This window comes from Lolium perenne, chromosome 7 (genome assembly GCF_019359855.2).
Source record: "Lolium perenne isolate Kyuss_39 chromosome 7, Kyuss_2.0, whole genome shotgun sequence".
Lineage (NCBI taxonomy): Eukaryota > Viridiplantae > Streptophyta > Magnoliopsida > Poales > Poaceae > Lolium > Lolium perenne.
In genome coordinates this window covers 170,084,353-170,156,441 of record NC_067250.2, presented here as the reverse complement: position 1 = coordinate 170,156,441, position 72,089 = coordinate 170,084,353, and the positions used below count along the sequence as shown (strand labels likewise).

General features: G+C 43.7%; 3 protein-coding genes across 3 annotated transcripts; 1 reads left to right on the top strand and 2 right to left on the bottom strand.

The window, feature by feature from the left end:
- Positions 1–24,748: 24,748 nt before the first annotated feature.
- LOC127301031 (uncharacterized) lies at positions 24,749–29,018 on the top strand. Its single transcript, XM_051331241.2, has 6 exons — positions 24,749–24,939; positions 25,044–26,641; positions 28,018–28,179; positions 28,281–28,470; positions 28,590–28,683; positions 28,772–29,018. Exons 2-5 carry the CDS (start codon positions 25,061–25,063, stop codon positions 28,649–28,651), a joined length of 1,995 nt encoding a protein of 664 aa, XP_051187201.1. The 5' UTR covers positions 24,749–24,939; positions 25,044–25,060; the 3' UTR covers positions 28,652–28,683; positions 28,772–29,018.
- Positions 29,019–29,678: 660 nt separating this feature from the next.
- Positions 29,679–35,638, bottom strand: LOC127303851 (uncharacterized). Its single transcript, XM_051334558.2, has 5 exons — positions 35,541–35,638; positions 35,143–35,453; positions 33,891–34,133; positions 33,176–33,412; positions 29,679–31,010 (listed from the first exon to the last, which is right to left on the bottom strand). Exons 1-5 carry the CDS (start codon positions 35,632–35,634, stop codon positions 29,898–29,900), a joined length of 1,998 nt encoding a protein of 665 aa, XP_051190518.1. The 5' UTR covers positions 35,635–35,638; the 3' UTR covers positions 29,679–29,897.
- A 27,374-nt stretch (positions 35,639–63,012) lies between these two features.
- Positions 63,013–67,153, bottom strand: LOC127301030 (uncharacterized). The gene is made up of 2 exons (XM_051331240.2): positions 66,897–67,153; positions 63,013–63,426 (listed from the first exon to the last, which is right to left on the bottom strand). The coding sequence occupies exons 1-2, from the start codon at positions 67,042–67,044 to the stop codon at positions 63,329–63,331; spliced, it is 246 nt and encodes an 81-aa protein (XP_051187200.1). The 5' UTR covers positions 67,045–67,153; the 3' UTR covers positions 63,013–63,328.
- Positions 67,154–72,089: the final 4,936 nt, after the last annotated feature.

Sequence of the window (72,089 nt, the reverse complement as noted above, 5' to 3'; positions counted from 1 at the left end):
TTGTTAGTGGTGTCGAGGAGATCGACACGTCGCCTGAAGATCCGATAGTTCACCTCTCTTCCCCCCGTACCTGGACGTGGAACCTCGGGGCGAGGTTCCTTGTTAGTGGTGTCGATTGTAATGGCCCCGGATATACCCCTACTAGATTTTCTTGTTCTTTTTATTTTATGCATCATCGCATCCATGTTTTTACTAAACAAAATTATTTTAATAAAACCTAATTATTTTGTTTCTTCCTCTCATATGGGTTTATATTAAACCCTCCCTATATCTTTTCTTTTCCACAAACCCTATCACCAAAAACTATCTAACAAATAAACTTATTTTCAATGTTTCAAATTCAAAATAAAATTTGGAGCTATTTCGGTTTGTTTTCAAATAATGGTTTCAAAATCAGGTTTATAATAAAGAGAGAAAAGCAAAACCCCTCATCCCTCCCTGGGCTCCCTCTCTCTCCCTGGCCCATCTTCTGTTTCTTCTTTTCCACCGCAGCAGCCCATCCAGCGGCCCAGTCTCCCTCTTCTCTCTCTGGACCGAGCCCTCTCCCACCTCTTGGCCGTACCGTTTCAACGGGGGATATTTTTTTTCCTTCGATAGCATCTTCCTCAACAGAGCATGAGAGGCTCGTGCTCGCCTCCCTCCCGTCGCTGTCGACGCCACCCCATCTCCACCTGCCCCGCGTGATCCCTATCTCCTCCCCTTTTTCTCTGGACCGCACCAACATCTCGCCCATCTTTCTCCTCTCCCAAGTCTTTCTCCTCCTCCCCTTTTCAACTTTCTCTGCAAGCCAAACGGAGGAGAAAAACTACCGTAAGCCACCGCCGTAGTTCACCGTTGACCCATCGACTCCGGCCACCCCACGCGCCGCTGAGAGCACCAGAAGATGCGCCTTGAAGTCCTCGTTCGCCTGGTACCACGAATCGAGCCGGGGAACCTCCCCAGCAGTCGCCATCGTCGCCGTTCCCCTCAGTACCGGCGGACGTTTTCGTCGATTCCGGCCACCATGGACCTCCTCCGGCCACACCGACCCCTCCTCGAGCTCCCTGGTACTCCGGCGCACCTCCTAGTCCTCATCTCCCCTTGATTTGCTTCCTGCTTGTCGTGTTCACCGTGTGGTCGCATGATTCCGCCACAGGCCTCGACGCCGGCGAGCTCTCCGGCGACCTCCAGTGGGCGTCGCCACCTTCTCCATGTCCGCGGCGACGAGGCGCACCTGGTGCACACACCCGCGCGTTCTGGTTCCTTCTCCATCGCCCGCGCGCGACGCTGCCGCCCCGCGGTGGTCACCGCCCGCGCCTGGCATCGAACACCTTCCGTGTGTGCACACACGCTTTGCCAGCGTGGCCGCCACGTGGCCGCGGGTCCCCGTCGTCAGCCTCAACGGCTCCCCTCCCTCTCGGTGAGAAATATCTCCCCATATCCAGATCTCATGCTTTTGCAAAAAGGCACCTGTCCGTTTTTCATCTTAACCCGCAGCCCCTGCACCTGTTGGTTTCCTGCGAAACCCCCTGTACCTTGTGAAATCAACCCGGGGTCCTCCCCCCGTATGAATATGATTTCTGGGTCCTTCCCTATTTAATAAAACCTGTTTTATGTTTTAAATTAACAATAAAACTTAATCTGTTAATAACTTTAAATCTGTAACTCGAAATAAAAAGTATTTTATATGAAAATTGATCAGAAAAATGTCAAGAACATGATTATGCCATCCATGCTTGCTGTTGCATCATGCATCATATAAATTCGTGATAGTTTGCATTATCACCTAATATGGAACATATGGAATATGTGGGATATTATATATATGTTGTCCCGGTTCCATTTAACTTTGAAGTACCTCACCCCTGCCATGTTATGCCATGCTAACAACCACTTAACTTTTCCGGTAAATATGCAACTCCAACCTAATTTGTTTGTCTGGGGTTCTGACTCCGATTAAATTGGATAAGTGCATCGCATCATCCTTGCCATGTCATGCATATCATCTTGAGCATGCCAACTCTTTATCCGTAGTAGTAAGTTTGCATACGTTGTGTGTTCCAGCATTTGATTCTTCCCGGATAGGATCACGAAGTGGTGTTGTGAGATACGACGAGTTCTCCGACAAGTTCTTCTGCAGCCTTTCACAGGCGAGCCCTCCCTCTTCACCTATTTTATATTTTGCTTTCCCTCGCACTGTTATCCTTATGTTGCGCTTCTTTATCGAGTCACGTGTCCTATTCCACTTGTTTACCATAATAATCCTATATGTATCAATCCTTACCCATAGCCGTTGCTTGATGTTTGAGCCTTGCGAGTTGAAGGCGTGTTTAGGCTCTGTTGTTTATCTCGATCTGTTATCGGGATATGTTGGGTTGTTGGGAGGTTATCACATGCTATATCAATTGTTGGAGATACTCATGCTTTACTTTATTGTTAACAACTAAAATTGTAAGCAGAGGCATCTGTGAGCCCCTTTGCGAAAGCATCGGAACTTTGACTTGCTAATGTCCCCTAGGACCCGAGTTCTTGTTATATGTTCCGAGATTGAGCGCTCTACCCGTACGTGGGGGAATGGGACCCCCATCACCCACTACCTTTCCTCGAGTCTGTTTATTGGGAGCCACAACCTTGGTTTTATTTGCCCATATGCATGATGCACGATTTACTTCTGTTGCCTTCGGGTGTTTATATTCTGTTCTGTACTCATATTGCGTGCCGACTTATCCTTGGCCGGTCGTTAGTGCCCGCCTTGGACGCCATCGCAACCTCTGGGTCCGTATCGGAGTACGGACGAACTTCATCACGGGTAGCTTAGTTGGGTGGCTCCCATTAAACTTTCTCTTGCATTGGGAACGGTATTGATGTGAGACTCCACCTGTAGCAAGTGGGTTCGAGCATGCGTATGGTTACATTTGGGCAACCCCTGCAGGGTGTACATCTTATCGATAAGCCGTGTCCGCGGTTATGGACGACTTGGAATTGTATGGCTTGATCATAGAACAACTTACACCGCTATCTTGTTGTTAATAATTTGCTAATAACTTGCGTAGTAATATAGCATTACTACAACCGATACCTAATAAAACTTGTCCACCGTTGAGTGCCTTTTATATTGCCTCTTCGCTTTGTTGAAGGGGATATGTGTAATCGGCTGGGTTATGTTTGTTTAGTATTTATCTGTTACCTTGTGCGCTCTCTTATCTTCTCTGATTAGACGGATGTTGTAGCGTGTCTCTATTGGTTATAGTTTTACTGCCGCTAAACCTACCATATAGCCCCAGGCGATATATATATTCGCCCGGCGAGCATAGCCATTTCTAGTCTCGCTAAGTACGTGCCGGAGTTCGTTCCTTGGTACTTACTCTCGCCTTTTCCCTTTCTCTTTTGCTTCCTCCCTTTTGTTGGCAACCGATGGCCCGACTTTGACAGGTACGAGATGATGACGTTAGCAAGGTTACCCTTCCGGCTTGGCCTGGGCAGGGTTATGGACGCCACTGGTTATCTTCAGGACTCTTAGTCCAATTTGTATCTTGTCCGTACTCGGACATATTCGATCTTCTATATGTTTTGGATCTTTGTATTGTATATTTGTATCCTGACTCGTTGGAGTCGTTGTTGTAATATATGTTTCTTGTGGGCTCTATTGTAATCCTGTTGTAGTGTTACCGCTCGTGTTAATTCCTATGGCATCACGTGTGTGATTCGTCGCACACGTCGTGTCGGAGGGCGTCTCTGAATCGATATCATGCGGATTTCGGTGGGTTCGCTGGGATCCTCATGGTACCGGTTCCGGGGCGTCACAAGTTGGTATCAGAGCTCAGGTTGACGGTACCCCACTAGTCCAGCCTGTAGGATAACCTTGCCAATGGTCATTGAGTTAGCGTGTCAAAAACTATTTTCTAAAATTCGTTGGATAGATCTGATTAGCTCTATTTTTCTCCTTATCTATATTCTTTCTCTTCTTACCTATGCGATTTTTGAGTCTTCTCTCTTATCCGCTTCTCTGAGTCTTAGGTCTCTACGCGGGTTGGACGATCTTTGCCTTTATCCTATTAGGACCGATCTTCGGAGGATCTCAGCAGAAGCGCATCATCAACATCGGAACAACGACTTCTTGTTAGTGGTTTCGCCGATCTACGTGGAGCAAGAACTCTTGTTAGTGGTGTCGAGGAGATCGACACGTCGCCTGAAGATCCGATAGTTCACCTCTCTTCCCCCCGTACCTGGACGTGGAACCTCGGGGCGAGGTTCCTTGTTAGTGGTGTCGATTGTAACGGCCCCGGATATACCCCTACTAGATTTGCTTGTTCTTTTTATTTTATGCATCATCGCATCCATGTTTTTACTAAACAAAATTATTTTAATAAAACCTAATTATTTTGTTTCTTCCTCTCATATGGGTTTATATTAAACCCTCCCTATATCTTTTCTTTTCCACAAACCCTATCACCAAAAACTATCTAACAAATAAACTTATTTTCAATGTTTCAAATTCAAAATAAAATTTGGTGCTATTTCGGTTTGTTTTCAAATAATGGTTTCAAAATCAGGTTTATAATAAAGAGAGAAAAGCAAAACCCCTCATCCCTCCCTGGGTTCCCTCTCTCTCCCTGGCCCATTTTCTATTTCTTCTTTTCCACCACAGCAGCCCATCCGGCGGCCCAGTCTCCCTCTTCTCTCTCTGGACCGAGCCCTCTCCCACCTCTTGGCCGTACCGTTTCAACGGGGGATATTTTTTTCCTTCGATAGCATCTTCCTCAACAGAGCACGAGAGGCTCGTGCTCGCCTCCCTCCCGTCGCTGTCGACGCCACCCCATCTCCACCTGCCCCGCGTGATCCCTATCTCCTCCCCTTTTTCTCTGGACCGCACCAACATCTCGCCCATCTTTCTCCTCTCCCAAGTCTTTCTCCTCCTCCCCTTTTCAACTTTCTCTGCAAGCCAAACGGAGGAGAAAAACTACCGTAAGCCACCGCCGTAGTTCACCGTTGACCCGTCGACTCCGGCCACCCCACGCGCCGCTGAGAGCACCAGAAGATGCACCTTGAAGTCCTCGTTCGCCTGGTACCACGAATCGAGCCGGGGAACCTCCCCAGCCGTCGCCATCGTCGCCGTTCCCCTCAGTACCGACGGACGTTTTCATCGATTCCGGCCACCGTGGACCTCCTCCGGCCACACCGACCCCTCCTCGAGCTCCCTGGTACTCCGGCGCACCTCCTAGTCCTCATCTCCCCTTGATTTGCTTCCTGGTTGTCGTGTTCACCGTGTGGCCGCATGTTTCTGCCGCAGGCCTCGACGCCGGCGAGCTCTCCGGCGACCTCCAGTGGGCGTCGCCACCTTCTCCATGTCCGCGCCGACGAGGCGCACCTGGTGCACACACCCGCGCGTTCCGGTTCCTTCTCCATCGCCCGCGCGCGACGCTGCCGCCCCGCGGTGGTCACCGCCCGCGCCTGGCATCGAACACCTTCCGTGTGTGCACACACGCTTTGCCAGCGTGGCCGCCACGTGGCCGCGGGTCCCCATCGTCAGCCTCAACGGCTCCCCTCCCTCTCGGTGAGAAATATCTCCCCATATCCAGATCTCATGCTTTTGCAAAAAGGCACCTGTCCGTTTTTCATCTTAACCCGCAGCCCCTGCACCTGTTGGTTTCCTGCGAAACCCCCTGTACCTTGTGAAATCAACCCGGGGTCCTCCCCCCGTATGAATATGATTTCTGGGTCCTTCCCTATTTAATAAAACCGGTTTTATGTTTTAAATTAACAATAAAACTTAATCTGTTAATAACTTTAAATCTGTAACTCGAAATAAAAAGTATTTTATATGAAAATTGATCAGAAAAATGTCAAGAACATGATTATGCCATCCATGCTTGCTGTTGCATCATGCATCATATAAATTCGTGATAGTTTGCATTATCACCTAATATGGAACATATGGAATATGTGGGATATTATATATATGTTGTCCCGGTTCCATTTAACTTTGAAGTAGCTCACCCCTGCCATGTTATGCCATGCTAACAACCACTTAACTTTTCCGGTAAATATGCAACTCCAACCTAATTTGTTTGTCCGGGGTTCTGACTCCGATTAAATTGGATAAGTGCATCGCATCATCCTTGCCATGTCATGCATATCATCTTGAGCATGCCAACTCTTTATCCATAGTAGTAAGTTTGCATACGTTGTGTGTTCCAGCATTTGATTCTTCCCGGATAGGATCACGAAGTGGTGTTGTGAGATACGACGAGTTCTCCGACAAGTTCTTCTGCAGCCTTTCACAGGCGAGCCCTCCCTCTTCACCTATTTTATATTTTGCTTTCCCTCGCACTGCTATCCTTATGTTGCGCTTCTTTATCGAGTCACGTGTCCTATTCCACTTGTTTACCATAATAATCCTATATGTATCAATCCTTACCCATAGCCGTTGCTTGATGTTTGAGCCTTGCGAGTTGTAGGCGTGTTTAGGCTCTGTTGTTTATCTCGATCTGTTATCGGGATATGTTGGGTTGTTGGGAGGTTATCACATGCTATATCAATTGTTGGAGATACTCATGCTTTACTTTATTGTTAACAACTAAAATTGTAAGCAGAGGCATCTGTGAGCCCCTTTGCGAAAGCATCAGAACTTTGACTTGCTAATGTCCCCTAGGACCCGAGTTCTTGTTATCTGTTCCGAGATTGAGCGCTCTACCCGTACGTGGGGGAATGGGACCCCCATCACCCACTACCTTTCCTCGAGTCTGTTTATTGGGAGCCACAACCTTGGTTTTATTTGCCCATATGCACGATGCACGATTTACTTCTGTTGCCTTCGGGTGTTTATATTCTGTTCTGTACTCATATTGCGTGCCGACTTATCCTTGGCCGGTCGTTAGTGCCCGCCTTGGACGCCATCGCAACCTCTGGGTCCGTATCGGAGTACGGCCGAACTTCGTCACGGGTAGCTTAGTTGGGTGGCTCCCATTAAACTTTCTCTTGCATTGGGAACGGTATTGATGTGAGACTCCACCTGTAGCAAGTGGGTTCGAGCATGCGTATGGTTACATTTGGGCAACCCCTGCAGGGTGTACATCTTATCGATAAGCCGTGTCCACGGTTATGGACGACTTGGAATTGTATGGGTTGATCATTGAACAACTTACACCGCTATCTTGTTGTTAATAATTTGCTAATAACTTGCGTAGTAATATAGCATTACTACAACCGATACCTAATAAAACTTGTCCATCGTTGAGTGCCTTTTATATTGCCTCTTCGCTTTGTTGAAGGGGATATGTGTAATCGGCTGGGTTATGTTTGTTTAGTATTTATCTGTTACCTTGTGCGCTCTCTTATCTTCTCTGATTAGACGGATGTTGTAGCGTGTCTCTATTGGTTATAGTTTTGCTGCCGCTAAACCTACCATATAGCCCCAGGCGATATATATATTCGCCCGGCGAGCATAGCCATTTCTAGTCTCGCTAAGTACGTGCCGGAGTTCGTTCCTTGGTACTTACTCTCGCCTTTTCCCTTTCTCTTTTGCTTCCTTCCTTTTGTTGGCAACCAATGGCCCGACTTTGACAGGTACGAGATGATGACGTTAGCAAGGTTACCCTTCCGGCTTGGCCTGGGCAGGGTTATGGACGCCACTGGTTATCTTCAGGACTCTTAGTCCAATTTGTATCTTGTCCGTACTCGGACGTATTCGATCTTCTATATGTTTTGGATCTTTGTATTGTATATTTGTATCCTAACTCGTTGGAGTCGTTGTTGTAATATATGTTTCTTGTGGGCTCTATTGTAATCCTGTTGTAATGTTACCGCTCGTGTTAATTCCTATGGCATCACGTGTGTGATTCGTCGCGCACGTCGTGTTGGAGGGCGTCTCTGAATCGATATCATGCGGATTTCGGCGGGTTCGCTGGGATCCTCATGGTACCGGTTCCGGGGCGTCACAGATTGACATTGAGAGTCGTTGGTCCATGCGCCACCTAGGGGCCAATTTTTACACACAATTCAAGAACAAGAACCTTATGAATGTCTTCAAGAAGCTGTGCATCCAGAACCAGCAGTGGAAGTATAATTTTTTGCGTAGCAAACTGCAGGAGTTCACGAAGCAACAAGTTGTGCAGAGGAAAGCAGCTCGAGATGCAAACATAGCAGCACATATGCAGGCAGTTGCAGCAGAAACAATAGCGGTAGAAGCACCAGTTTACGAGGCACCCCAAGGTCTGTGCGACTTGCCTGGATTTGACCCATCCGGAACAAGGAGAAGGAAGGGAAGTGATGACCCACAAGTATAGGGGATCGCAACAGTCTTCGCGGGAAGTAAAACCCAATTTATTGATTCGACACAAGGGGAGACAAAGAATACTTGAAAGCCTTAACAGCGGAGTTGTCAATTCAGCTGCACCTGGAAACAGACTTGCTCGCAAGAGTTTATCAGTAGTAACAGTTTTATAACAGTAGCAATAGTGAAATAACAGCAGCAATGTAACAAAGACAGCAGTAGTGATTATAGTAAACAGCAGGATTAAAATACTGTAGGCACAGGGATGGATGACGGGCGTTGCATGGATGAGAGAAACTCATGTAACAATCAAGATTTGGCATTTGCAGATAATAATAAAATGGTATCCAAGTACTAATCAATCAATAGGCATGTGTTCCATATTTAGTCGTACGTGCTCGCAATGAGAAACTTGCACAACATCTTTTTTCCTACCAGCCGGTGGCAGCCGGGCCTCTAGGGAATCTACTGGAAATTAAGGTACTCCTTTTTATAGAGCACCGGAGCAAAGCATTAACACTCCGTGAACACATGTGATCCTCATATCACCGCCTTCCCCTCCGGTTGTCCCAATTTCTGTCACTTTGGGGCCTCGGGTTCCGGACGGCAACATGTGTATACAACTTGCAGGTAAGATCATTAAACAATGAATATCATCATGAAACAATAACATGTTCAGATCTGAGATCATGGCACTCGGGCCCTAGTGACAAGCATTAAGCATAACAAGTTGCAACAATATCATAAAAGTACCAATTACGGATACTAGGCACTATGCCCTAACAATCTTATGCTATTACATGACCAATCTCATCCAATCCCTACCATCCCCTTCAGCCTACAGCGGGGGAATTACTCACACATGGATGGGGGAAACATGGCTGGTCGATGAAGAGGCGTCGGTGGTGATGATGGCGATGATCTCCTCCAATTCCTCGTCCCGGCGAGGTGCCAGAACGGAGTTTCTGGTCCCGAGACGGAGTTTCGCGATGGCGGCGGTGTTCTGGATGGTTTCTGGCGACTTCCACTTCTCATCTCGCGTTTTTAGATCGAACCCCTTAAATAGTCCAGAGGGGGGCGTCAGAGGCTGACCGAGGCGGCCTCACCATAGGGCGGCGCGCCCCCCTCCTAGGCCGCGCTGGCCCATGGTGTGGGGGCCATGGGCCCCCCCTGGCCTGCCCTTCTGGCTCCGTGAATCTTCTGGAAAAATAAGCCCTTTGATATAAATTCCGGGGATTTTCCTGAAAGTTGAGTTTCTGCACAAAAACGAGACACCAGGGCAATTATGCTGAAAACAGCGTTAGTCTGTGTTAGTTGTATCCAAAATACACAAATTAGAGGCAAAACAATAGCAAAAGTGTTCGGGAAAGTAGATACGTTTTGGACGTATCAACTCCCCCCAAGCTTAGCTTATTGCTTGTCCTCAAGCAATTCAGTTAACAACTGAGTGCGATAAAAGAACTTTCACGAACACATTTGTTCATATGATGTAAATATTCTCATGATATGGGCAAGTACTTAAGCAATTCATAATAAGATACATGCAAATAAAATCATCTAATAGCTATGTCAATCATGGAAAAGGTACCAACAAATTAATAATAAGCATCATGAATCATGTCTATCAGCAGGATTGCAATGTTCATAAAAGGATATGATAAAATGGTATCTCGCTTGCCCGTATTTGTACAGCAAAACATAAATGCTCGGGCACCTTTGAAGTTCATGGAAAGAATGGAAGTAGAGATTATCAAAGATAAAAGCATCAAAGTTATACCACAATTAATCACATTTTGGGACAAGAATGTTATACTAAGAATGACAGTTGTGCTCTCAAGAAAGTGCTCAAAGAAAGGATGGTGACTCAACATAAAAGTAAAAGATTGGCCCTTCGCAGAGGGAAGCAGAGATTAACATGTGCTAGAGCTTTTCATTTTTCTAAAGACAGAAGTAAAATGGTTTTGAGAGGTGTTTGTTGTTGTCAACGAATGATAGTGGGCACTCTAACTACCTCATCAACCAGACTTCCAAGAGCGGCTCCCATGAAGGACGTTATCTCTACCAGCAAGGTAGATCATCCCTCTTCTCTTTTGTTTACACATGTATTTTAGTTTCATTATGGATGACACTCCCCCCAACCTTTGCTTACACAAGCCATGGCTAACCGAATCCTCGGGTGCCTTCCAACATTCTCATACCATGGAGGAGTGTCTATTTGCAAATTAAGTTGCTTACTGATAAATCAGGGCAAAGCATGTGAAGAGAATTATTGATGAAAGTTAATTAATTGGGGCTGGGAACCCCGTTGCCAGCTCTTTTTGCAAAATTATTGGATAAGCGGATGTGCCACTAGTCCATTGGTGAAAGTCTGTCAGGAGTAAATGACAAGATTGAAAGATAAACACCACATACTTCCTCATGAGCTATAAAACATTAACACAAATTGAGAAGCATTTTGAAGGTTTTAAAGGTAGCACATGAGAAATTACTTGGAATGGTTTGAAATGCCATGCATAGGTATTTATGGTGGACACTCTGGAATAACTTGGTTTTCAGGGGTTTGGAAGCACGAGCAGCGTTCCCGCTCAGTACAAGTGAAGGCTAGCAATAGACTGGGAAGCGACAATCAAGAGAGCAGTAACTGTCATAATCATGCTTGCGACAAAATAAATTAACGGAGGCATAAAAGTGATACAAGAACTCTGAGGCAAAGTAAATCATCGAGGCTTAATTGACTTTTGTTCAGTCATATGCATGCGTGAGCATGTGCCAAGTTGATTCAAGTGAATTATTCAGAGGAGGATACCACAATGTCATATCTATCTATGAATAAAGCAATGCAAGCAAATATTTATGACATGCTACTCATATTAATATATTGGAGCTAAACATGAGAGATCATGAACTACTAGACTTTCTTAAATGACATATACCTCACATGAACCAACTAAGCATGCTCACATGGATGAGTATATGTACAAAAATGAAAACAAATAGAGTTCATACCAGCCTCTCACCACAATCGGATTGTCGTAGATCGTCATTATTGCCTTTCACTTGTGTAGCTTGAATAATATGGAATGAAAACCAAGCTCCAACCACCGAAGACCGCTGAACTCCATAATGAACTTTACAAAACCAAAGAAGAACAACAAATATTTTTGGTGTTTTCGAATTGGAGACAAGAACAAAAGGAAACAAACAAACAAAGCAAAATCTTTTTGGATTTTATTATAGCAAACCAACGATAGCAAATAAAGCAAAATAAAAGCAAGAAACCAAAATAAGAAAATGGTGAAGAGAAACAACAGAAATATTTTTGGTCTTTTTGTGTTTTAGGAAAGAAACAAAGCAAAAACAAGAAAATGAAAACTAGAAGAGTCACATAAACACAAAGCAGCAGAAATTCGTCAAACTTGACAGTAGTACAGTAATCGATTTGTAAGAAATTATTCCGCTGCTCAGCTCAAAAAGTGTTCAACTAATGAAAGTTAGATAACAACCTGGGGAACATGCACAAAAATTGGCTTCACAAAATAACGTTCTGGCTGTTTTAGAGATTGTTTTTGGTATCAGTACAGAATCTGTTTTCAATCAGCATGCACCTCCCCAAATATCATCTCCCTCTTATTAGAAAACCACTCTAAGAAGCTAAACAAGTATATACAAGTATCCAGAAATTATAATATGCAATGAATGAGTGATGCCGGTATACCTCCCCCCAAGCTTAGGCTTTTGGCCTAAGTGGAGATCAACCCCAGCGAGGGTCAGGGTTCCACGCCGGTGGATCATACATGGCGTAGTCATAATAAGGTCCTGGTGCAGAAGAAAAGGGTGAAGGCTCCGCATGATCAAAATGTTGATGTGAAGAGCTCGCTGCATCGGATGACAAGTCGAGGTGTTCCTCGGCCTCCTCCGTGCCGTCTCCTGCATGATGGCCATCCCCCTCTATGTATGCATTTAGTTCATCTTCCGTGACCGACCAATTTTTCATGGAATCAAGGTTAAACAAAGCAGGTGCATGCAATCCTACTAGCTTTTCAGTTTTTTTAGTTGTTCTCCAATTTTTCTTGTAAAATGTTACCTTATAAGACAGGTTACTCAAATTAGACCAATCAGAAACAAACTCATGTTTTATCATGGAAACAATATCAAGTTTCTCTATGGAGAGCTGAACATCAAGAGGGTGAGGTTCTACACCATGCATAGCTAATAAACGAGAGGCGATGAGACCTCCACAAATTCCTCCCTTCTCACGGTTAGTAGCAAGTCTAAAGGCTATCAAAGCACCCAAGTTATAAGTCCTATCACCTTGCAAAGCAGCAGCTAGGAAAGCTAAATCCTGGATAGATAACTTATTTGCATTCTGTCTAGCAAGAACGCACTTGGTAATGAAATAAGCAAAGTAGCGAATAGCTAGGAGTTGAATGCTGCAAATTTTACCACTCTCTTCTGAGAAGTTTCTCCCTTGACAGATCTTCTTGTATAGACTCGAGAGTTCCTGCGGCGTCCCCCTAATCTTCTCACAAGATCCCCATTGTGGCACTCTAATAGCTGTACAAAAATCAGCAAAAGGCAAGTCGATGGTTTTATTATAAATTTTATATCGAACCATGGGGTTAGGTTGGGACCAATAGAATTCAAAATCCTGCACCACCGACATGGTTAGTTTTTCATATTGGTAAGGTTCACCAACAACGAAATTTTCCAACCCTGCATTGGAAATCAGATTTTGAACATCTTGCAAGATTCCTGCACTCCTCATAAAATCAATGCATGGGTAGTAAGAGGGGTATACTCCCTCTTCGCGGTGAACTCTCATAACTCTTTGCACCTCCAATTCTTGTTGATTCAGTTGGTGCCTATTCCACTCCATTTTCTGAAATTTTTCAACAAACATTATAAAATTTGATTTGGTGACATATAATTGAGGGGAACTACTATAGGAACTTGGTAAAGTACTAAACATGCACCAAAACTAGTTTTTACAACTTAGAACAAGCATGCAAGCTCACTAAACATGTTACCTACAGCAGCAAAATATTCAAGATATACTCAACCAAACAAAATTCTATTTGGATAATCGGAGGAGTCACATACCGGAGAGCAAATGTGCCAAATTTCAGACAGAAATCTGGGCTGAGCAAAGAGATCGAGAAATCTTGAGCTCTTGAGCAGAAACGTGAGTGAGAGAAAGTGAGTACAAGTTTTTTCGGGAGAGAGAGTGAGATGGGAGGAAGAGATGAGTTAGTGGGGCAAGGAGGGGCCCACACCACAGGGTGGCGCGCCCCCCTCCTTGGCCGCGCCGGCTGGTGGGGTGCAGCCCCAGGGTGCCCCACTGGTCAGCCCCTGGTGCTCCCAGGTAGCTCTTCGAAAAATAAGACCAACAGTATATTTTTTGTAAATTTTTGAGAATTTCGAAAAACGCACATTTCTGGGTGTTAAAATTATTATTACAGGGCAGAAAAAGATTTTCAAACTTCTAAGCAACTAAGCATCTTGCAAAACAAGTAGTGCTACAGTGAGTAAAACAAGTGGAGGAGGAAAGAAATATTGTTTAGCTCTTCTATGCATATAAGATGTACTTGTTAACAAGGTTGATCAAGTCTTGCTATCAAATAAATCTTACACGTCATAAGAAGAAATAAACCTCAAATCAATCATGTTACCTTATATTGTATCGATATAGATCCAATCACAAGAGTTTGATATTCTTCTTTAGGCTCATATATTGGACAATCAATATCTCCCACTTTGGTAGATCTCAAATTAGAAATTGTATTAACTCCACATACTTTATCAATCCTTTTGGGAAAATAAACAGTATGCTCCTTGTCATTGACATTGAAAGTAACTTTTCCTTTATTGCAATCAATAACAGCCCCTGCGGTGTTAAGAGAAGGTCTCCCAAGAATAATAGACATATTATCATCTTCAGGCATTTCCAACACAACAAAATCAGTTAATATTAAGCAGTTTTGAGTAACTTGAACAGGAACATCCTCACATATACCAACAGGAATAGCAGTAGATTTATCAGCCATTTGCAAAGATATATTAGTTGGTATCAACTTATCTAAATAAAGTCTCTTATAAAGAGAAAAAGGCATAACACTAACACCTGCTCCCAAATCACATAAAGCAGTTCTAACATAATTATTCTTGATGGAACAAGGAATAGTCGGTATACCTGGGTCGCCCAGCTTCTTTGGAACCTTGCCATTGAAAGAGTAATTAGCAAGCATAGTGGAAATCTCCTCATTAGGAATTTTCCTTTTGTTAGAGACAATATCTTTCATATACTTTGAATATGGAGGCAATTTAATAGCATCGGTCAAAGGGATTTGCAAAAACAAAGGTTTCATCCAATCACAAAATTTATTATAGTGTTCCTCTTCCTTTGATTTTAGTTTCTTAGCAGGAAAAGGCATTTGCTTTTGAACCCAAGGTTCTCTTTCATTACCATGTTTCTTAGCAATAAAATCTTCTTTAGTGTACTTTTTATTTTTAGCATGCTTTTCAGGTTCATCTTCAACCTCTTCTTTATCAGAAGCATCATTCTTATCATTATCTTTATCATGTTCATTACCACTTTCAGTTTCAGCATCAGAAATAGAAATATTATTAGGATCATTAACAGACTCAGAGGATTCTACAACAGTTTTATGTTTCTTTTTCTTTTTCTTAGAAGGAGCACTAGTTTCAGTTTGTTGAGAATCTTGTTCAACTCTTTTGGGATGCCCTTCAGGATATAGAGGATCCTGAGTAGAAACACCACCTCTAGTTGTTACTTCATAAGCATGTTTTTCTTTAGAACTATTTTTTAACAAGTCATTTTGCACTTTAGTGAGTTGATGAATTTGAGTTTGAACCATATGAAAATGTTTAACAAGCATCTTAACATCATTGGAGGTTCTCTCCACAATACCATGCAATTCACTAATAGCTCGAGAATTTTCCATTAAATGATTTTCTACTCTCATATTAAAATTTTCTTGCTTAACAATATAATTATCAAACTCATCTAAGCATTGAGCAGGAGGTTTCGAATACGGAATATCTTCCCTAGTAAAGAGTTGAAGAGAGTGTACCTCAATCATGGATGAAGGGGGAGTTATCTTACATAAATCTTCTATGGGAGGTAAATTCTTCACATCTTCAGATTTAATACCTTTCTCCTTAAGAGACTTCTTGGCTTCCCTCATATCTTCATCATTTAATTTAATTAAACCCCTCTTCTTCAATATAGGTGTCGGGACTGGTTCAGGTGTAGTCCAATCATCATGATTCCGGCCTATTTTAGCCAATAATTCTTCAAATGTCGGAGTTCTTTTCCTGAAAACACAACCAGCACAACTATCCAGGTATGCCCTAGACTCAATGGTTAGTCCACTATAAAATATATCAAGTAAATCATGCTTTTCCAAATCATGTCCAGGTCGAGATCTGATAAGAGAGCAAAATCTTGCCCAAGCTTCAGGCAATTTCTCTCCATCTTCCTGGTCAAAGCTATAAATTTTCTGCAAAGCAATATGTTGAGCACTAGCAGGAAAGTATTTCCGAAAGAAAACATCAAGCAAACCACTTGGACTATCAATAGAACCAGGAGGCAAACTATTATACCAAGTTTTAGCATCATCCTTTAATGAGAAAGGAAAATTTTTAGCAACAAAATAAGTACGCAACTTGACATCATCAGAAAACAAGCTACTCAAAGTAGAAAGCTCATTCATGTGTTCTACAGCACTTTCTTTTTCAGTACCACAAAAGGGTGTTTTCTCAACAATAGCTATATGAGATAGATCAAGAGAAAAATCATAATCCTTATCCTTAATATTTATAGGAGATGTGGCAAATTTAGGATCAGGAGAGAGTTTATATCTAACAGTATGTTGTGCAAGAAACTTTTTAATTTTACTTGCATCAGTAGTAGCATTGCATTTAACAATAAAATCATCATCAAGTTCCACATAATCCTCATCAGGATCATCACTAGAGTATTCAACAGACTCAGGTGAATTAACAGCTGTAGCAGCATTTTCATTAGGAGTTTCAGTATTTTCAATTTGTCTAGACCTAGCAATTGTAGCATCTAGAAAAGATCCTAACGAACCAATATCATCAAGCACAGCAGAAGCATCATCAAAATTATAAGAGTTCTCAGATTCAGCAGAAGTACCAGCATGTGAAGCTTGTGGTGGTGAAACAAGTTGACTTATCACAGATGGTGAATCAAGAGCAGCAGAGGTACTCAGAGTTGTACCTTTTCTTGTAGTGGATGGTAATATGGCGACTTTAGGATTGCGAGATTTACCCATGATGGAGAATTTGCAGCGAACAATATCAATCCAAGTGAACTTCCAAATAAAGCTATGCTCTCCGGCAACGGCGCCAGAAAATAGTCTTGATGACCCACAAGTATAGGGGATCACAACAGTCTTCGCGGGAAGTAAAACCCAATTTATTGATTCGACACAAGGGGAGACAAAGAAGCCTTAACAGCGGAGTTGTCAATTCAGCTGCACCTGGAAACAGATTTGCTCGCAAGAGTTTATCAGTAGTAACAGTTTTATAACAGTAGCAATAGTGAAATAACATCAGCAATGTAACAAAGAGAGCAGTAGTGATTATAGTAAACAGCAGGATTAAAATATTGTAGGCACAAGGATGGATAATGGGCGTTGCATGGTTGAGAGAAACTCATGTAACAATCAAGATTTGGCATTTGCAGATAATAATAAAACGGTATCCAAGTACTAATCAATCAATAAGCATGTGTTCCATATTTAGTCGTACGTGCTCGCAATGAGAAACTTGCACAACATCTTTTGTCCTACCAGCCGGTGGCAGCCGGGCCTCTAGGGAATCTACTGGAAATTAAGGTACTCCTTTTAATAGAGCACCGGAGCAAAGCATTAACACTCCGTGAACACATGTGATCCTCATATCACCGCCTTCCCCTCCGGTTGTCCCAATTTCTGTCACTTTGGGGCCTCGGGTTCTGGACGGCAACATGTGTATACAACTTGCAGGTAAGATCATAAAACAATGAATATCAACATGAAACAATAACATGTTCAGATCTGAGATCATGGCACTCGGGCCCTAGTGACAAGCATTAAGCATAACAAGTTGCAACAATATCATAAAAGTACCAATTACGGATACTAGGCACTATGCCCTAACAATCTTATGCTATTACATGACCAATCTCATCCAATCCCTACCATCCCCTTCAGCCTACAGCGGGGGAATTACTCACACATGGATGGGGGAAACATGGCTGGTCGATGAAGAGGCGTCGGTGGTGATGATGGCGATGATCTCCTCCAATTCCCTGTCCCGGCGAGGTGCCAGAACGGAGTTTCTGGTCCCGAGACGGAGTTTCGCGATGGCGGCGGTGTTCTGGATGGTTTCTGGCAACTTCGACTTCTCGTCTCGCGTTTTTAGATCGAACCCCTTAAATAGTCCAGAGGGGGGCGTCAGAGGCTGGCCGAGGCGGCCTCACCATAGGGCGGCGCGCCCCCCTCCTAGGCCGCGCCGGCCCATGGTGTGGGGGCCGTGGCCCCCCCTGGCCTGCCTTTCTGGCTCCGTGAATCTTCTGGAAAAATAAGCATCTCGTTGTTGTTCAAATTGGGAACGTGGAAAGAAGGTTCGAAGTCCTCTTACCTACAGATATGTTCGGGTGTGGGAATCCGCAGAGGACTCATGATGTGAAAATTAGCAATGAAGAATGGCCAACTTGTGAGTGCACATGCAACAAACCAAAGTTGCTTCATCTTCCTTGCTCACATGTATTAGCTATTTGTGGTGTCCTGGGGATGTCGGAAATCTTGGTCGTCTCTCCGTATTATCTGAAGGAGGTCGTGCTCAACACCTGGACCGGTGAGCTGGAAGGATTTCGGTCAATGGAAATTTCAACACAGTAAACCCTGGTGAAAGGCGATATATCCCAGACTCGACGCTACTGAGGACAGGCATCGGTAGACAGCCATCACAACACATCCGGAATGATATGGATGAATGTGAAGCTGGAGGGCCAACGAGACAATGTTTCCTATGCAATCAATTTGGTCATTGGGACACTAATTGTACAACCTTCGGCACTGGCCCAGCAGGAAGGTGGCAGCGAGGCAAAAGGGGACGTCGCGGGAGTGGAAGAAACTAGGCGGCGAGACGCTAATTCGGAACTTATTTGCAATTTTATGTACTGAACAACGAATTTGTAATAAGTATGGAACTACTTTGCAATTCCAAATGTGAAACTATGTTACTATAATTTATGTAGTGAACAATGAATTTGTAATAAGTATGGAACTACTTTGCAATTTTATTGTGGTCATGTATGTTACTTAAATATATATTCGTATTATGTCCTGTCAATTTTGCAAATATGTTTTGTTGTTTACAGAAATGGCAGGAATATCGTTGCTTAGTAGGGACCTTGAGAAGGCGCACCGTGCGGCGAAGCTAGAGGCAAGCCCTAATAGCCTCCCCACACTGGTGACACGCGGGGCTAATCAAAATTGGCATTACACCCCGGTTGGGTTCAGAGGTATGTGTGATTTTATTTGATATATTCAATTTGAAGTACTCACACATACTAATTGGACTCTTATATGAATTTGTAGGTTTAAGTGGGCTGGACTTCTACCTTTCGCTCGGTTGGTTGAGGCACTATGTTGGAGGTCATCGGTGAGCGAGGGGGCACTCCGATCAAGCGCCTTCAGTACGACCACTCCCTGCTGACCAGCCTAATGGATCGGTGGAGGCCCGGGACGCACACGTTCCACTTTCATTGGGGAGAGATGGCCCCTACTCTGCAGGACGTGTCTTACTTACTGGGCCTACCGTTGGCGGGTCGGGCCATAGGCCCGCTGGCAGAACCAGTGGAGTGGGATGGACAAATTCCTGCACGTTTTCAGGGAATTCGTGTGGGTCAGCCTGATTTTCTATGTGAGGATCATTCTCCAAAGTGTGACTGGTTACTCAACTTCAAGGTAAGCATTGTTACAAAAAAAATTATTGTTAATGCGTTGTTATAGCTAACATCTTTTTTTCATCGTTGTAGGTTTCACAGTTCACAACACCGATGAGTGAGGCACAAATCACTAGGAGTCTCGAGGCATACCTTATGTGGCTGCTTGGGAAGGTGATGTTCACAGAGAACCATCAGACCACCATCAGCAGGTGCTACATCCCCATTGCGCAGGAGATAACAGAGGCTATAAGCACCGACGACATCATACCGCGGAGTTGGGGTTCTGCGGTTCTAGCAGCCACGTACCGAGGTTTATGTAATGCTTGTACACTTGTCTCCCCCAAGTCTGGCCTTCCTGGCTGCCCACTGTTGTTGCAGCTGTGGGCGTGGGAGAGGTTCCCAATTGGTCGACCAGACATAGATGCTGAACGCCCTTTCGAGGCAAACGGGTTCGATGATGCGGACCGCATCGACATGCCTACGTTCGGTATACTTTGGACACGTCGTGAGGTACGTGTAATGACTATTGTTCTTTTGTAATTTATACTACTACGTGTGTACCTCTCTATAGTTCTTTTTCTGTCCGCGGAGACGATTTGCTCGCGACCAGGCCAGGAACTGCTACCCTGCATTCACAGAGCAGTTTGACGTGCTCGATGATAGGACGGTGATCTGGGAGCCCTATACGGCGGCATCCGTACATGCAAGATACCCCAGCGGGATCTCAATCCTTTGCTATAGAGATTGTGCGTACAGTCGAGGATCATGAGACAGTTCGGTTCTCGCCAGCTGGTCGATCCTCCTCCACCGATAGCACCTCTCCCTGCCTACGTCCACAAGTAAGTTCAGAGGATCGCTAAGGTTAAGATTGTTCATCATGGTTCGACTTACTAACACAATAATTTTTTGCAGGTACAACATGAAGGGTACGAGCCACTCCTCTACATGGTGACTTTGGCTCGTATGTTGATGAGTGGCTGACTGCGAAAACACACGTCTGACGTCACGATGAGCAGTTTGATCCACATGAGTTTGACGCATATCTGCAGAGGTACACTGCAGCAGCGCGAGTGCGCCTCATCCCGCCGACAGATCCAGCTGAGGTGCCTCAAGCGTATGTGTACGATATGTACCCAACTCAGTCCACAGCCGGTAGTCGACAGCACGCCGTACGTACTACTTTTCTATTCCACCAACATACTTGTCGTTTATATACTGGGTTCTACGGTTTATATGCTACCATGCCCTTCAATGATTTTCCAGGGCCAGATGACTTCAGACTTACAGGATGAAGTCGCTCGGTACACACGTCAAGTGTCCAGTCGGCCTCTTCTGTAGCCGCGCGACCAGCAGGTGTCCTGGTTGAGGCGTCTCGAGGAGAAGCTACGCGGGATCTACTCGGCTATCACGTGCAGCCGTACTTCCGATGTCGTTCAGCGCCACCTCCTTCCACCGCGGTCCTCCACACAACACGATCCACGGCCTCGTCTCACGCCGACGGTGACACCCAGACCAGCACCTCCTGACCGCGTAGGAGGTTCGTCGTGGCACCAGCAGCACACTCCTTCGTTCGACGACTTTCACTACCAACAGCATGGATCACGGCCTCGTCTCACGCCGACGGTGACACCCAGACCACCACCTCCTGACCAGGCAGGAGGTTCGTCGTGGCAGAAGCAGCAGCACACTCCTTCCGTCGACGACTTTCAGTACTATCAGCAGCAAGCTGCTTTCGACGAGTGGCGACACAGGGTATGTATTGTTCTAGCTATTATGTTCCATATAAACTATACTCCACTTAGTTTGACATCACTTATGTTTCGTGCCAAGGGATACACACAACACGCTGCGTCTAATCCTTCATGGGGAGCTAGTGATCAGGATGCTGAGCACATTGAGCATAACATCACGCAGCAGAACTATGTCGATATGCAGACTCCTCCACTAGAGCCCACACTGGAGACGCAGTACGGCCCCGAGTCCGGGTCCTGGATCCCTGCGCGCAACGTCAGGGCCCCAGACAGGTTCGGTTGGACACCCCGTGCTACGCCACCCCCACGACAGCCCAGACTACGTCGTCCCCCTGGCTGATGTATCACCTATGTATGAAACATTTATGTACACATGACTTATGTATGAGACATTTATGTATGCATGACTTACGTTTGAGACATTTATGTATGCATGACTTATGTATGAGATATTTATGTATGCTTAATTTCCCGCCACTTATCTCCCGCTCACATCTTCCGTTTTGTGCTAAATCAATAGTACTTTATTGAAACAGCGGAGGAAATTAAGATACAATAGAGCTGAAATTTAAATACGGCTTATCACTACAACGGAATTTAAGATACATCAAAAAACTAAAACTAAAACTAAGAACGCAGCACACCCTTTCCCTTGCCCTTCGACGATGCAGCTTTCATGGCCTTGGTGCTAGGCTCGAAGTAGTCGTCCGAGTCGACGACCGACGGTGCAGCACTCTTGCCCTTCGACGACTTGGCACTCTTTCCCTTTGACGATGCAGCTTTCTTCGTCTTCGTGCTAGGCTCGAAGTCATCATCCGAGTCGACGACCGACGGTGCAACACTCTTGCCCTTCAAGGAGTTGGCACTCTTGCCCTTCGACGATGCAGCTCTCTTCGCCTTACTGCTAGGCTCAAAGATACCATCGTCGTCCTCACTCTCAACCGCCCACCGTGCTGGATATTTCAAATTCCTTTCCATATCTTCTTCATTCTTCCATGTTAGTGACTTCCACTTCTCATTCAACCTGATAAGCTCACACCTTATTTTCCGTGGGCTGCGAGCAGGCATCTTCTTCACTGGATATCCATAAGACCAAGTCTCAAATTCCCTACCCACCTTACGGAGTAAGGCGTCGCTACTGATGAACTCCTCGAATGTCTCTACCTTACTCTCCCTCATCTCATAGCGGGCACTGTCTAGAAGAGGTTTGGCCATGAATTCATTGAAAAGATGGGGGGATTCTTACATGGGGGATCCATCTTGTTGAGAGAATACAATGAAACACAAGGAACCGGTGTGGGGTTTTTATAGGCTAGAAGGGATGAGTTTCGGCGGGAAGATGTGAGCGGGAAAATTGGGCGGAAAAAGTGGCGGGAAATTTGGGCGGGAATAAATAATTTTGGCGGGAAAAAATGGCGGCGAATTTCTGCGGGAAACAATTGAGCCAAAATTTCGGACACAACATATTTGCGGCAAAGTCATTTCAAATCAATACTACAACTGAAATTAAGATACATTACAGCTGAAATTAAAATACGGCTTATCACCACAACTGAATTTAAGATACAACGACAAACTAAAACTGAAATTAAGATACATAGCCAGTACGACACATCACACTACTTTCCCGTGGCCATTTTCCGGACTTGTCACCGCGTTCTTCTGCCGCTTGCGCCTCAGCAGCTCTTTCCCTTTGTCTCTTCCTTTCCGCTTCACGAGCCTCCTTGCGCATATCTTCCTTTGCAAACCTACGTGCAGCCTCATCATCCATCCTCTTCTGATTCACCTCGCGATTTCGAGCTTGTTCCGCCCTTAATTTCTGAATCTGTCTCTCTCGCTCTGCTTTAGCATTAGCACGAGCCTTTTTCTGATGCTCCTCCTCAAAGAAGGTTGCCCACACACGCCGGTGTTTCTCCTCAACCTCCTGGCGCGCCCAATCCGGCTGCTCCGTGTCTATCCAGTGAAACCATCTGCATAGGGGCAGTGGAGACTGCAACACAAATAGTAACATTAAACCATATTCATAAATAAAATTATGCCTAAATAAAATTAGGTCAAAACATACCGGCGGCCTAGTGGACGACGAAGCTGAACTTCGGGGTGGATCATGCTCATAGTTCGCACACATGAAAAATTTCATGCCAAACTGATCAGAGAAATCTTCCACCTGCTTAACCTTTGCAAGACAGTCGCACCAACACCGCTCCGCTCTCACACCTGGGGGTCAACTTGCAGCCTTAGACTTCGCCGGCCTAGACTCCTGGTCAGAGCATGGCACGCTCATGGTAGCTAAGTGTTAGACGGCACGAAAATGAGGGGTAGAAGCACCTGTGCAACGAAATGTGTCGATCCCTGCTTTTATAGGCAAAAATCCGAGAGCGTGGCGGAAAAATATGGTGGGAGAGCGCTGGCGGGAGATCGTTGGCGGGAGATCGGTGGCGGGGGAGGGGGAAAATATGGCGGGAAAGTGGTGGCGGGAAAAGAATGACCCGTGGCTCCTTTGCTCAGATTTTGTTCGAAGGTAAAAAAACTGATCTTGTCAAAGTTCAGTTTGTGCCGAAGCTTGCTCCGCTTGACGATGGGGGAGGCAAGTACATCTGGGTATGGGTAGCCCAACCCGGACGGCCCAGCCCAAAAATCCCAGGCCGAGCTTGCGTGTCGGGCCGGGTTTGGGCCTGATTCTGCAGCCCGAACGTTAGGCCAGGCGGGGCTCAGGCTTGGAGAAAACTGGATTTTAGCCTAGTTTGGGTCGGGCTTGTCAAGCCGGGCCAAGCTTTTCTTTGTTCGGGCCAGGTTTGGACCTAATTTCTGAGAATTTACGGTCAGGCTTTTTTAAGCCCGGCCCGAAACCCGGCCGGCCTGAGAAATGCCCAGGTGTAGAGGCAAGTGGTGACGGACGGTGCGTGGAGCTGCCACGACCTTCTCCTACGACGGCGAAAGCCATCCAGTGGTGCAACAGTGAGGTGGGGCACTTAACTTTCTAGTCCCGGGGGCATGTATAGAAATTGTCTTGAGTGTGTTCTTTTACATGAATTTGGTAAAATGCAAGTTCCTTTTTAAATTAAATCTGGTATTATACTTCCTATGTTCATATTAATTGTCGTGGATTCGGACATACCTATAAGTAAATAAAATGTGCCCGGATACATCCAAATTAATGACAACTAAAATAGAACGGAGCGAGTAAAAAGAACAACGCTTAAACCACATAATTAGAAAGGAAAACTATGACAACTTTTACAATTTAGAACAGACTGATAGTGTCTAGAAGCACACATATGACATACTGGCTGGTTTGAGTAAATTTCAAGATCTAATTGGATGGTTCTGTTTTTATTTATAAGGGAACCTTTCTTACAAGTTTCTTTTTGATAGTTGTATCCTTTTTTTACAGCTTGACAAGTTATTTTATACGGGAAATTGTTTTGCAGAGAAGTTTGAGAAAAGCGTTTGTTTTGAGCATCCTTTTTTTTAATTAAGCAGCAGGACTCTACTGCACACTTTTAGTAATTTAAAGCACACTTACATCATCCACCAACAAAGGCAAAATAAAAATAGGTGGCATGAGCAACCTTATTAGCATCTCTAGGACAAAAGGAAAATTCTACTCTATTAAAAGAAGTTGCTTGAATTCCTTTGCTAAAACATGAGCGATCTTATGAGCATCTTTCACCCCCTTTATTTAAACTTCAAACATTTTGAGGGAAGTTTGAGGAAAACTAATGATTCGGTTCGATTTTGTTGCGCCGATGGGCCGTAGACCAGCCCACCGGACACTACAAACAAGGTACCGATTGCAGAGCGGCAAATCCCGTCTCTTGCTAAATCCCGTCCCAAAACATGACCAACTTCCAAAGAACCCCAACCCCTAGCACAAACCGCCGCCGCCGCCGCCGCCACCGCCACGTCGTACTTTGAAGGATCAAGAACTCATCGCCGTTGCAACCAATCTTTCTGTAAGTTTCCTCCCTAGTCAGATCGGAAATTTCTTGGAAGCATTTCTCGTAAGGCGTTGATCTTGATTCTCGAGTTTGTTTTCTCTGCCGGCATGTCCGTGCAGGCCGTCTGTTCGACGAAATGCCCCCAAAGGTATCCAAGCAGTGGGTTCCAGTTAACCGGCCGGCGGGCACGTCTCCCGTTGCAGGCAAAAAAACCAACGAAGTGCCTCCGAAGGTATCCAAGCGATGGGTGCCGGTTAACCAAGCAGCGGGCATGTCTCCCGTTGCAGGGAAGCCATCCAGAGAAGTGCCCCCGAAGGTATCCCAGCGGCAGGTGCCGGTTGACCAAGCGGCGGGCTTGTCTCCTATTGCAGTCAAACCATCCAACGAAGTGCCTCCAAAGGTATCCAAGCGGTGGATGCCGGTTAACCGGTCCGCGGGGACGTTGCATGAGGCAGGTAACCCATCCAACGAAATGCCCCTGAAGGTATCCAAGCAATGGGTGCCTGTTAACCAACCATCACCAGTGGGGACATCTCGTGGGGCAGGCGAACCGGCCGATAGGCTCAGCGATCTCCCGGACGTGCTCCTGCACCACATCATGTCGTTCTTGAAGGCATGGGAGATGGTCCGCATGTCCAAGCTCTCGCGGAGGTGGCGCAACCTCTGGGCTTCTGCGCCCTGCATTGACATCCGTGTTGGAGACCATGATAGACCACCAGAGGACTTAGCCAAGTTTGTTCACCGGTTGCTGCTCACCCGGGACGTGCTCACGCCAGTGGACACGCTCCGTCTGCGCTCGGTTGGTGAGGATGATTTCTATGAGACTTATAACAATGGCCATGTCAAGAGGTGGATCCGTAGTGCTATCAAGCGAAATGCTCGTGTTATTCAGCTTAATGGGCATCTCAGCAAGTACATAGAGCTGGATCACAAAGACTTTGTCTCTAGCCACCTCAAAATCTTGAAACTGTCATACACCAAGCTGGATGATGAAGTCATGAAGCAGCTCTCTTCTCACTGCCCTTTGGAAGAACTATATCTCAAGAGCTGTCTGATTGATGTCCATGAGGTTTTATCCTTCTCTCTGAAGAGTTTGACCATGGTTAAATGCAAATTCACTATGAACCTCTTGGTGGATGCTTCAAACCTCATGTTCCTACGGTGCATCAAACCAGAGAAGTGGGTTCCCGTATTCAAGAACTCTGGGTCTCTTGTCACAGGCAGCATCATGCTTGATGACTCTTTACTGAGTCGTGAATTTCAAAAGTACCATGAGGATGATGATGAATTCCCTCAGACAAGCGATGAAGATGAAAACAATGATAATAGAAATGTCATGTGTGATGGTAAAAATTCTGATGGCAGTCACAATGAGGGCTTTCTTGACAGTATTCTTTATAGCGGCTTTGGTAACGATTTTTATGATGGCTATTCTGACAATATTTACGATGACTATTCTGATGACATCAAAGACAATTATGATTATGGAAGTGATATCAATAGCGATGACGATACATACGAATATAGCGAAATTGCAAATGACTCTGAAGATTATTTTGGAAACTGTTCCGGTGGCCTCAGTTTCAGTAAAGGTGGCAACAATTCTGGCCACAGTGCAAACTATGGGTTTAATGATTATAAAACGTTAGGTGGCCAAAATATTATTCACAGCCTTTTAAACGCCAGAAGCATAGAGCTGCTAGGTCATTCAGGAGAGGTACAGTTATTAATTTCTTCATTGTTGTATTTCTATTCAATCTGCCTTATACTTTCTCTCATGTGTAGCAAGCAATAGTGGAATGGTGCTTTGTCACAATAGTTACATGCAAAACAAGTTCACCAGCTTTCTATCACCTTATTAACTATCTCTAGCTCCCTTAAAAATCGAAAAATTGATGCATTTTACTGATGTTGCATTATTGTTGAATGAATGTGCTGCTTTAGGGCTTACTATCATATAAGGTTTTTTTGTTCTCGTGGTTGGATAAGCTATGATCTCAAAAACCACTACTTAGTAAACTATTTAGTATTTACAATTTTTGTTCTAAATCTTCACTAGACCTACCAGCTTTTGCATTTGTGGATAACATTGACCTGTCTTAGAAAATAGTTGTTAGTATAGATGCATAGTCATGTAGCACTTTGTATACGTTGATGTTCTTTAGTTGGTTCATTGAACTAATGATCTTTTCTATTCTGCAAATAACACTGACTAGTTAAGAGTATACATACCTAATATATAGCTAGGGTGCACCGCAAATTGCAAATTATAGGACAGTATGAAGTTAATGGATTTCTAAGAAAATCATACTTACCTCACTTCTTCTATCAAAACAGAAAACAGTCAATTTAGACAAAAACACAGGTTAAAATAAGTTGTTAGTCCAGCCAACCTCAGTTTTTTTTTTTCTGACATAGTCCATTGACTTGATCTCTCAAAGAGCTGAGACATGTCGAGGGCATGTAAACAAAACCAAACAACCGCTAGGGTTTTCAAGTTCAGTGGGTTAAACAATTAGTTTATAGTAGGTCTAATCAGGACTGCCGGAAAGTAAGTTGGACCTTTCTCCTATAATATACAATGAGGTTTATTCCTTCCTATGATCAATTGGTTGAGTTTGAGGGTTTCATATATTGAACTTCACTTTAGAGATCGTATCGTTGGGAAACTGCAAATGCTATTGGTATGAGGTTTTCTACATCAGTATACTGCCGCTTAATAAATGACTTCATAACATCTTGTTTGTGTTTCATGATTGACTTGACAGTAAACTTAAGTTAATCTTGTGGATCAACAGAACATTTGTAATTTTCAATTATCATATATTGTAAGTGACTAATTAGCTAATAAAACTAAAAACACTTATTGTGTCATATCTGGTGATTGCAATATTGCTTTTAAAGTTGTTTTGACTATTCTAGTATTACCATATTTTTCCCCTTACCTTGAATAATGATAATACAAGTTACATGCCTACTTTCACACACTATTGCATAGTTACTTGCACGTACACCATTATATCGCTGATCATTGTCCATTTGTTTCTATATTTATTATATTATGAAACAACTCACTTTCATAAAAATATGAAGGTTGTTTTGAGAAGGGAATCAATAAGTTTCCCAACATTTATCAACTTGAAGACATTGTCCCTTGGTGAATGGTGTATCAGTAGGGGTGCTGATTTTTACCTACTAATTCACTTACTTCAGCATGCACCTAATCTGGAGAAACTATTTCTTCAACTTGAAATGGTGAGTATATATAACTTTTTCTCAATGTTCGCATTTTAGTATTTGGTTAATGATTTAAGCTGAAGGTTTATTAAGCTAATTATGCTTTGCCCTTCTAAAAGAATTTTGACATCCAAAAAGCATTGGGAAGATGTATTAAACCAAGCGGAGGGTCATTTGATTGTAAACACCTTAGAATGGTGAAGATCAAATGCACCAAGGATGATCCTAGAGTACATATGCTGGCACAGCTGTTTAGGGCTAATGACGTGCCCCTTGAGAAGATTTATGTGCGTAGGAGTGGGAGCTTCAGTGAGTACCTTGCGTTGATAACTTTGCTCAACAAGATATTATGTTAATTTTCAATTGGACTCTTCTTCTGTGATGCAAATCTATGAATTCACTGGCTCTCTGATTTTTTTTTTCTGCAGATCTTCGTATGCTAAAGCTAAACAGGGAAATTACCTTGGGCGATATGCGTGACTTTGGGTAAAAAACCTGGGCCTTTGCAAGGGTACACTTACGGTATGCATTACTGTTAACTACTATGTCCTTTTCACCATATAGCCATATCAGTTATATTCGATGATTGAAACTTCGTTTTTGTTGGCAGAATGCAAGGCACTTGACCTGGGGAGTCAAGAAAGTATGATTTTCACACAACATGCCGATCAGTCCTGCAGACCTATGAAGAGCTTAATAACTCAGTCAATATTGCCCTGAGAACTTTGAGTACTTTCATTTTTTTATCATGGATTTGTTCGTTGCTTCTCTGTTATGACCATGGGTTGGGCCACGGTCCTGCTGTTCTGGAATGACATGTTTCCTGGAGAATTTATATGGTTAATATTGTTTGCTAATTTCGTTTTGCTTTCGTCCATTAGTAAGATGGTGCTAACTGATAACCTTGAGATGGCTTGAGGCCGCATCAGATTTGATGCGAAGGTTTATCCTGGTAGTTCTACCGGTGAGGAGGACGTAATATTATTGTTACACAAGCTAGTGTCTGCCTCACAACTAAAGCGCTAGATGTGGAAAGAGCCATTTTCATATTTAGAGAATGGTAGCTATCTTTCTACTAGTTGATGTGGTTTCTCTCGTGTTTGATGTGGGAATGACCGCACCTTGGTCAGTCTTGAACAACACCGAGCTCTGGACTCCTGACTTCAGACGGCACCAGGGCTGTCGCGGGCGAGCGCAGCCTTGAGGCCTTCGTCAACCTCTGGGTTGCCATCTTTACCACTTAGCATGGATCTTTTTTGCCTTAGCTTGGCCAGCGCAAGTTTTTGCCCCCCTTTCTGTTTAGAAGACTTTGCTTCCAAGCCGCATGCTTTCATGTTGATCAGGAATGAAGGACCTAGCCTAAAAGGGATAAACAATGGGGCAGGCTCAACATCGGTGATGCTAACCTACACGAGCGAATAAAGGAGCTGCAACCACATCGGACATGTTCTAATGAAAACTTAAACGGGCACCTCAACTGGCCCGGATGGATCGTGAGGTGCCAATTCACAAACATATTTATGATTGTCAACAATGTTTCAATTTGCTGGATTATTGAAAACGGATACAAACAATGTTTGGAAGGGCTGCGTCACATTCAGTCGTCGCAAATTGTACTGAAGCTTCTACCCCACACGGCCACACATACAAAGCTGGATCAGCAGATATCGTCCGAAATTGTACTACAAAGGTCGATCAGCACACATCACCGCCCCGTCGTCGACATACGGCTGCCATCAGTTCTCTACCTGAGCCGCTCCATCAGCGAACGGGATGACTACGCCATCGCTGTCGTTGCTCACCACCGCCGGCGCTGCCTTCTTTGCCTGCTCCTCCTTCTGCTCGGAGAGACGGGCTCTGTGCAAGTGCTCCGGCGTGTAGAGGTGATCCACCATGTCGTACTTGCGGCAGCCGTGCAGGTTGCACAGCCCGCACGAGAAACTGCCATCCGCCTGCTGCAGCACGATGCACAACTTGCCCTCCACCTGGATCTTAAACTCGTTGGCAGACACGGCGGCGATGCCATTGGTCTCAACAGCTTCCTCTTCTTCGGCATCCAGTTTCTCTTCAGCTTTGGCAGTACGATCTCCAGCCTCTGTATATTCATCTACTTCCATGGGCGCCACGGAGAAACTGGCACAAACCGGGGCGGCCCCATCCTCTCGAGGCGTTGCCGATGGCACTACCTCCATCTTGCTGGAGTCGCCGACCACGGCGGCGGCGGTGCCCGCAGCCTGATTAGGCTGCTGTCCTGGAGTCACGGTTATGTCGACGCTGGCTCCCAAAGCCACATCCTCATTTGTTATCTCCTGTGCTAGCACAGTTTTTCCACATGCACCGGCGTCAACGGCGGCCTTCTGTTTGCTGGTGTGCTTCTTACCGGACAAGTGAGTCCGCATGACAGTCTCCGACTCTGTCTTCACGTCGCAGAGCTCGCACAGCAGGAAGCCGTCCACTCGGCGCACGCCATTGACCTCCATAGCTCGGCCCTGCTCTTCCTTCTGCTTGGCCTTGGAGATGTGCTTGCGCCCCCGGACGTGGCACGCCATGGTGACAAGGTTGGCGACCTTCACGTTGCACACCTCGCAGAGCAGGAACCCGCTCATCTGCACTACCTCGCACGAATTCCCAGAGCCGGTCCCAATGCTGTATATCTTCGGCATGTAGGCACCTTCCTCCTCTGCCTCTTCCTGGCAGCCGTGCTCTGCGGACTCCTCCCGCGGCGGCTGCGCAAGCGCTGCGGCCTTGCTCATGTGAGCCTTCCCTTTGAAGTGATCTTGCATGCCCTTCTCTCCCGTCGCCATGATGCCATTTAGAGCTGCTGCTGATGCATTTGGTTTCGAGCTGGCCTGCGAGAAAGCAGAAACTCGACTAAGCAAACATTTTTTGGAACACCATTAGAAAATATTTTTCATAAGGAGAGCTGAGAAGAAGAAGAGGCAAGATTTGCCACATTCGAAACAATGCCATTTGCAGAAATGCGACTCCCAATTATGCATTTAGACATATGCCACTGATGTTTTATTTAGCTTTATGTATTGCCATATATTTTTTTTTCTTATTCTCCAAGTCATTTCTTTTTCTGATATTCTCTCCTTCTCTCGCCACGTGATGTTTCAGTTTGCTATGTCCGTTTGACGATCAAATCCATGTTATCTGATTTGGTCAGATCAAAAGAGCACATCAAAACTAGAATATCACGTGTTGAGAAACGAAAAAAATAGAAGAAAAGAAAATGAAATCAAAGGGAAATAAATTGCACTAGATAATTGCTTACAAAAAACATCAGTGGCATATCCCTGGATGCAACATTTGAAGTGGAATTTCGTCAAATGCCAATATTTCGATGTAGCAAATATATGTTGCTCACACCTCTACCGGTTCAAGGACAATGGATAAATGCAAATATTTTATTAGAAAAACACAAAATTATCTTTAGTTGGCATTTGAGAAATCATAGTCAAATCTGCAGTTATGTGACCTATTACTCTCTCCATCCACAAATTAGTATACTTCTACCATATATCTTAAATAAAACCTTTGAAAAGTCATAAAACTTTATAGAAAAGAGTAGTACTTCCTCTTTCTAGAAAAGGATGTCTCAACTTTGTTTAAATTTGCATATATATACTACGCGTCTAGATATATTTGTATCTAGACAAAGTTGAGATATCGTTTTGAGGACGGAGAAAGTAACAAATATGCCATCGAATATGTATACCCCCTCCGTACCGGTTTATTAGACTGACACGTAGTTTAAGAAAAAAATTAACCATAAATTTGGTTAACAAAATATAAATTATTAGTCACAAGAAATATATCATTTGATTCACATTCAAAAGACTTTCTCCAATACTATAACTTTATGACATATAATTTTATATTTAGTTGACAAAGTTTACGGTTAAACGTTTTCTTGAAAATAGGATAAATTAGACTTTAGACAAGTATACTGTTGCTGGATTTACAGTTTGGACCTCGTATTGCACTTTACAGGGTGGGTTCAGAATAATATTGCAAGTTTGGACAAAGTTTAAGGATCACATAAAACATGCTAGGCACCATGAGTCTATGACATGTGTAAGTGTACCATACGGTTTCTTTCTGAACCGTTAAAACTTGGTCCAAACTGCAAGATAAACAAAGAACAATTCACTGCGATATATAAACATTATAAAAAAATAAAAAGTGAAAATTGCAAAAATATTTCTAGGGGCACTTTACAGGGTGGGTTGAGAATAATACTGCAAGTTTGGACAAGGTTCAAGGATCACAGAAAACATGCCAGGCACCATGACCATACGTTTTCTTTCTGAACCGTTAAAACTTGGTCCAAACTGCAAGATAAACCAAGAACAGTTCATTGCGTCATGTAAACGTGAAAAAAAGTGAAAATTGCAACAATATTTTCTATCGGTAAACGGTAACAAAAAAAATGTAATTGTATTAGTTGGCCAGTAATAGGTAGATATACTTTAAGTGTGCAACATCTCAATCTGAAAGCTAGATATACTTTAACTGTGCAACATATCAATCTGAAATTCGTTGTATTGCGGGCTATGCAAAAAAAAAAATCACTTGAAGGTTCGCAATTCACACATCTAGATCGATAATTTTATCTTTTTTTTTATAATTTCACGCACTTGAAATATAAATTAAAAATTAGCTTTGAAGGATAGTAGGTGGATGTACATATTTTTCAGATTTTTTTAAAAAAAATAAAAGTACATTTTCTGAAAGTTCAAAATAAAGTGCTCGAGTGAGCTCGAGAGTCAAATTGAGGCACTCAATGATTCTTGCTCTACTTGTTTCTTTGACATGTAGAAACTAGGTCGATTTGTTCTAAGAGAGAGAAAAGGAATTTATGCTGAATCAAGAAATGCATTGGAAAGACAACCGATTCTAGTTGCAAGCATGGAAGATGATAACTATAGTTAGCGATGCCGAAGTAAAACATGTATATTGCTTTGTTGAATTTGGGTACGGTGTGGGAGAAGTCAACCAAATTCGTTACCACGTCATCCTTCGGCATTGGCTGCGGGAGCATCGCGGCCTTCTTCCTGTGGAGTTTCCCTTCGAGGTGATCTTGCATGGCCTTCTGACTGGTTGATGTGATGCCGCACACCGTGCAAGTCAAGTCTGACTTCTGCTCGTTGCTGCTCGTGGCAGCGAAAACCGTCGGAGCGACGGCCATGTTAGGGTTTTCCCCTTCGGCTGGCCAGGCTGCCGATCCATTTATCTTTGAACTAACCTGCATGAACAGTCCAGTAAGCAGAAAACAAAATACTATACCTAATGAATGAAAAAATATATACTCCATGGATAAGTCTATGTTAATATAGATCAGCAAAATCAAATGTCTCGTATTATTCGTATTATTCGTAATGACTAATGAGACGGTGGTAATCTATCTTGACGGCAGCTAACTTAGCTTGGGTTGCTGCAAGTTTTGGTGCATTAGCAGCGTGATCAACATCACAGTTGAGACATATTTATGTTGCTGAACATGCTATTTTCTGGTGTTCCAATTATACAGAACCAAACCACACGCTAGCTGGGCTGGGCTTGAATGAAATGTTTTTTTTCCCAAGTGACCCATATGCCCCTCTCTGGGTCGATTTTCATTATCAAGGGATAACGAAAACACACAGCAGTTGTTCTGGTGGACAAAAACATAAAGAAAAAGAGCAGAAGTGTTGAATGAAATGTGTATATTGTGATTCTTTTACCTCATGTTGACCTGCTCCAGTCAGTGGCAGCGCAAGCTTAGCGGTCTTCCTCCCGTGGCTCTTCCCTTTTAGGTGCTCTTGCATGGCAGTCTCACTGGTTGCCGTGATGCTGCACACCGTGCAAGTCAAATCCGGCTTCAGCTTCTTGCTGCTTGTTGCCGCCGAAACATTGGATGCAGCAGGGACATGATGAATTTTCCGCTTGGCTGGCAAGGCTGCTGGCATATCTGGTTTCGATCCGACCTGCGTAGACTATACTGATGTTAACCAATCTCCCACATTTGACTTGACGTTAATCAGGGGGAGCTCGGACGACCCATATTTATCTATATCTTATAAGGAATTAAGCTGAAAATTCACAGTACAGCCAGGCAAATCTTGCAAACCCATAGCCCCGTATACTTAATCTTGGAAATGGTTTTCTGTAGAGAACCAACCTGAGGTTGGGTGGTTAGGAGGGTGGTTGTACCCCCAGCCCACCAGAGTTCAAACCCCAGGTTTGACATCTGTGTGTCTCATAAAGGCGGAATATTCATTCAGTGGGAGGCGACGTTCCCGTCGACAGCGAGGCGCCTGTGGTGACTTCGTCAATTTCAAGATCCAATCCGCCGGCTCAGTCTTCTGGAGGTGCTCATAGGGGTAGGGTGTGCGTGTGTGCGTTCATAGGGGTGAGTGTATGCGCGTGTATATGAGCGCCTGCGTTTGTACTGTGTTTCTCAAAAAAAAAAAATGGTTTTCTGTATAAACAAGCAAGGGTATTATATACTTCCTCTGCCCGAAAATAAGTGACTTGGATTTGTCTAGATTCGCATGTGTATTTTAGCGTGTAGATATATGGAAATCTAAACAAATCCGAGTCACTTATTTCCAGACGGAGGAAGTATTTTTCTTGAAATGGCACACACGATAGTACTAAACAGAATCAATCTGGTTTCCTTTTATACAGTCAAAAAATTCGGTTACTATTATAAGAACTGCAAACGTCATGTTAATCCCATAAGTATCATAAAAATAGAATTGAAATGTCGAAATGGTAAGGCAAACATTCCAGCAACTACGAAACCTGTGTAGTGGTAGAAAAAGGCATAATTCAGAAAACTACGCATAAACCCCAAGAACATAAAGCAACTCAAAATCTAAAACCGTCCCCGTTACTCCGTTAGTGATTCGAATAGTTGGGGCGAGAGATCAGAGATCTAGAGCGTGATAAAATCGACCAAAAAACTGAATCCGTACGAGGACAGGAGAGCACCTCGCGTGGAATCTGCGTTTTCAGCGATGGCGGGTGGGCCGCGGGCGTGGCCTTGGCTTCGGACCCTTTGGCGGAAGCGCCCGCCGACCGCGCGAGCTGAGATCGCAGCTCCTCTATAAGCTCGCGCCGGACCTCCGCCTCGAGCGCCAACGTCTCAGCCTCCTCCCGCAGGATCCGCTCCCGTATCCTCTCCTTCGCCGCCTGGCGCCGCAGCTCGTCCGGGTCAGACGCCGGCCGCGGCGCCAAGGCCTCGGAACTCTCCCCGTCGTACCCGGAGCGATCACCGCCGTAGTCATCTCGGACGCGCGTGGCTTCACACCAAGGAAACGAGAAGATCAACAGGGAGAGAAACGAAGAACCAAGAAAGAGATAACCGGAGTCGAGGGACGAGGGCTCACCGGCGGACTCGGAGTTCGCCGACGTAGCCGCAGCCCCCGTCGACCTCGACGGGCTGCGTGCGCGGGCGTCGCCTGCGCGGTACTGAAACTCCATGCCGGTCTCGTGATCTTGTTCTGGGTTTTGCGGGAGGGTGAAGGGCTGGGTGTGTGCTGCGCCTGCGGGAGAAAAACGTGCGCACGTCCTAGTTAAGCAGGGCCGCCACAATCTAACGTCTTGATCGGACGGCGGCACGTAAACCTAGTCCGTCTAGGTTACTGGACGGTTCCAGCTCCTTCTGTTTCTTGAGTACCTTTCCTCGTTTTTTTTTTTGCTCTCACATATTGCTCGTTTTGTAAACAAATCCACTTTTTTTACCCTTAGACTTGTTGAAGTACATATGTGGTCCTAAATTTTAAAAAAAATCTCTATTTCGGCTCAATTTGGAACCCTTGGTTGATTTCATTTCGGGTTTTGCTAATGTGGTTTTGAGGATGGTTTAGCACTAACATTGATTCATAATATGCAATATCTAACGCAAGCTCCAACTAGTTATTTTGAGTATTCCTTGAGAACCTCCCGATGATGTCCCTCTTCAAGCTCTCACATCCCTCTTCAAGCTCTCATAGGCACAACCACGTGGGAGGTCATGGTGGGGGGAGGCGGCATCACAAAACGCCTTCTCGATCCATGTCGCAAACATATTAGTAAAACGGGTTTCACGGGGATGACAAAATCGGGTGAAACCCTTTTGAAATCAGTTAAGTGTATGTGTCAACCTTTTAGGACCAAATGTGAACTCTAGCAAAGTTCAAGGGCCCGGTGGTGGACTTATTTCTTAAGCTCCTTTTGTTATGTTATGCAACAACTAAGAGAGGCGCGTAAAAAAAAATCGTACTAACTCCTTTCGCTATGTTATTTATATTTCTTTTGCAAGGCATATACTCTCTCTTAGTATTGATAGATGCCATCAAATCCACCAGGTAGGCTTCGCCAGGCTAGATCTTGTTTTGTATCGGCACACCAGGCTAGATATTGTTTTGTATCGAGGCTGGATGTTGTTTTCGATCAGGACACTAGGCTGGATCCAGCCCTCCATATCAATTTGCGAATCCTCACATGGGTCAATTACTTCTTGCCTAAACATCATCGATGCTTTTAGGGCTACCTTTTGGAGTGGCACCAGAGCGGTGATTCTAGCTCGACACATTAACTAATTGAGTTCACCCACCAAAATAGAGCGGTGATTCTAGGTTGACACATTAACTAATTGAGTTCACCCACAGAAATATTCATGTGGTTTTAATAAATAAAAAATAGTTGTTGTTCTATGAAAAAAAATTGTGGTGTTATAATATTTGTTCCTTAATTCTAAAAAAAAATTTGAAAGACATCCATAGGTTGGGTGACTAGTGGAAGTGGTTGTACCCCATTCCATCAATGTTCAAACCTGATGTTTCCTATCATGTGTGTCTCACCATTTCATATTATTATCATAGTGGAAGAGGTGCCCGTCAATAGCAGTGCATTTGTGGTGATTTCTGTCAAAGGCCACACGCATGTACTTTTTTTTTTTTTTTTTTTGCGGGGGACACACACATGTACTTTGACAGTGCATCTCACGTATCAGGTGTGTCGTGCAACAAGCACTCATTGGGCTAGGACTGGTGGTGGTGCAGAACGCATATCTAGAACTCGTGAAAAGAGCTAGAAAGGAAATCCATGACGGGAGCGAAATACTCAAATACACGTTGATCGTTCTACACTTCCCAGTTTAGTCCACACAAGTTGATAAACAAAAAGGAAGAAGAAGAATCGGAAATTCAATCAGGAGTTGAATTAGAAGTATCATGATGTTATTTATAGTCATATTCGTTTACTATTTATGACTAAATTTGGATATGAGAATTTGTGGCATAGTAAGTGAACGTTGAATGAATTTCTCTTTTCCGGAAATTCTTGAAACTGTACGGCGAACCTTCGCATATTGCCCGCAGCCCGCCAAAAGCCCACCGACCGCCACGCTCCTACGGTTACAGCGGCCAATGAAGTTCCAGTGTGCAGAATTTAGTTAGTATACTCCAGGGTAATTAGCTCTAGTAAGACATGTACAATGGTAGAAAGCATGTCTTCCTTTACCCGTCACATCAGTTAGAGAAAGCATTAGATATAAGGCATACAATGCATTATCTCTTACAATAATCTCTAGTAATTAATATTAATAATTAAATTTTGGTACTCCCTCCGGTTCATATTAATTGACTCTAATATAGATGTATCTAGACACATTTTAGTTCTAGATACATCTATAGAGTAGGAAATTTATTGCTAAGGAAAAACTTATAAGATACAATGGAGAAAATTGTCTTCTCTTTTTTTCTAAAAGATGTTTTCTTAGCTAAGGGAAGACAATCTTCTCTCTTTATTTTCTCTCCTCCAACTAAACAAAAATCTCACGTCGCATCTCTAAGAGAAGACTGACATCACTCCATTGTACGTGCTCTAATAAGCAATAAAAAAACGATCTGGAGCAAGATCACACTATTTATAATCGGATTTGTTTCTTTTTCTTCTTTTTATATCGTGATCTATGGATTAAATTTGGATGCAGAAATTGGAGGCATAGTAAATGCACGTTAAATGAATATTGCTTATTTTTTGAATTTTTTTAAGTCTTTGAACGACGGGCTAGAGAGTAGAGATTCATCGTGCTAGTGCACTCAGCATGTCGGTATCTCCAACTGGGCGCCGCATTTCAGCGTCCAAAAATGTCCACATGCGTCCATTTGCGTTGGCTTGAAATCGATCGCGCGTCCGTTTGCGTCGAAGGTGGCTCCAGCGGCACGACCTATTTTTTTCTCAAATTTCCATTTTTTATAACATGAAAACAATTTACATAGTAAAAGAAAGGAAAAAAACCCTAAGAACGTCTGCGCCTACTGGTTCTCCTCGTCGCTATCGATCACGACGAGCTCCGGTACCACCCACTGCCAGTTGGGAAGCAACGGAACATACACCGGGCGCGCCGACGGTGGTGGAGGTGGAGGAGCCCAGGCCTGTGGCGAATGTGGAGGAGCCCAGGCCGGAGGTGGAGGCCCCCACGGGTTGTACGGCGGAGGTGGAGGCGGCGGTTAAACCGGTGGCGTGGCCGAGTCCTGTAGCGCCAGTCGTAGGGCTTCTTCCTCTGAGAGGCCCGGCGGCATGATGCAGGTGGCGTACCGGGGCAGCGGCGGCTGCACAGGTCGGTCCACCTCCAAGACGAGGACGCCGAGCCTCGCGATCTCGTCGTCCGTCATGTTGTCCGGGTACTCAAACTCCCGGCCCTCCACCATGGCCAACTGCCATTCCTGGAAAATGCACGCGACGTAGTCGTCGCTGTCGTCCTTGGCCTCCTCGTTGTGGTACGCCAGCGCCTCGTTGTAGTCCTCGTCATTGTCGTCGTCGTGGTCGTCCTGTGCAGGCATCGGCGCCTGCCGTCTTCGACGACGAGGCGTCGATGGACGGTCGAAGGGGAAGTTCTTGTCGCCCAGGAACCCCGCCCTCCTCCTCGGATCCTTCTCGGACTCGAGATAACTGCGCCAGCTGTCGGAGTCGATGGCGTAGGCCGGATCGGCGCGGAGGTCCGGCGGCAGGTACCGCCTCCTTCGTCGGATCTCGGCGCTCCTATCTGGCTAGCGTGCATGCATGGGAGGGACGGGCACCTAGCGGCGCCAGGCATGTGCACGTCCCTCCAGGCATCGCACGGCGTCCAATTCGCGTGCATCAGCCCCCCACGCTGACGGGCAACGGCACCCAATGCGCCCGCTCCCCCTTCTTGGTGCCGCTGCCGGACGCCTCGAAGTCGTTCTTCTTCTTCCCCATGGTGTTGCAACAACGCGCGGCGTGGTGGTGGGAGTGGAGGTGTGGGCGATGGACGAGCGATGCCGATCGACTTTAGAGCATCTCCAGCCGCGTCCCCCAAAGCGTCCCCCAAACCTCGCCGGATTGAGTGTTTGGGGGACGTGTTTTGTTCGTGCCGCCTTTGGGGGACGTCGTTCCCCAGCCGCGTCCCCCAAACGCCGCCCCCAATCAAGAATTCAAATTTTGCATTCAAAAGAGATCGTTCCCGCCGATCAGAGTAGCGGCGATCAGAGTAGCGGCGATCATATTACAGACCATATAGTGCATGCTAAATTAGAAGAAGGGGTTGGTCGACGGCGACGTATCCTGAGTCGACGCAGGCCCGTCGATCACGACGACCTCGTCGCGATCTGGCTCGTGCTGTGCATGCTCCGTCTCCTCCGCCGCCGTCGCGTAGGCCGACGATGGTGTAGCAGTCGAAGACGCGGCAGCCGGCTCTTGCGCCGCAGTTGTTGCCGCTGCCGCTTCCTAGGCCGCCGCGTTGGCCGCCGCCATTTTGGCTTTGATGTCGTCGAGGATCTGGCCTTTGAAAAAGTTGTGCGCCGCCCGCGTCCGGGGAGACATTCCCTCTGTCGATGCTCTCAGCAGGGACATGTCGTCCCTGCGTTTCTTGAGCTCCAACTTCTCCTCTTGCCTCTTGAGCAGCTCCGCCCACCTTTCGTCGTTCTTTTTGGTGCGGGAGAGAAAGGTCGAGGAGACGTCCGCGAGGCATTTCGTGATCGACGCCTGCATCTTCTCACACGATGCGGCGTCGGCCAAGGCGGCCTTGGCAGCCTTGTTGCCAGTAGGACGCCCTGGCGATGTTGCCGACACCGCGTCCAGATCAATGGCGTCCTTCCCCTTGGACAGCGACAGGCGCGTCAACCGCCATTTCTCATTCCCTTTGAGCTTGCTATAGCAATGCATCAGCGCGAACGGCTTATGCCCATCCGAGTTCCTCGCGTAAACCTCCATGGCCCTATCAAACTAGCCAAACGAAGCGGAATCATTTCATCGAACACAATGTAGGCGCTACAGATTATGGAAGAAAGAGTCGTACCATTTGGGAGAGGTCGGCGCTGCTCTCGGCTCTGGTCAGTAATTCCTGATGGTATCCATGGAAGGAGCTCACCGACGCCTGGATGATGGCTGATACGTCTCAAACGTATCTATAATTTCTTATGTTCCATGCTACTTTATTGATGATACTCACATGTTTTATACATACTTTATGTCATATTTATGCATTTTCCGGCACTAACCTATTAACAAGATGCCGAAGAGCCAGTTGCTGTTTTCTGCTGTTTTTGGTTTCAGAAATCCTAGTAAGGAAATATTCTCGGAATTGGACGAAATCAACGCCCAGGATCTTATTTTTCCACGAAGCTTCCAGAAGTCCGAAAGGGAAGCGAAGTGGGGCGACGAGGCGGCGAAACGCCAGGGCGGCGCGGCCCAGGCCCTGGCCGCGCGGCCCTATTGTGTGGGCCCCTCGCGTCGCCCCTAAACCTACCTCTCCGTCTATAAGAAGCCTTCGTCGATAATAACTCCAGTACCGAGAGCCACGATACGGAAAACCTTCTAGAGACGCCGCCGCCGCCAATCCCATCTCGGGGGATTCAGGAGATCGCCTCCGGCACCCTGCCGGAGAGGGGAATCATCTCCCGGAGGACTCTTCACCGCCATGGTCGCCTCCGGAGTGATGTGTGAGTAGTTCACCCCTGGACTATGGGTCCATAGCAGTAGCTAGATGGTCGTTTTCTCCTAATTGTGCTATCATTGTTGGATCTTGTGAGCTGCCTAACATGATCAAGATCATCTATTTGTAATGCTACATGTTGCTTTTGTTGGGATCCGATGAATAATGAATGCTATGTTATGTTGATTATCAATCTATCATCTATGTGTTGTTTATGATCTTGCATGCTCTCCGTTATTAGTAGAGGCTCTGGCCAAGTCGTTACTTGTAACTCCAAGAGGGAGTATTTATGCTCGATAGTGGGTTCATGCCTCCATTAAATCTGGGAAAGTTCTAAGGTTGTGGATGTGCTGTTGCCACTAGGGATAAAACATCAATGCTATGTCTAAGGATGTATTTGTTGATTACATTACGCACCATACTTAATGCAATTGTCTGTTGTTTGTGTAGGGATTCGTTGCATAGAAAACAAAAAATTTCCTACCGCGAGAACGCAATCCAAGCCAAGATGCAATCTAGAAGATGGGAGCAACGAGGGGATGAACGAGACTAACCCTTGAAGATTTCCAAAGCCTATAAGAGTAGGATCTTATTGCTGCGGTAGACGATCACTTGCCGCTTGCAAAAGCGCGTAGAAGATCTTGATCACGGTGCCACGATCGGGCAGCACCTCCGTACTCGGTCACACGTTCGGTGTTGATGAAGACGACGTCCTTCTCCCCGTTCCAGCGGGCAGCGGAAGTAGTAGATCCTCCTTGGAATCCCGGCAGCACGACAGCATGGTGGCAGTGGTGGTGGAGATCTCCGACAGAGCTTCGCCTAAGCTATGTGGGAGAGAGAGGTAGGAGGGAACTGCTAGGGTTTGGGAGAGGGGGCGCCGGCTAGGGCAGCCTTGAGGGGTGCGGCCATGGTGGTGTTGTGGTCAGCCCCCTCTCCTAGGCCCCTCATTATATAGGTGGAAGCCCCAAGTGTTGGACTACAAGTCTTCGAATAAGACCTGAACCAAAAACCTTCCATGTGTAGGGAAACCTACCCAAGGTGGGAATCCCACTTGGGGTGAGATTCCCCCCTTCCATGAGGGGGGTTGGCCGGCCACCCTTGGGGAGTCCACCTTGGGCTCCTCCCCTTTAGGGTTGGCTGGCCATGCAAGGTGGAGTCCCTCCGGGACTCTACTTTCCATGGTGATTTCTTCCGGACTTTTCTAGAACCTTCTAGAACCTGCCATAAATGCACCGGATCATTTCCAAACTTGGAATATGACTTCCTATATATGAATCTTATTCTCCGGACCATTCCGGAACTCCTCGTGATGTCCGGGATCTCATCCGGGACTCTGAACAAATATTCGAACTCCATTCCATATTCAAGTTCTACCATTTCAACATCAAACCTTAAGTGTGTCACCCTACGGTTCGCGAACTATGCGGACATGGTTGAGTACTCACTCCGACCAATAACCAATAGCGGGATCTGGAGATCCATAATGGCTCCCACATATTCAATGATGACTTCAGTGATCGAATGAACCATTCACATACGATACCAATTCCCTTTGTCACGCGATATTTTACTTGTCCGAGGTTTGATCATCGGTATCACTCTATACCTTGTTCAACCTCGTCTCCTGACAAGTACTCTTTACTCGTACCGTGGTATGTGGTCTCTTATGAACTTATTCATATGCTTGCAAGACATTAGACGACATTCCACCGAGAGGGTCCAGAGTATATCTATCCGTCATTGGGATGGACAAATCCCACTGTTGATCCATATGCCTCAACTCATACTTTCCGGATACTTAATCCCACCTTTATAACCACCCATTTACGCAGTGGCGTTTGGTGTAATCAAAGTACCTTTTCGGTATAAGTGATTTACATAATCTCATGGTCATAAGGACTAGGTAACTATGTATCGAAAGCTTATAGCAAATAACTCAATGACGTGATCTTATGCTATGCTTAATTGGGTGTGTCCATTACATCATTCATATAATGATATAACCTTGTTATTAATAACATCCAATGTTCATGATTATGAAACTAATCATCCATTAATCAACAAGCTAGTTAAGAGGCATACTAGGGACTCTTTGTTGTCTACATATCACACATGTACTAATGTTTCGGTTAATACAATTATAGCATGATATATAAACATTTATCATAAACATAAAGATATATAATAACCATTTTTATTATTGCCTCTTGGGCATATCTCCTTCAGTCTCCCACTTGCACTAGAGTCAATAATCTAGTTTACATTTGTAAAGATATAACACCTTGGCCTTCTGGTGTTTTATCATGTTTTGCTCACGGGAGAGGTTTTAGTCAACGGATCGACATGCTCGTAAACGTATGTATTTTGTAATTCATTTGCGTCTCAACGCATCACTCATTTCCAAATGAGTCGGCATTAAATATGTTTGGTCTTCTGGTGGAACCTTAATTCCGCGGTCTGAAATATGTTACTAATATTGTCACACACAATATAGCTTCAAAGTTCTGACTCTATCGGAACTACACCAAATTCTCAAAGAACCTCTTGACTTTAACATCCTTTGTCATTGTCAAAACAATGACATATTCTGCCTTCTTTTGTAGAATCCGTCATAATATTTAGAACTCTTCTAAATCTAGCATAGACAACTTCTAGCTCATCGTTCTACCTTTTAAACAACACTTAGTCTAATTTTAGATTGAATTTTTTTTTTCATATGTGATAAAACAAATATCGGTGCAACATCTTACAGCGATTTGTTTGTCATTTCCCATACAAAACTATATATATATCCTTAGTTCTTCTAAAGTACTCAAGAATATTCTTACTGTCGTCCAATGATCATCATATGAATCATTCTGGTATATGCTCATAACACTTTACAGCACATGACATCTGATTGTGTACATATTATTCGTGATCTATAATCACTCATGTGTTTTTACTCATTGAGTGTCAGATACACTCAAGTCTTGTTAAAACTTAACATGACAAGAATATTTTCTTAATATTTTTATATTGAACTATTTAAATATCCATTCTATGTACTTTGACTTGAACATATTATGTGTTTCAATCTATCTTCATAGATCTTGACACAAAATTTGTTTCAGCCCATATCACTTTCATTGAAGTTAATTTTTCAATGAAACCTTTTAATCAAGTATGTAATTACATTATTTATAACCAACTATATGTCTTCTACATAAGTATTATAAATATGTCTCAGCGCTCCCACTTAATTTCTTGCAAATGCAAGCCTCTTCATCGTCTCTGATGAAATCAAAAACTCTTTGACTATTTCATCCAGTGAAGATTCAAACTCCGCTATACTTACTTCATCAAATTGAAGTTTGTTTACCTATCTAGTATTCCACGGACCAGCAAAACTCTTGGTTGTATCTTGTATACACCTTTTAATACATACTTCTGATAAGTAATGTATTTTGCCATCCTACTAGCATATCTCATAAAAGAAATATGTAGTGATTACTAGAATAATCCACATAGACTATAAGCATTGCTATGGAAGATCTAATCTTATCGTAGTCAACTCTTTGAACTTTGTCGTAAACAATTTTTCGACAAGTCGAGCTTCTTTAAGGATATTCCATCCAAGTCCATCAATTTTATAGATCCATTTACTTTCAAAAAGTATTTATCTATCTTGGATTTCATGGCATATAGCCATTTTAACGGAGTCAGGGCCCATCATAACTTCTTTGTTTGTAGTTGGTTTATCATTGTTCAAAATCAATCCTTTGTTCACAAATCATTTATTTGATCACAAAGTAAACCATACCTACAAGGTTCAATATGTACTTCGATCTCCATGGCTAAAACACTTTGTAGTCATGGGAGCAATTTTCGTCATGGTCGCTTCCGGAACCAATTTCCGATGCTGCGCTACTCTGATCATTATGCTCAGGTTCATAAACCTTATCAAGTTCTATTGTCCTCCCACTCAAATACTTCGCTAGAAAACAATTTCTTGGAAATAAGCAAGTAACATTAACAAACACTTTTGTCGTTTACTTCATAGTGGAAAGAATTCCCAATCAATTCTTTGGGATAACCAACAAAGACATTCATCCGATTTTGGTTGTTAACTTTTAGACCAAAATTTAAAGAAAGGACTATTAGGGTTTATACCCATGCCATAACTCGTATGGTGTCATTTCTACGGATCATGATGATGCTCTATTCAGTGTAAAAGCGGTAGTCACTAAAGCATAATCCACAAAAATATAATGGCGTCATAATATTTTATCTCATCATTAATCCAACAAGGCTTGGATACATCTCTCGGATACTATATCATCATTATGATGCTCCAAGAAATGTGAGTTGTAGAACAATTTCATGACTCTCTTAGATGTTCGCTAAAACTCGTAATTCAAATATTTTCACCATGATCCAATCATAGATATTTGACTTTTCTATTACGATGATTTCCACTTCATGCTGAAATTTATTTGAATCCATTCAAATGTTTCAAACTTCTTCCTTATCGAATATATCCACATATATATACTCAATTCATTGTTGAAAGTTTTCATGAAGTAGAAGAATCTCCCGCACACAACTATGCCCAGTGAACCACATACATCATCATGTATTTTTCACTAAGTTAGTTGCCCGTTCAACTCTTGGCCTATGAACGGTATTTTAATCATTCTCTTTAGAAAGATTTGCAAGCGCCAAATGATTCAAAAATCAAATGACTCCAAAATCCATTTGCATGGAGTTCCTTCATGCGTTCCTTTCTAACATGACCTAAATGGCGGTTCCACAAATACGTGGAATTCAAATCATTTGCCTTATGGCATTTTAGCGTCAGTGTTATGTATGTGTGTTTCACCATTAAGATTTATAATAACTTATCCATTGTACATGGAGTAATGTCATAATTTGAACAACTCATTGTTTTCATTTGACCAGAGCAAAATAACAATTATTAAGTTCTTTATTATAAATTCTAAGGGCTAGATAGAATGCCAACGACGAACATAATAACACTTTATTTTGTTCCAGACGTGTATTCCTATCATATTCCTTGTCAGTCACTTAGGCCATTGTATTCTTGTATTGTGTTGTTTTGTATGACACTTCATACCAACCAATATAGTACTAATACCCAAGAATTTCATAGTGTGACCTAACTAGGAATACAACCATAACACGTATATCATTTATATACACCTGAGCTAGACTTTCTAGTCTTTTCTTTCTTTCTGCCAAAATATCTTTTGCAGTTTCTCTTTTAGCTTTCCTCATTATTCAGAAAAACACTTCAACATCAATAACTTCTAGGTTTGTTGGTCAAATACCAATAACCTTGAGGTTCTTACTTTGAAGTTGATCATCATATGATAAGTGTTCCGGATTTCTCTATTAATACCCTTTTAATATGATGAACAATTTCACTCATAATTTTATCCATCATATCATGACGAATTTTCGAGACCATGTCTGTACATGTAGAATCTATAACACCCGATCATCACGTGATGCTTCGAAACGACGAGTCTTAGCAACGGTGCATACTAAGGACAATCACTTCATGGATATGCGAATATCGTTAGTGCCCCAATAGTTGGAGGATTGGGACGCCTTGCGTCTTCAACCTTCGTACATTCCCATAAAACTTATGAGTTTATGTAGTCTCACCAAAATATATTCTATCATTTTGCAATAAGGTTTTAGATATCACATATATCTCATACCTTGATTATTTCTGAAAACTAAATTTTCAGCTCCTTATTTTTCAAACAGATTTGAACTTCAAGTTTTACGGAGACAAGATAACTTTAGGTACTAATTGAAACCACAACTCTTTGAATCAACAATGTGAGGTTTACTAAAAGTTTGCAATAGGACTTAATCATTTCTTGATTCTTTAACAATACGGTACCAGTCCGTAAAGTTTCTTATCAGACTTAACATTATTTCTATCTCAATTGCAAGACTAGCGCATGGTAGAAAACGGATGCCAATACTACAAAATTAATTCAAAATACTACTCAGACTATGTTTATGATAATTAGTTCATGTTTTAATCTAATTACTAATGAACTCCCACTTAATACAACATCCCTCATAGTTGTTAAGTGGTACACGATCCAAATCCACTACACCAAAACCGATCATCACGTGAGATGATGTAGCTTCAATGGTGAACATCAACATGTTGATCATATCATCCATATGACTCATGTTCAACCTTTCGGTTTCCGTTGTCCCGAGGCCATGTCTGTACATGCTAGGCTCGTCAAGCAAACCCAAGTATTCCGCGTGTGCAACATGGCTTACACCCGTTGTATGTTGAGTTTATCACACCCGATCATCACGAGATGCTTCAAAACGTCAAACAATGCAACGGTGCATACGAGGGGAGAACACTTTATTATCTTGATATTAATGTGAGGGATCATCTTATAATGCTACCGTCGCGTTCTAAGCAAAATAAGATGCATAAAGGATTAACATCACATGCAATTCATATGTGATATGATATGGCCCTTTAGTCTTTGCGCCTTCGATCTTCATCTCCAAAGCACGGACATGATCTCCATCATCAACGGGCATGATCTCCATCATCGTTGGCGTAGCGTCAAGGTTCATGGCGTCGTCTTCATGGTTGTTCACCTCATGTAGCAACTATTACAACTACTTTGAAAAACTACTCAACATGAAATTTAAAGACAACCATAAGGCTCCTGCCGGTTGCCACAATACAATAATGATCATCTCATACATATTCATCATCACATTATGGCCATATCACATTACCAAACCCTGCAAAAACAAGTTAGACGTCTCTAATTTGGTTTGCATATTTTACGTGGTTTAGGGTTTTCGAGTAAGATCTAATCTACCTACGAACATGAACCACAACGGTGATACTAGTGTTGTCAATAGAAGAGTAAATTGAATCTTCACTATAGTAGGAGAGACAGACACCCGCAAAGCCTCTTATGCAATACAAGTTGCATGTCGAACGAGGAACAAGTCTCATGAACGCGGTCATGTAAAGTTAGTCTGAGCCGCTTCATCCCACTATGCCACAAAGATGCAAAGTACTCAAACTAAAGATAACAAGAGCATCAACGCCCACAAAACCATTGTGTTCTACTCGTGCAACCATCTATGCATAGACACGGCTCTGATACCACTGTAGGATAACGTTGCATAGAAAACAAAAAATTTCCTACCGCGGGAACGCAATCCAAGCCAAGATGCAATCTAGAAGACAGGAGCAACGAGGGGATGATCAAGACTAACCCTTGAAGATTTCCAAAGCCTATAAGAGTAGGCTCTTATTGCTGCGGCAGACGATCACTTGCCGCTTGCAAAAGCGCGTAAAAGATCTTGATCACGGTGCCACAATCGGGCAGCACCTCCGTACTCGGTCACACGTTCGGTGTTGATGAAGACGACGTCCTTCTCCCCATTCCAGCGGGCAGCAGAAGTAGTAGCTCCTCCTTGAATCCGGCAGCACGACGGCGTGGTGGCGGTGGCGGTGGAGATCTCCGGGGGAGCTTCGCTAAGCGTGCGGGAGAAGAGGAGGAGAGAGGGGGCGGCTAGGGTTTGGGAGAGGGGGTGGCCGGCCACCTATGGGTGCGGCCAAGCTATGGGCTTGTGGTGGTCAGCCCCCTCTCCTATGCCCCTCATTATATAGGTGGAAGCCCCAAGTGTTGGACTACAAGTCTTCGAATAAGACCCGAACCAAAAAAACCTTCCATGTGTAGGGAAACCTACCCAAGGTGGGAATCCCACTTGGGGTGGGATTCCCCCCTTCCATGAGGGGGGTTGGCCGGCCACCCTTGGGGAGTCCACCTTGGACTCCTCCCCTTTAGGGTTGGCTGGCCATGCAAGGTGGAGTCCCTCCGGGACTCTACTTTCCATGGTGATTTCTTCCGGACTTTTCTAGAACCTTCTAGAACCTGCCATAAATGCACCGGATCATTTCCAAACTTGGAATATGACTTCCTATATATGAATCTTATTCTTCGGACCATTCCGGAACTCCTCGTGATGTCCGGGATCTCATCCGGGACTCTGAACAAATATTCGAACTCCATTCCATATTCAAGTTCTACCATTTCAACATTAAACCTTAAGTGTGTCACCCTACGGTTCGCGAACTATGCGGACATGGTTGAGTACTCACTCCGACCAATAACCAATAGCGGGATCTGGAGATCCATAATGGCTCCCACATATTCAACGATGACTTCAGTGATCGAATGAACCATTCACATACGATACCAATTCCCTTTGTCACGCGATATTTTACTTGTCCGAGGTTTGATCATCGGTATCACTCTATACCTTGTTCAACCTCGTCTCCTGACAAGTACTCTTTACTCGTACCGTGGTATGTGGTCTCTTATGAACTTATTCATATGCTTGCAAGACATTAGACGACATTCCACCGAGAGGGCCCAGAGTATATCTATCCGTCATCGGGATGGACAAATCCCACTTTTGATCCATATGCCTCAACTCATACTTTCCGGATACTTAATCCCACCTTTATAACCACCCATTTACGCAGTGGCGTTTGGTGTAATCAAAGTACCTTTTCGGTATAAGTGATTTACGTGATCTCATGGTCATAAGGACTAGGTAACTATGTATCGAAAGCTTATAGCAAATAACTCAATGACGTGATCTTATGCTATGCTTAATTGGGTGTGTCCATTACATCATTCATATAATGATATAACCTTGTTATTAATAACATCCAATGTTCATGATTATGAAACTAATCATCCATTAATCAACAAGCTAGTTAAGAGGCATACTAGGGACTCTTTGTTGTCTACATATCACACATGTACTAATGTTTCGGTTAATACAATTATAGCATGATATATAAACATTTATCATAAACATAAAGATATATAATAACCATTTTTATTATTGCCTCTTGGGCATATCTCCTTCACTTTGTCGTAAACAATTTTTCGACAAGTCGAGCTTCTTTAAGGATATTCCATCCAAGTCCATCAATTTTATAGATCCATTTACTTTCAAAAAGTATTTATCTATCTTGGATTTCATGGCATATAGCCATTTTAACGGAGTCAGGGCCCATCATAACTTCTTTGTTTGTAGTTGGTTTATCATTGTTCAAAATCAATCCTTTGTTCACAAATCATTTATTTGATCACAAAGTAAACCATACCTACAAGGTTCAATATGTACTTCGATCTCCATGGCTAAAACACTTTGTAGTCATGGGAGCCATGTTCGTCATGGTCGCTTCCGGAACCAATTTCCGATGCTGCGCTACTCTGATCATTATGCTCAGGTTCATAAACCTTATCAAGTTCTATTGTTCTCCCACTCAAATACTTCGCTAGAAAACAATTTCTTGGAAATAAGCAAGTAACATTAACAAACACTTTTGTCGTTTACTTCATAGTGGAAATAATTCCCAATCAATTCTTTGGGATAACCAACAAAGACATTCATCCGATTTTGGTTGTTAACTTTTAGACCAAAATTTAAAGAAAGGACTATTAGGGTTTATACCCATGCCATAACTCGTATGGTGTCATTTCTACGGATCATGATGATGCTCTATTCAGTGTAAAAGCGGTAGTCACTAAAGCATAATCCACAAAAATATAATGGCGTCATAATATTTTATCTCATCATTAATCCAACAAGGCTTGGATACATCTCTCGGATACTATATCATCATTATGATGCTCCAAGAAATGTGAGTTGTAGAACAATTTCATGACTCTCTTAGATGTTCGCTAAAACTCGTAATTCAAATATTTTCACCATGATCCAATCATAGATATTTGACTTTTCTATTACGATGATTTCCACTTCATGCTGAAATTTATTTGAATCCATTCAAATGTTTCAAACTTCTTCCTTATCAAATATATCCACATATATATACTCAATTCATTGTTGAAAGTTTTCATGAAGTAGAAGAATCTCCCGCACACAACTATGCCCAGTGAACCACATACATCATCATGTATTTTTCACTAAGTTAGTTGCCCGTTCAACTCTTGGCCTATGAACGGTATTTTAATCATTCTCTTTAGAAAAGATTTGCAAGCGCCAAATGATTCAAAAATCAAATGACTCCAAAATCCATTTGCATGGAGTTCCTTCATGCGTTCCTTTCTAACATGACCTAAATGGCGGTTCCACAAATACGTGGAATTCAAATCATTTGCCTTATGGCATTTTAGCGTCAGTGTTATGTATGTGTGTTTCACCATTAAGATTTATAATAACTTATCCATCGTACATGGAGTAATGTCATAATTTGAACAACTCATTGTTTTCATTTGACCAGAGCAAAATAACAATTATTAAGTTCTTTATTATAAATTCTAAGGGCTAGATAGAATGCCAACGACGAACATAATAACACTTTATTTTGTTCCAGACGTGTATTCCTATCATATTCCTTGTCAGTCACTTAGGCCATTGTATTCTTGTATTGTGTTGTTTTGTATGACACTTCATACCAACCAATATAGTACTAATACCCAAGAATTTCATAGTGTGACCTAACTAGGAATACAACCATAACATGTATATCATTTATATACACACGAGCTAGACTTTCTAGTCTTTTCTTTCTTTCTCGCCAAAATATCTTTTGCGCTTTCTCTTTAGCTTTCCTCATTATTCAGAAAAACACTTCAACATCAATAACTTCTAGGTTTGTTGGTCAAATACCAATAACCTTGAGGTTCTTACTTTGAAGTTGATCATCATATGACAAGTGTTCCGGATTTCTCTATTAATAACCTTTTAATATGATGAACAATTTCACTCATAATTTTATCCATCATATCATGACAAATTTTCGAGACCATGTCTGTACATGCTAGGCTCGTAAAGTTTAACCTTAGTATTCGCATGTGCAAATCTGGCTTGTACCCGTTGTAAGCACACGTAGAATCTATAACACCCGATCATCACGTGATGCTTCGAAACGACGAGTCTTAGCAACGGTGCATACTAAGGACAATCACTTCATGGATATGCGAATATCGTTAGTGCCCCAATAGTTGGAGGATTGGGACGCCTTGCGTCTTCAACCTTCGTACATTCCCATAAAACTTATGAATTTATGTAGTCTCACCAAAATATATTCTATCATCTTGCAATAAGGTCTTAGATATCACATATATCTCATACCTTGATTATTTCTGAAAACTAAATTTTCAGCTCCTTATTTTTCAAACAGATTTGAACTTCAAGTTTTACGGAGACAAGATAAATTTAGGTACTAATTGAAACCACAACTCTTTGAATCAACAATGTGAGGTTTACTAAAAGTTTGCAATAGGACTTAATCATTTCTTGATTCTTTAACAATACGGTACCAGTCCGTAAAGTTTCTTATCAGACTTAACAGTATTTCTATCTCAATTACAAGACTAGCGCATGGTAGAAAACGGATGCCAATACTACAAAATTAATTCAAAATACTACTCAGACTATGTTTATGATAATTAGTTCATGTTTTAATCTAATTACTAATGAACTCCCACTTAATACAACATCCCTCATAGTTGTTAAGTGGTACACGATCTCCACTACACCAAAACCGATCATCACGTGAGATGATGTAGCTTCAATGGTGAACATCAACATGTTGATCATATCATCCATATGACTCATGTTCAACCTTTCGGTTTCCGTTGTCCCGAGACCATGTCTGTACATGCTAGGCTCGTCAAGCAAACCCAAGTATTCCGCGTGTGCAACATGGCTTACACCCGTTGTATGTTGAGTTTATCACACCCGATCATCACGAGATGCTTCAAAACGTCAAACAATGCAACGGTGCATACGAGGGGAGAACACTTTATTATCTTGATATTAATGTGAGGGATCATCTTATAATGCTACCGTCGCGTTCTAAGCAAAATAAGATGCATAAAGGATTAACATCACATGCAATTCATATGTGATATGATATGGCCCTTTAGTCTTTGCGCCTTCGATCTTCATCTCCAAAACACGGACATGATCTCCATCATCAACGGGCATGATCTCCATCATCGTCGGCGTAGCGTCAAGGTCCATGGCGCCGTCTTCATGGTTGTTCACCTCATGTAGCAACTATTACAACTACTTTGAAATACTACTCAACATGAAATTTAAAGACAACCATAAGGCTCCTGCCGGTTGCCACAATACAATAATGATCATCTCATACATATTCATCATCACATTATGGCCATATCATATCACCAAACCCTGCAAAAACAAGTTAGACGTCTCTAATTTGGTTTGCATATTTTATGTGGTTTAGGGTTTTCGAGAGAGATCTAATCTACCTACGAACATGAACCACAACGGTGATACTAGTGTTGTCAATAGAAGAGTAAATTGAATCTTCACTATAGTAGGAGAGACAGACACCCGCAAAGCCTCTTATGCAATACAAGTTGCATGTCGAACGAGGAACAAGTCTCATGAACGCGGTCATGTAAAGTTAGTCCGGGCCGCTTCATCCCACTATGCCACAAAGATGCAAAGTACTCAAACTAAAGACAACAAGAGCATCAACGCCCACAAAACCATTGTGTTCTACTTGTGCAACCATCTATGCATAGACACGGCTCTGATACCATTGTAGGGATTCGTTGCATAGAAAACAAAAAATTTCCTACCGCGAGAACGCAATCCAAGCCAAGATGCAATCTAGAAGATGGGAGCAACGAGGGGATGAACGAGACTAACCCTTGAAGATTTCCAAAGCCTATAAGAGTAGGCTCTTATTGCTGTGGTAGACGATCACTTGCCGCTTGCAAAAGCGCGTAGAAGATCTTGATCACGGTGCCACGATCGGGCAGCACCTCCGTACTCGGTCACACGTTCGGTGTTGATGAAGACGACGTCCTTCTCCCCGTTCCAGCGGGCAGCGGAAGTAGTAGATCCTCCTTGGAATCCTGGCAGCACGACGGCATGGTGGCGGTGGTGGTGGAGATCTCCGACAGAGCTTCGCCTAAGCTATGTGGGAGAGAGAGGTAGGAGGGAACTGCTAGGGTTTGGGAGAGGGGGCGCCGGCTAGGGCAGCCTTGAGGGGTGCGGCCATGGTGGTGTTGTGGTCAGCCCCCTCTCCTAGGCCCCTCATTATATAGGTGGAAGCCCCAAGTGTTGGACTACAAGTCTTCGAATAAGACCCGAACCAAAAACCTTCCATGTGTAGGGAAACCTACCCAAGGTGGGAATCCCACTTGGGGTGGGATTCCCCCCTTCCATGAGGGGGGTTGGCCGGCCACCCTTGGGGAGTCCACCTTGGACTCCTCCCCTTTAGGGTTGGCTGGCCATGCAAGGTGGAGTCCCTCCGGGACTCTACTTTCCATGGTGATTTCTTCCGGACTTTTCTAGAACCTTCTAGAACCTGCCATAAATGCACCGGATCATTTCCAAACTTGGAATATGACTTCCTATATATGAATCTTATTCTCCGGACCATTCCGGAACTCCTCGTGATGTCCGGGATCTCATCCGGGACTCCGAACAAATATTCGAACTCCATTCCATATTCAAGTTCTACCATTTCAACATCAAACCTTAAGTGTGTCACCCTACGGTTCGCGAACTATGCGGACATGGTTGAGTACTCACTCCGACCAATAACCAATAGCGGGATCTGGAGATCCATAATGGCTCCCACATATTCAACGATGACTTCAGTGATCGAATGAACCATTCACATACGATACCAATTCCCTTTGTCACGCGATATTTTACTTGTCCGAGGTTTGATCATCGGTATCACTCTATACCTTGTTCAACCTCGTCTCCTGACAAGTACTCTTTACTCGTACCGTGGTATGTGGTCTCTTATGAACTTATTCATATGCTTGCAAGACATTAGACGACATTCCACCGAGAGGGCCCAGAGTATATCTATCCGTCATCGGGATGGACAAATCCCACTGTTGATCCATATGCCTCAACTCATACTTTCCGGATACTTAATCCCACCTTTATAACCACCCATTTACGCAGTGGCGTTTGGTGTAATCAAAGTACCTTTCCGGTATAAGTGATTTACATGATCTTATGGTCATAAGGACTAGGTAACTATGTATCGAAAGCTTATAGCAAATAACTCAATGACGTGATCTTATGCTATGCTTAATTGGGTGTGTCCATTACATCATTCATATAATGATATAACCTTGTTATTAATAACATCCAATGTTCATGATTATGAAACTAATCATCCATTAATCAACAAGCTAGTTAAGAGGCATACTAGGGACTCTTTGTTGTCTACATATCACACATGTACAAATGTTTCGGTTAATACAATTATAGCATGATATATAAACATTTATCATAAACATAAAGATATATAATAACAACTTTTATTATTGCCTCTTGGGCATATCTCCTTCAGTTTGCAACTTAATACTGGAGGGGGTTCGGATGATAACCTGAAGGTGGACTTTTTAGGCATAGATGCATGCTGGATAGCGGTCTATGTACTTTGTCGTAATGCCCAATTGAATTTCACACTACTCATCATAACATGTATGTGCATGGTCATGCCCTCTTTATTTGTCAATTGCCCAACTGTAATTTGTTCACCCAACATGCTATTTCTTATGGGAGAGACACCACTAGTGAACTGTGGACCCCGGTCCATTCTTTTACATCGAATACAATCTACTGCAATACTCGTTCTACTGTTTTCTGCAAACATCATCATCCACACTATACATCTAATCCTTTGTTACAGCAAGCCGGTGAGATTGACAACCTCACTGTTAAGTTGGGGCAAAGTATCTTGGTTGTGTTGTGCAGGTTCCACGTTGGCGCCGGAATCCCTGGTGTTGCGTCGCACTACACTCCGCCGCCATCAACCTTCAACGTGCTTCTTGGCTCCTACTGGTTCGATAACCTTGGTTTCTTACTGAGGGAAAAACTTGCCGTTGTACGCATCATACCTTCCTCTTGGAGTTCCCAACGGACGTGTGCTTTACCATCACAAGCAGCAAGCTTTTTCTGGCGCCGTTGCCGGGGAGATCAAGACACGCTGCAAGGGGAGTCTCCACTTCCAATCTCTTTACTTTGTTTTTTTGTCTTGCTTTATTTTTATTTACTACTTTGTTTGCTGCACTAAAACAAAACACAAAAAAATTAGTTGCTAGCTTTACTTTATTTATTATCTTGTTTGCGTTCTCCATATTAAAAACACAAAAAAAAATTAGTTACTTGCATATACTTTATCTAGTTTGCTTTATTTACTATTGCTAAAATGAGTAATCCTGAAGTTGAAGTTCGTTCGTTTAAGCAACAAGGGGGAGAATGTTTAAAAGATGCTTGGTATAGAATTAGTGATGCTCATAATAGGTGCACTAAGAAACACTCCACCACTATCCTACTCAGGAATTTTTATGTTGGTATCTCTAGCTGGAATAGGTATGTTCTTGATTGCCTTGCGGGAGGTAATTTCCTAGGGACTCCTGCTTTAGAAGCTAGTTGCATTATTGACAGTCTATTTGGAATACCACCTATTAATAAAGTTAAAATTGAAATCTCTCTTGAAGATGTCATGAAAAAGTTGGAGACCATAGAGCAAAACCTTCCAAGTATTGAGACTAATTTGGGAGTATTACTTGATAGCACTGATAAACTTGATAAATCTCTAGGTGGAATTAATGAGAGAATTGCCATCTTAGAAGATTGTGCTATTCATGATAATCAAACCCAAAGGATTAGTGAACTTGAAGAGGCTATGGGAACCTTGGGTTCAACTTTTTCTTCTATTAAGTTTAAGGAGAAAGCTTATGTGGGTAAGGAGCAAAAGTTCATGTATGTCTCTAAGATGCCTAAACAAAAAAAAACCATTATAGGCCTAAAATTGATAAAGCTCTTAATACCACTACAGATAACGGAGCATCTAAGATACCTAATGTGACAAATTATGATGTTGATGCTTCGTCTCTTGATGCTACTTGATACACACTTTCTGCGCCTAGCTGAAAGGCGTTAAAGAAAAGCGCTTATGGGAGACAACCCATGATTTTACTACAGTACTTTTGTTTTATATTTGAGTCTTGGAAGTTGTTACTACTGTAGCAACCTCTTCTTATCTTAATTTTATTGCATTGTTGTGCTAAGTAAAGTCTTTGATAGTAAGGTTCATACTAGATTTGGATTACTGCGCAGAAACAGATTTCTTGCTGTCACGAATTTGAGCAGTAGTCTCTGTAGGTAACTCAGAAAATTTTGCCAATTTACGTGAGTGATCCTCAGATATGTACGCAACTTTCATTCAATTTGAGCATTTTCATTTGAGCAAGTCTGGTGCACCTAAAAAATTCGTCTTTACGGACTGTTCTGTTTTGACAGATTCTGCCTTTTATTTCACATTGCATGTTTTGCTATGCTTGATGGATTTCTTTATTCCATTAACTTTCAGTAGCTTTGTGCAATGTCCAGAAGTGTTAAGAATGATTATGTCACCTCTGAACATGTGAATTTTTATTATGCACTAACCCTCTAATGAGTTGTTTTGAGTTTGGTGTGGAGGAAGTTTTCAAGGATCAAGAGAGGAGGATGATACAATATGATCAAGGAGAGTGAAAGCTCTAAGCTTGGGGATGCCCCGGTGGTTCATCCCTGCATATTTCAAGAATACTCAAGCATCTAAGCTTGGGGATGCCCAAGGCATCCCCTTCTTCATCGACAACATTATCAGGTTCCTCTAATGAAACTATATTTTTATTCCATCACATCTTATGTGCTTTACTTGGAGCGTCTGTATGTTTTTATTTTTGTTTTGTTTGAATAAATTGGGATCCTAGCATTCATTGTGTGGGAGAGAGACACGCTCCGCTGTTTCATATGGACAAATATGTCCTTAGCTTTACTCATAATGTTCATGGCGAAGGTTTGAACTGCTTCGTTAAATTGTTATATGGTTGGAAACGGGAAATGCTACATGTGGTAAATGGTATAATATCTTGAATAATGTGATACTTGGCAATTGTTGTGCTCATGTTTAAGCTCTTGCATCATATACTTTGCACCTATTAGTGAAGAAATACATAGAGCTTGCTAAAATTTGGTTTGCATGATTGGTCTCTCTAAGGTCTAGATATTTTCTAGTAAGGGTCGAACAACAAGGAAGACGGTGTAGAGTCTTATAATGCTTGCAATATGTCTTTTATGTGAGTTTTGCTGTACCGGTTCATACTTGTGTTTGTTTCAAATAACCTTGCTAGCCTAAGCCTTGTATTGAGAGGGAATACTTCTCATGCATCCAAAATCCTTAAGCCAAACACTATGCTACTTGTGTCCACCACTACCTACTACATGGTATTTCTCCGCCATTCCAAAGTAAATTGCTTGAGTGCTACCTTTAAATTTCCATTCTTTGTCTTTGCAATATATAGCTCACGGGACAAATAGCCTAAAAACTATTGTGGTATTGAATATGTACTTATGTATCTTATTTCTTATTAAGTTGCTTGTTGAGCGATAACCATGTTCCTGGGGACGCCATCAACACTTTGTTGAATATCATGTGGGTTGCTACGCATGTTCGTCTTGTCTGAAGTAAGGGAGATTTATCATGAGTTGAATGGTTAGAGCATGCATATTGTTAGAAAAGAACATTGGGCCGCTAACTAAAGCCATGACCCATGGTGGAAGTTTCAGTTTTGGACAACAATCCTCAATCTCTTATGAGAATATTATTTGTTGTTGAATGCTTATGCATTAAAGAGGAGTCCATTATCTGTTGTCTATGTTGTCCCGGTATGGATGTCTAAGTTGAGAATAATCGAAAGCGAGAAATCCAATGCGAGCTTTCTCCTTAGACCTTTGTACAGGCGGCATAGAGGTACCCCTTTGTGATACTTGGTTAAAACATATGTATTGCGATGATAATCCATGTTAATCCGAGCTAATTAGGACAAGGTGCGGGCACTATTGGTATACTATGCATGAGGCTTGCAACTTGTAGGATATAATTTACATAATACATATGCTTTATTACTACCGTTGACAAAATTGTTTCTTGTTTTCAAAATAAAAGCTCTAGCACAAATATAGCAATCAATGCTTCCCTCTGCGAAGGGCCTTTCTTCTACTTTTATGTTGAGTCAGTTTACCTATTTTCTTCTGTCTTAGAAGCAAACACTTGTGTTAACTGTGCATTGATTCCTACATACTTGCATATTGCACTTGTTATATTACTTTATGTTGACAATATCCATGAGATATACATGTTATAAGTTGAAAGCAACCGCTGAAACTTAATCTTCCTTTGTGTTGCTTCAATGCCTTTACTTTGAATTTATTGCTTTATGAGTTAACTCTTATGCAAGACTTATCGATGCTTGTTTTGAAAGTACTATTCATGAAAAGTCTTTGCTATATGATTCAATTGTTTACTCATTGTCTTTACCATTGCTTCGGATCGCTGCATTCATTACATGTGCTTACAATAGTATTGATCAAGATTATCATAGCATGTCACTTCAGAAATTATCTTGTTATCGTTTACCTACTCGGGACGAGTAGGAACTAAGCTTGGGGATGCTTGATACGTCTCAAACGTATCTATAATTTCTTATGTTCCATGCTACTTTATTGATGATACTCACATGTTTTATACATACTTTATGTCATATTTATGCATTTTCCGGCACTAACCTATTAACAAGATGTCGAAGAGCCAGTTGCTGTTTTCTGCTGTTTTTGGTTTCAGAAATCCTAGTAAGGAAATATTCTCGGAATTGGACGAAATCAACGCCCAGGATCTTATTTTTTCACGAAGCTTCCAGAAGTCCGAAATGGAAACGAAGTGGGGCGACGAGGCGGCGACACGCCAGGGCGGCGCGGCCCAAGCCCTGGCCGCGCGGCCCTGTTGTGTGGGCCCCTCGCGTCGCCCCTAACCCTACCTCTCCGTCTATAAGAAGCCTTCGTCGATAATAACTCCAGTACCGAGAGCCACGATACGGAAAACCTTCCAGAGATGCCGCCGCCGCCAATCCCATCTCGGGGGGATTCAGGAGATCGCCTCCGGCACCCTGCCGGAGAGGGGAATCATCTCCCGGAGGACTCTTCACCGCCATGGTCGCCTCCGGAGTGATGTGTGAGTAGTTCACCCCTGGACTATGGGTCCATAGCAGTAGCTAGATGGTCGTCTTCTCCTAATTGTGCTATCATTGTTGGATCTTGTGAGCTGCCTAACATGATCAAGATCATCTATTTGTAATGCTACATGTTGCATTTGTTGGGATCCGATGAATAATGAATGCTATGTTATGTTGATTATCAATCTATCATCTATGTGTTGTTTATGATCTTGCATGCTCTCCGTTATTAGTAGAGGCTCTGGCCAAGTCGTTACTTGTAACTCCAAGAGGGAGTATTTATGCTCGATAGTGGGTTCATGCCTCCATTAAATCTGGGATAGTGACAGAAAGTTCTAAGGTTGTGGATATGTTGTTGCCACTAGGGATAAAACATCAATGCTATGTCTAAGGATGTATTTGTTGATTACATTACGCACCATACTTAATGCAATTGTCTGTTGTTTGCAACTTAATACTGGAGGGGGTTCGGATGATAACCTGAAGGTGGACTTTTTAGGCATAGATGCATGCTGGATAGCGGTCTATGTACTTTGTCGTAATGCCCAATTGAATTTCACACTACTCATCATAACATGTATATGCATGGTCATGCCCTCTTTATTTGTCAATTGCCCAACTGTAATTTGTTCACCCAATATGCTATTTCTTATGGGAGAGACACCACTAGTGAACTGTGGACCCCGGTCCATTCTTTTACATCGAATACAATCTACTGCAATACTCGTTCTACTGTTTTCTGCAAACATCATCATCCACACTATACATCTAATCCTTTGTTACAGCAAGCCGGTGAGATTGACAACCTCACTGTTTAGTTGGGGAAAAGTATCTTGGTTGTGTTGTGCAGGTTCCACGTTGGCGCCGGAATCCCTGGTGTTGCGCCGCACTACACTCCGCCGCCATCAACCTTCAGCGTGCTTCTTGGCTCCTACTGGTTCGATAACCTTGGTTTCTTACTGAGGGAAAAACTTGCCGCTGTACGCATCATACCTTCCTCTTGGGGTTCCCAACGGATGTGTGCTTTACCGTCACAAGCAGCAATGGCCCATCGCGTCGACATTGCCTTTTGGGTCCTCTTCATTGTCACTTTGTTGTAGTCGCCCTTGATGAGCTTGCGCTCATCGAACTCGGCCTTGATTCTCGCCCAATACTTCCCGTGTTTTTGGTTGGCGCCGATGATGGAGTCATGGCTCACCGTCGCCTACGACTCGCACAGACAAAGATCCTCCAAAGCCGTCCACTTGGGGCCTCGTGTGCCCGACGCCTTCTTCTTCTTTTTCTTCTTCACGCCGTCCGCGTCGACCTCCACGAGATCATCGTCACCGGCACCCTCCTCGTCTTCTTCCTCGCCGCCCTCTTCGTCGTCGTCGTCCTCGTCCTCCACCCCCTCCTCTTCATCGTCTGCCTCTTCCTCGTCTTCATCGTCCTCAGCACCCTCAGCACCGGCGCCGTCGAATTCGAGCGGCCCCCTGTGGCCAGCGAAAGGGTCGCCGTCCGCACCGGGTCCTGGCTCGCGCTGCTCATACGCCGGGGAGTAGAGGTTGTTGGGGTTGAAGCCGCCATGCGGCAGCGCATCCGGGTAGTGCGGCGACAAGTTAGGCGTCACGCACCCGGGAGTGCCGGAGGGGCCGTCGTTGTAGAAGGCGGATGCCGACGGAGAGAAGACTCCCGGAACGTACACCGGCACGTTCGTACTATATGGGCTCGCGTTGGTGGCGGCGAGACACCCGGCCATTAAGTGCTGGTGCTGGCGCGCCGCTAGAGCCTTCTTCTCCTGGTCCGCCGCCCTCCGTCCTTTCCGCTCCGCCGTCGACATCTTCCGGCGCAGACAGTCTTCATGCCACTGATCATCGGTCCATCCTTCCGGCTTCTTCTTCGGGGCCGGTGCCTTCCGCGGCTTCGCGAACGGTGCTTTCGCCCCTTTCGTCGCATTGCCCGGCGGCTTCTTGACCGCTTTCTTGGCCATCTTCTTGGGGGCTACCGGCGGCGTCATGGAATGGGAAGAAGGTAGCGGCGGCGGGTGGACGGCGGGAGGGAGAAACAAATCGGCGGGGAAAGGAGAAATGAATCGGCGGCGGGGGAGGCCAGAAATGCGCGGCGGGATATGGCGGGAGGGGCGGGATTTGGCGGGAGTGGGAGACGATTTTTCACTGAGCCGCTGACGCACCGGGCCCGCGTCGGTTCGCCTCGCTTTTCGGTGTGTCCGGCGTCCCCGGTGCGTCCCCTGTGGGACGAGGACGGGCTCGGGGCACCGGACACCGTATCGGACCGCGCCGGACAAAAATGGGATTTGGGGGACGCGGCTGGAACGCATTTTTTGTCCGGCGCGCCCCAAATCCCTTTGGGGGACGCGGCTGGAGATGCTCTTAAGGCCGGCCCGCGGGGGAAACGAGATGCCATTGAATGCGGCGCAGAAGTTCAGCCGCCGCCCGCTAGTGCGCGCTCAGAAGAGGCAGACGCGACATTGATGGTGAAGCCTGCGATGCAGACGCGAAAGCGATGCCCTCGAACCCGATGGAGAAGCGAGCGGTCACTTGGGCCATCCGCGCAACGTCCGCCGCGACGCATTGCTGCAAACAGCCCGGTCACGATGCGTCGCCCCGCTGAAGGTGGTATCAGACGCATTTTCCGCCTGGCCCCGTTGGAGATGCCCTCACACCAGTTCTACTGACAACGGCAACCGCGTCCTGGAGTGTACGAGGTCGTCTTGGCGACGCGTCTGCAAAACCATCGCTGCTCTCCTCCTGCAGCCCATATACCCGTATAGCTAAATGCTCGTTATCGTCACCGAGAGGCATACCGGTGGATCATAAGCACCGGAAATACTAATGTCCAGAAGAACATGCACATTCTTCCAGTCAGCTCTACACTGTAGAGCGTCAGTCTGGTGAATTATCGATCATCTCCTGGTAGAATAGCAAAAACGGTTACTCTTAAGGTTCCCGTTAACAAAAATTTCTACCCTGTTACATTACCGCTATGTTTCTGTAGCTGCCGAAACGAGGAACTGAGATGGTCTGTTTATTTGACACAATATAAGCCTTCAGATTCGTAACCAAAACTGCATGCAGAGATTCGGCAATCTGGGGGGCCCAAGGAGATGGCTGCTTCATTCTTTCACTGGTGATGGCTGTCCGGAAGAAAGCCTCTCCGATCTCGCCTTGTTAGCTCGTTCCATGTAATCTTGATGGGAATCATGCTTTGCTCCTGAAATCAATGTGATATATTGTAATCAGAGCCAGTTTTCCAGTAACAAACGGAGTAACTGAAAATGTAGTGATTTCCTTGTTGGTTTTACCAAAAAAAAATGCTTTCTTAAGCAGGCAGACTAATGATCTGATTGCCAAAGCATCATTTGGACGATCAGATAGGATTGTAACTCATTTCTATCTGATATATTTTAGTTACGAGCCCAGAAAATTACCCTAATAATATGGAGGTATGTGTACTACGATCCTATGTTTAAACTTACTATACCACTATCACGGAACAGGTCAAAGCATCATAGCTATTGTTATCAACACTAGGTTTTTAATTCCACAGCTTACATCTACAATCGTGTAAACACGGGAGACAAGTTAAACTTCAACGAGTAATACAAAAATGAGCAGTTGCAGTGAGGATAAGGAAATCAAACTTGTAACTGGGTTCCTACTTAACACTGAGCACGGTGGAATGCAGTAGACACTAAGCAATTGGCAACAACTGAAAAGATAAAAGAAGTCGCATGCATATAGACCTGGATAAAAAACTATATATCCAATAATGGCAACCAGAAAGTAAAGCTAACTTATATTGTTCCAACATATACTAACAAATGAAATATGGCAGCAATACTGCATCATCACTGTGCCTACCACCTCAATTTACAAGGCGGAGCCTGCGAACCAAATAAGACAGACATAATGCACATGTTCTCAAACATAATACACATATCTAAACATCTTGCCCTTTCCACCACAATAATATCAGAGATAGAGCAACAGCAGCACATCAAAATCCAATAGAAAAATTAACCAATCTATATAACCCATTCTAGACCACAGCATATCCAATCTTAACTAGACTTTATATTCTTCTGCACCTTCCAACCCTTCCAAGAGATTCAAATTGCAGATGTTTGGGCAGCTGACAGTGCTACGCATTATCCCAGCCTGAAAATACACCGTTCTGCTGCACTAGAAGTGATCATGTGTATGTTTGGATGGTGGCAAAAGCTCACCCTACCAATTTTATGGCTATGACCACAAAATTGGTCTTTGTAGGATGGTTACCAATTTTTTTTGGCATTTCAATGGCTCTTTGCCCACTCTACTTTTTTTTTTCCAATGCTGGCCAACTCTTGGGCAACCAAAATTTTGGCTAGCCAAACATACTGTAAAATTGTAAATGGGACCTTTTTTTACAGAGAGTAGGACATGAATTGCTGATCAGGTGCATATAATACACTACACACGAGACACTTACAGAAACCAAGGTAGATAATAAAGAATGTATATGGTACTATGGTTTACTGGTAAAACTATACATTTACGACATACCACCCTATAATTTACAGGTAAATCAGACGTGGTTGTTCAATCATCTGTACACAGAATGGCCAAGCCCTCATATTATGGGAGGTTGTAGATTTCCTTACAGGGTTAATAAATCAAGGCGCAATGGTAAACTGAGTAAGGCATAATTTTACAACAATGCATACTCTACTTGATTGACAATCAAATGATAAAGGTGAACCCACAAAACTAGTTTTCTCTTTCATGGTTCAGATGAACATGCTGGAAAGGAAGCCTGAGGCAGTATCTCAAGTGCATAGTGCATACACATACTACCTCCTTCCGTAAACAGATGACATCCTAAAATGTGTGAAATCAAACGTCCTAACTTTGACTCATAGTATATATAAGAGAATTAGTTTCATTACGTGAACTAATACTATAAGATATTAAGATTTGTAATGGAAAATATTTGACAATACTATTTATAAACAAATATTAGCATATTCATCTGAAAAAGATCGGTCAAAGTTGTAGTATATTGCAGACTCTTATCAACTATTTACGAACAGAGGGAGTGTGTGTTTTCTGTGCTAAACTGCCTCGTGATGCTAATTGCTAAATAACCCACAGATGTTCTGACTGTTTGAAATAAGGTGCAAAAATGATATGGGTATCATCAAACAGGAAGGTATGCCTGCCCGAGCGACCTCAAGTAATATCAGTCTCGTACTCTGATTTTATAACTTCACAATTTGTTTACTAACCCTTTATCCCAGAGTTGGTGTGGTTGGGCTTTGAATAATCCGAGATTTTATCACTTAAAACCACAAGTTGGGGAATTTTTATCACAGAACCAGAACTCTTGGATTTTTTTTTTCCACAATACACCAGCCTTTGGGGTAATTGTTTCACAAAAGACATAATCTCCATTTAGCTGGTTTGGGCCTATTAGTAATTTTGGGCCCACTGACACCAAACTGGTTCAGTTGAACCAATTCCCCTTCTCTGCCCAAGCTTCTCCTCGAGGTAGAGATGGCGAACAATGGCCAACCCAGAGACGGGCGGCGAGCTGGGAAGGAGGTGAGCCAGCGGCGGGGTTAGGACTGGTGGCGGGGATTGGCGACCCATTCCTCGAAGGATTTGAAGCCAGAGGCCTTGACCATGTAGGGTATGTGGAAGAGGCAGCCTCCAATCGATCCGGCACAGGTGGTGGGGGCTGCAGCGCGCAGGCTAAGAGAACACCGACCATCAATTCATTACAAGAGGATGAACCAAACACGCTCAGACAGGAGAAAACCAAAGATCGAACCATGCACCAGGAGCAAACCAAACATGCTCAAGCTGGAGCTAGTTACACTAAATTGGACAGAAAATCATCTATTGCAAAGTTCCTATCGGAAATTGGAGAAACTGCAAGGCGCTCTAGGCGTTGGATTCAGATAGGTGCTGGCTTCGTAGTCTTGCCGAATGCCTCGTCGCCGGAGAGCCGCCATCACCGGTCTGATGGCAGGACGTTCGGCTCCACGCCAAACGGTGCAGCGCCTCACCCGCCAGTGTCGCCGCTCCCAATCCAGGGAGGCCACACTGCCGGTGTGCCAGGTTTTGAGTTGGTTCGAGACATACCTGTCTGTTAGATCGTCCATGGTGTTACGCTGGAGCAGACCAACATGCTAATTATTTGTCAAATGGGCTAACTACAAGTTAATGTGTTTTGTGAAACAATTACCTCAAAGGTTGGTGTTTTGTGAATAAAAATATTAGGGTTGTGGTTCTGTGATAAAAAATCCTCAACTTATGGCGTTAAGTGATAAAATCTCGAATAATCCAGTAATAAGATTCTTCATTCAGACACTCACTCGTTGATCATGATCGAATCAAAACACAGTGATTTCTCAAAAAGATACCCCACTAGCGACCCCTAAGAACAGTTATTTCACTCAGCAACTGAATCGAAATGCCACTACCACGGAACAAGGCTAATATTTCCCCTCACAGTCGGAGTTAAGACAGCATCAGCAACACGTGTACCAAACCCTAGTTCTCAACGAGAGCTGCACACCAAATAGGAATGCGTAATAGGACTCTGGCCTATGTGAATTCGCCGACTCATCACAGTACTAAGAAAAGGTTGGGGAGCTAATGATTAGGGTTTTTTGTGTGCAGGAAAGGATTTAATACCTCGGGTCATGAAGTACCATGGCACCCCGAAAATGGCGCCGAAGATGGCGATGCCCGCGACGACGTGCTTCTTCTCTCCGCTGTACAGGAAGTGGTCTATCCGGGCGCGGAACCCCGCGCCACCGGAACCGGTTGTCTCGCCTCCCATCGCCGTCGCCGCCGCCGCCGCCGCCTGTATATGCTGTGGGAAGTTGGTGCGTGCGACTGCGAGATGGGCTACGACTTCGAGTTGTGTTTTCGGGTTTCTTTTCTTCTTCCCAGTTTTCCCATTTTAACCTTCCCGTGTATTGGCTCTCGGGCCCTGCTACATTTTTTCGAAACATAGAACACAGTACAACGCTCACAAATACAGTACAGTACACCTGCTGCCTTTACCTAGTATACGTACTGTAGAAGTTTCTTGAGTTTTGATTAAAGACAAGTCAATTCATAAGGAACCTCTAGTTCAATAAAAAATAAGGCTCGCACTATTTCAAGACATAGATTTGACCAAGAATTGGTCCCAATATACACAGATTATTGGTATAAAATTACTCCCTCTGATTTCTTTTAATTGAGGAGGATTTTTTTTGAGGGATTAATTGACGAAGTTTTTTTTTGAGGGATTGACGATGATTTAGTACAAATCCTAGTCAATTAAAAGAGAGCGGAGGAAACAACATCATTCAAAGTGGTAATATAAATCTAATGGTACTAATTATGTATTATATAATCAATATAGTGTTACCCAATTCTTTTAGTCAAAGTTCATCTTGAGATGCAAGCGTGTTTTATTCACAGAAATTGAGGTAGTACATGGGCACTAAGATGTCAAATGTGATCCCGCCAATATTCAACTGTAGTTCATTTGGTGATTTCTAGTTCAGATTTTGAACTAAAATTTTCAACTAAAATTCTACAAATGAACTAGTGTGATATTGGTAGGATCACATTTACATCCTGAATAGAGCGGTCCCATGGTAGTAAATGGTGATGGTACTCGTTCCAAGTGGCTAGTTGTAGCGTTGGCTTGGCATTGGAGGGTGACGATGCACTACGTCTGATGAGGACATCACATCTATTGATACAACCGTTGTACCTACAGCCACACAAATACAAGGACCAATCACTCGAACCCGTGCCAAACAACTTAACTATCAGGTACTTTCGTTTCTCGGAACTATTTCTCACATACATGAGAATATGATGTTGCATAAACCAGATATGTTTGTAACTCTTAGGAATGATGGACCTAGCATGGACAAGAGGGACAAGCTTTGGAGCATGATCGTGCATGGAGATGGCAGCCAACATGTGAGGATTGAAGAAGACGCTGCAAGTGGAGATTTCAGAACTTTGAAGCCAGCATAATTGGAGATGAAGACATGGATGAAATATAGAGTTTTCCACTTCATAATTTCATCCATATGATTACATGATGCTGCGTCACCTTTAGTTTTGGACCAGACCCATGTCATTTTCACAAGAATTAAATCAGCCACTTTTTAGAGTCCGTATTACAGGGGGAAAGGCCTTCTAGGGTTTGGTTCAGCCACCATACGTACGGCTGGCCGAAATCCCACTTTTTCCTCCTTTAAATACCCCCATAGCCATCACGTCTAGACTTGAATTTTGATTAGACTAAAAATTAGCCATTGCTGCAACTCTTCGTGTACTTCTTTTGAGACCAACGTCCAGAACAAGACCGACTATTCGGAATCCCACATTTTCAATAAAGGTTTCATCTATATCCGCAATAATTCTGATTGCATTATTAGTTCTTACTTGTTCTCGATTTCAGGTAGGAATTAAGACCTTTTGGTCAGGCTGATCGTGCAACCGCAAGATCAGTAACTCCCGGAGATTGTCCTAGTGATTGCATTGGCGCACAAGCTTTGCACGTGTAGTCGGATCGTCAAGCACGAACTCCACCAACAAATCGATCTATCTTCATCTCATCGCAAGATCAGACACCTTTTCCCTATCAAGTGGTATCAGATTTCAGGTTGCTCGATGAGATTTTACACTTTTCCTAGTGTAGATTGCATCGCCTTCATACCTAAAACCCCCGAAAAAGCCAAAAATGTATTAGGTTTAGATCATCCGTCCCATAACTCCTGCCACGCCTTTGCATTGTCTTTTCAGTTTTGCATAGTTGAATTTGTGTCTACACCTTCATGTCGAGTTGCTAGTCTTAGCGTCTAATTCCTTTAGAGTTTTGAGTTTTGTTCATAGTAGTTACGCCGGCGCCGCATACTCGCACCACTCGCAGATCCTCACCACCATATACTTCCGCCATTGCTATATACTTACGCCACTGCCATATGCATCCACCATATATACTTCCGACACTGCCATATACATCCACCATATATACTTCCGCCACTGCCATATACACCCACCAGATTGTTTCTGCCACAGTCATATACATTTGCCATATACCCTGTTTCCTACCGCGACACAGATTCGTATTGTTTCTCTGCCGCGACAGAGTCTGAGTAGAATTAGGTTTTCTTGTTTTTTCTTATTAGTTGTTGCCTTTGAATTTCATCTGTGATGTAGAAAAAAAATTCATGAGATAAGTTTCGGCCGCCGGTAAAGAATTGTGAAGGAGAGAAAGAAAAAAAAGAGTCTGGAAACACCTCCGGAAAAAAATTCTGGCTCCACTGGCCGTTATACCGACATTTTTTACGCATGCACGCTTTCCGGAGGGCTTTTCAGAAATTTCGACAAAAAAACCATTTTGAGCTTATAATGTTTTTAGACCTCGGGAATCAGTTTGAGACACTTGTCATCATAGTGATTTTTCGCATCTCGGTTCGCCACCTCATCGTTGCTCGTTGCTTGTGTGCCACGTAGTGATCTCGTTAGTGTTCTAGGCTCGCGTCTCTAGTACGGTCTAGCATAGGACCAGCACAGTACCGTTGTTGAGCATACTTTCAATATTGCATTGTTGTTTTGACAATTACTGTTTTGCTACCATATTATCCTTCCTACAGCTCTACATATTGTCTCCACGTGCTTTGTGTCGACACCTGGTAATCGCTTTGGAAATCCTTGGAGACGCTGATCTTTGTTGGTTGCCATATCACATTCCTCGTGTTTGGTAAGAACTTGTAAGAGCTTCGTATTTTGCTTGACGGATTACGCGTGAACCACCATATTCCATAGTTTGTAGGCATATACATTGTTGCTCCTTGCATACAACCATGACATGAACTACATCGGCAAGCGTTGACCCGAATAAGATGACGAATGCAGAGTTACATGCTCACTTCACCCACCTTTTGGGCGGGCATGCACACGACGTGGATGCGCGCCTTGGTGACGTTGATTCCAAACTCACCGACGCGCTGGAGAAGATGGATGGCCTCAAGGAAGCTTTTAACTCCAAGCTTGACTCCAAGTTCTAGGAGGTCTTGGCTCGGTTACCGCCGCCTCACGACAACGCGTGACGATGTGCACGCCGCGTTCCTTGTGCGGAGGTGCATGCGGGTACCACTGCTGTTGTACAAGTCGCGCATGAAGTGCCTTCTGATGAAGGATATAATGATTACGGAGGGGAGGACGAGCCGGTAGATGAGAACGTGCTTGACGGCGAGGAGGTCGAACAACCTCCACCTGGTCGTCCACGACAATACAACCACAATGCTCGCCCACCTCCACGACCGGTACGTGATGATGATCATGTTGCGAAATTTAGGTTGAATATTCCTCCATTTGAGGGTACATATGATCCTGATGCATACCTTAGTTGGGAATTGGAAGTAGAGCAACGTTTTGCAAGTTTACGATATCCTGATCATTTACATGTTAGTGTTGCTACTTGTGAGTTCACAAATTTTGCATCTATTTGGTGGTCTGAACATTGTAGAGTACATCATGCTAATATTTCTACTACTTGGGTTGGTTTAAAACTTGCCATGCGTACTCGTTTTGTTCTTACATATTATCAGCGTGATTTGCTTAAAAAATTGTCTCATTTAGAATACGGGAAAAATTCTGTAGAAGACTATTATCAAGAATTGCAACTGGCATGACTCGATGTGGTATTGTAGAGGATAATGAAGTTATGCTTGCACGTTTCTTCGGTAGTTTGAATAAAGAGATTCAACATATTTTAGACTATAAGGAGTACAACACTATTACTCGCTTGTTTCATCTTGCTTGCAAAGCTGAACGTGAAGTGCAGGATCATCAACCATCATGGAGAAGAACTAATATTTCTGCAGGTCGTACATCATCATGGTCTCCGCGACAATCAGCGCCACCATCTCATGGAGCTGCACCACCGGCTACTACCTCCAAGTACACCGCGCCTGCATTACGAGTGCCACCTGCTGCTACTCCACCACCATCTGCTGGTCCTCCTCAGATTTTATATTCCATGGCCTCCACGGGGAAGACGGGCGACATTCAATGTCGCAAATGCTTGGGATTTGGTCACATAGAAAGAGGATGCAGAACCAAACGTGTGATGTTGGTGCGTGAAGATGGAGAATATGTGCAAGTGACTTTGATGAAGATACATTGGCCCTTATTGATGCACGTGATGGAGCCAATTCTGATTCTGAGAGAGAGATTGAGGTAATGGAGGCTGACACTGCTGATCAGTACAAGAGCTTAGTTGAACAACGTGTGTTGAGCGTGCAATTGAGCAAATCTGATCATGATCAACACCACAATCTCTTTGAAACAAGAGGCGTTGTAAAAGAGCAAGTGATGTAATAATCTGTCTAGCGTTGATATGGTGGAGAAGCTTTCTCTACCTACAAGATAGCGTACACATCCATATTACATTCAATGGTTTGAGAGCTATCGGAAGCTCAAGCTAACAAGAACTACACGTGTGCATTTTATTTTTGGTACATATTATGATTTTGTTGATTGTGATGTTGTACATATGCAAGCTTGTTCTTTGTTACTTGGTAGACTGATACGTCTCAAACGTATCTATAATTTCTTATGTTCCATGCTAGTTTTATGACAATACTCACATGTTTTATACACACTTTATATCATTTATACGCATTTTTGGCACTAACCTATTAACAAGATGCCGAAGCGCCAGTTCCTGTTTTCTGCTGTTTTTGGTTTCAGAAATCCTACACAAGAAATATTCTCGGAAATGGACGAAACAAAAGCCCAGGGTCTTATTTTGCACGGAGTCTTCCAGAAGTCCGAAGGGGAGACGAAGAGAGGACGCGAGGCGCC

Coding starts and splice junctions, on each gene's coding strand:
- LOC127301030 (XM_051331240.2), bottom strand. CDS start 67,044: ATGGGAGGCGAGACAACCGGTTCCGGTGGCGCGGGGTTCCGCGCCCGG. Junction 63,427..66,896: donor ATGGTACTTCATGACCCGAG/GTATTAAATCCT, acceptor CATTGATTTCAG/GAGCAAAGCATGATTCCCAT.
- LOC127303851 (XM_051334558.2), bottom strand. CDS start 35,634: ATGGAGTTTCAGTACCGCGCAGGCGACGCCCGCGCACGCAGCCCGTCG. Junction 35,454..35,540: donor GGCGAACTCCGAGTCCGCCG/GTGAGCCCTCGT, acceptor CTTGGTGTGAAG/CCACGCGCGTCCGAGATGAC. Junction 34,134..35,142: donor AAACGCAGATTCCACGCGAG/GTGCTCTCCTGT, acceptor TAGTCTACGCAG/GTCGGATCGAAACCAGATAT.
- LOC127301031 (XM_051331241.2), top strand. CDS start 25,061: ATGCCCCCAAAGGTATCCAAGCAGTGGGTTCCAGTTAACCGGCCGGCG. Junction 26,642..28,017: donor TGCTAGGTCATTCAGGAGAG/GTACAGTTATTA, acceptor AAAAATATGAAG/GTTGTTTTGAGAAGGGAATC. Junction 28,180..28,280: donor TATTTCTTCAACTTGAAATG/GTGAGTATATAT, acceptor CCCTTCTAAAAG/AATTTTGACATCCAAAAAGC.